This window comes from Euleptes europaea, chromosome 15 (genome assembly GCF_029931775.1).
Source record: "Euleptes europaea isolate rEulEur1 chromosome 15, rEulEur1.hap1, whole genome shotgun sequence".
Classification (NCBI taxonomy): Eukaryota; Metazoa; Chordata; class Lepidosauria; order Squamata; family Sphaerodactylidae; genus Euleptes; species Euleptes europaea.
The window spans coordinates 20,638,976-20,711,064 of NC_079326.1; the positions used below are offsets into that span (position 1 = coordinate 20,638,976).

At 43.8% G+C, this 72,089-nt stretch overlaps 1 protein-coding gene across 1 annotated transcript; it reads left to right on the top strand.

Annotated features, from left to right (window-relative positions):
• The first annotated feature begins 18,821 nt into the window (after positions 1 to 18,821).
• Positions 18,822 to 53,894, top strand: LOC130487822 (histamine N-methyltransferase-like). The gene is made up of 6 exons (XM_056861364.1): positions 18,822 to 18,958; positions 27,523 to 27,575; positions 31,395 to 31,502; positions 37,451 to 37,581; positions 43,355 to 43,448; positions 52,947 to 53,894. Exons 1-6 carry the CDS (start codon positions 18,822 to 18,824, stop codon positions 53,306 to 53,308), a joined length of 885 nt encoding a protein of 294 aa, XP_056717342.1. The 3' UTR covers positions 53,309 to 53,894.
• Positions 53,895 to 72,089: the final 18,195 nt, after the last annotated feature.

Here is a 72,089-nt window from a genome sequence, read left to right on the forward strand (position 1 = left end):
AACTCATATAGACTATCATTCAAATCCTGGTGTACCTTGACAATGCTGATTTCATGGCCTTTTCTCCATACCGCGGGAAGGCATTACCAGGGAACAAGCCACAGTTTGTCCCCAAAGAATTATGATGAATCTCATTAAAAGAAAACACAAATATAGATGATTTTGTTTCACATACCATTCAAATTGAATAGGAAGCAAAAGATGCAGACAGCAAGGAAAATTTTGTAATGAAATAATGACGACTTGGGAATAATTGGCGTATTTAATAAGGAATAAATAGCTGTTAAAAAAAGAGACAAAAGAATCAAGCAGCAATTCAAGGCCTGCCCAAGGAGTACTTGAACAGGATGAGATAGTTCAGGCAGTTTTGTAGAGGAGGAGATGGTGCTTGAAAGAAGTAATGATACATGGAAAGGTGCCCGCCTACACTGGCATAGAAGTAGGATGAAATGAGAAACAGAAAGTTTATGGGGGAAACTCCTTAGAAGCTTTTGTGGGCCTCCGGGGCAAGGAAGAGTTAGGAGACTTTCATAAGAGATGGCCAAGAACACTGATTAAACACCTTTTCGCAGGGACAGGAATTTTAAATAATAATCAAGAAATTACTGAGCTGTACAGGTATTCCAGGAATCCTGTATAAAAAGCTTGTCCTCACACCTTGAAGTCACTGTTGACCAGATATACTGGTCAAGATCATTGGGTCGAATGTGTAGTTTCATTTAAGTAAGTAAGTGAGCCGGCATGGCGTAGTGGTTAAGAGCGTTGGACTCTAATCTTGAGAACCGGGTTTGATTCCCCATTCCTCCACTTGAAGCCTGCTGAGTGACCTTGGGCTAGTCATGGTTCTCTCCAAACTCTCTTAGCCCCATCTACCTCACAAGGTGTCTGTTGTGGGGAGAGGAAGGCAATTGTAAGCTGCTTCGAGGCTCCTTAAAATGTATAAAAACCAACTCTTCTTTTTCTAAGCTACTGTCAAATGTGGAAAGGAATTACACAAAATCGCACAAGGTTTGGAAGTAACACATTACAAACAAAGGATGGAACACTGTGGCTGAATGACCCAATAATGGAACACTGTGGCTGAATGACCCAATAATAGACTGTGACAAGTGGGGAATTTGTGAGGATTTGTTGGGGGAAGCCTCTCCCTTACTGCTGATCATCCTCTCCAATCTGTCTCCATTTCCCCTCCTTCCCTCTGCATCACCCCCCTCCACACAGTTTTGCACCTTTTCCTGGTTCCTTCCTTCCCTCCCTCCCTACCACCTACCTGTCTCATTCCATCTGTCATTTCTCTTTCTTTCCTTCTTTCCTTCCTTCCTTTCTTCCCCCTTGCAGCTTTTCTGTTTTTCCTGCTTTCTTGCCTTCCCCCAGTCCCCATTCCCCCCATTGCTTCATTTTTCTTTCAATCCACATTCCCTTCTTTCCCTGTAATTTTGCCTGCCTTCTTTCCCCAATTCATCTCCAGGGTTGAAATGAAGCTGCATTGGCCATTTTGCATTATCAGAGTTGCCTAGGCCATGGGTCGCAAAAGTGCGGCTCCCGAGCCGCATGCGGCTCTTTGAGCCCTTGAGTGCGGCTGTTTCCATGTGCGGGCCTGGTTGAGTAGCGAAAGGGGCGGGGGGCGGGAGAGAGTCTGTGCAGGAAGCACTTGGGTTACGTAGGAGCGACCATGTGCCGTTGCTGCTGCTGGCGGGCCTGCTGTGGGGAGAGAGTCTGCGCAGGAGGAGCTTGAATTACAAAGGAGCGACCACGTGCTGCTGCTGCTGGCTGGCCTGCTGTGGGGATTGGGGGTTTCTTAAGCAGCGGAGGAAGCGGCCGCCGTTTCGATATCTGCACGGTAAGCCCGCCTGCTGCCTCCTGGCTTCTACTGTCAGCTCCTCGAGTCCCTCTTCAGAAAGGCTCAAGAGAAATTCTCATTGCTTTGGGTGTGCTTCGCCCGGACGAGGAATCCCTGCGCGGCGCCTTTCTCGCTTCAGGCCGCCAGCAGCCCGGAGGGGAGGGGGAGGCAGAGAGCGAGCTGCCCCGGTGGCCGCCACCTCCCCTTTCCTTTCCACGCGGGCCTCTCTTTCAGTACGGCTGCTCTCGCCCCCAGGGCTGCAGAGCGGGCCCAAGGCCATGCTCAGGCCGCCCCTGGGAGGGGGAGGGGGCTGGCGCCGTGGCCTTGAGGGAGGGAGGGGCAGTTGGGGGACTCTCCTTTCTCCCCCCCGTGGAAGCCGCCTGGGCGCACGGCCCTGCCTGCCTGCCTGCCCCCCCAGCTGAGGGGGGGCTCCTCCAGCCAAGCCACCTTGCTCGGGCGCCTGCCTGCCTGCCCTGAATCTGGAGCCCGTTGGTCCCAGAATGGTGGGGGGGTGAGCACCTGCCCCTCCCTCTGGCCAGGAGGGAACTGGCATGTCCGTGGCGGGGGGAAGGATGGATGGACTGTGCATCTCCACCTTGTTTGTTTGCATGGAACACACACAGACCGGGGACCTGCTGGCCTCTTCCTTTGTGCCTGGGATCCCTGGACATCTGGACCCTCACTGGGTGATGGTGGGGGGGGGAGGAAACAGTGGGCCTTTTTGTCTGGCAATTGTTAGCCCTCCCCTGGCCTATTACTACAGGTTTCCCCTCTTCCTGCTACTTTGTGCCTCTTTCAAAAGGAATGGGGGGGTTACACTCTCCCCACAGCCATTCACCACCCCACTGTGCAGTAGGTGCTCTACTGGTTTCCACTTCTGCTAAACTTTAATTAACGTTTATTAAGTTAATAAACAGTGTACCTACCTATATAGTTTGAGTTTAAAAAATTTGGCTCTCAAAAGAAATCTCAATCGTTGTACTGTTGATATTTGGCTCTCTTGACTAATGAGTTTGGCGACCCCTGGCCTAGGCAATCCAAAATAGGTGCTGAGATCTCATGAAGAAATCCAGGGAGAATTCAGCATTTTAAAACTTTGTACAATTTTCTCTTCCCCACCATTGTTTTACAATGTAACAGTTTCCTACAAACCTGGGGGCTCCCACAAATTTGTAGAAAAATCTCCCTCCTCTGTACCTGGCCCTAATCTGTGGATTTAACAATCTGCACCTACAACCATATTCAGAATTAAATGTAATGGCTGTGATTAAGCTGTACTGGTGGCATTTACTTCCATGGACAGGGTGACAAATTCTATATTACTAAGGCAGCCATCTTCAATGCCATAGTGTCCAATTGCCAAAGTGGCCATTTTCTCCAGGTGGACTGATCTCTATTGGCTGGAGATCAGTTGTAATAGCAGGAGATCTCCAGCAAGGTTTTGCTCCCTCTCCCATATGCTCCTTTTACTGTTGAACTAGGACAAAGATAATACTTTATATGAGAACAGGGCAGATATGTGAAATGTAGCACATCTGCCATGGTAACATCTAGGCTGGCCTTAAGTAGTTAAGAAAATTGAATAGGATAGACATTCTTGTGTGTGTGTGTGAAGTGCCTTCAAGTCGCAGCCGACTTATGGTGACCCCTTTTTGGGGTTTTCATGGCAAGAGACTAACAGAGGTGGTTTGCCAGTGCCTTCCTCTGCACAGCAACCCTGGACTTCCTTGGTGGTCTCCCATCCAAATACTAACCAGGGCTGACCCTGCTTAGACATTCTTACCAGGCTAAATATAAACTAAAAGATTTGTCAGAGGCTTTGATAATGGGACTACTTTTCATTACCTGAAATGGCTTTGTTTGTTTCAACTCCAAGCAACTGCTTTTCTTACCAGACTGTGAATTACTTTGCCTTTCAGATCAGCACCTGCTGAAAATGAACGCTACAGATAATGTTCACATATTCATAAAAGTGAGTTGTTCTTTTTCAAATTGCTACCCTTTCCCCAAACATTGTCTGTGGTAACATCATATTGTGTGATACTACAAGCTGTAGATGTTCCTACTTTCTAAATGTGGCAATAGTTTGCACTCTATGATCGTTCTTTTACTAGGGATTATCAAAAGAACTTCTGTGGTCTGAAAAGCAAGGAAGTTTATCTATGTGAAGGTTAAATTAGATGAGAACCAGGAGATCCACAATCAGTCCTCCAGTGTGATTTTTAGTACAAAGTAGCAATCATATTGACTCCTGATTTGAACTGAAGAAACAACATGGGGTGGATTATTCATTCATATCCTGCTTTTATCCCAGTGAGACCCAAAGTGGTTTATAATTCAAAAATACAACAGTAATAAACAAAATAGGAGAAAGGAAAATAAAACTCCTTAGCTGGTGCCTTTCTGCCAAAGTTGCAGTGAAATTAGTGCCCAAAGGGAATTCACTTCAACTTATATATCAGGATGTAGGCCTAGACCTTTAAATGCTGTTTGTCAGGTTACTATTTTTTGCACTGATTTAATGGGTTAAATAAGAGGCATTAGAAATCCCTCTACTTTTACAAAATCCAACTTGTCTTCAAGACCTTGGTATTTCGATGTTTTAAAATATTCACATATAATTTACCAAAGCTTGCTTCACTTTCCATTTTGACTTTCAAAATATTAATGCAAGTGTCTCTTTAATATCTACATTATTAATCACTTTCTTGTCAACTTTACTTATTTTTGAGAAATGCAGAAGAAAAGGAGAGACCAGATGGACAGCAGACTGCCACATTTCCCAGGGCATCTAAATATTGGTGTCCCTGAAGGCAAAGCATGCACACATTTTGTGCCCTGAAGTGGTACACCATCTTGAAAGTAACTACAAATAGGTTTCAGATGCCTAAACATACATGGAGAGGCAATGTTTGCACTCATCTCTTTGTTGAGTGTTTAAAAATTAACCCGGACACAATACCCTGAGGTTTTGTGCATGCCTCTGGGTGCTTCCTTCCCCCTAGGTTTTTCACTGTAACATATTGTTAGGGGGCAGGATGTTTAGACTCAGTGCTGGAATATTAACATCCCTGACTCTGTGAGTAGCAAGGAGGCTCTTTTGTCATTTCTTATCTTTAATCTCTCTGCACTGCTGCAGTAAAAAGCCCCGCATCTCTAGATAGATTGACATTGGCCGTTTTTGCTTTGTATTTAGCAGCACGTTCCAGGCTGAAGTGCCCCACATATTTTTTTTGATTTCTTCATGCTGAACCATCATTCCCGATGTCACTGCAAAGCTGGCACATACATGCGTCACATTTCTTAAGAGCCCCGTTAATGCAACCTTTTGTATTTGCTCTGCCCCCTCATCGAAACATTCACTGAAGGAACCATGAAGAATCACAGCGGCTGCTTAGCTATGCAAATGACAATCGCTAACGACTATGCAAACAAATGAACGAAGGAGCAGGGGAGTGGGTGTGTGTGTGGAATTTGTTTGACTTTCTCCTCTTGCATTGGGACCGTGAATAGTCATTTTGAAGATTGGATTTCAAAAAGGAACTTTGAACAAACATCAAAATTGACCCTGCATAAATGGCCATTGTCTCCCCTTGTTTAGCAAGAGGAGGCCCCAGTAGGGTTGCCAAGTGCCAGGTGGTGGTGGGCAAAACCCCGCTAATCTACCTGGCTGCCCGCCAACCAGCTGAGGGTTGGCGGGCAATGCGTGCACACACGTCTGCCCGCAGCGGTACGTCACTTCCAGTTTACAATTGGGAGTTTGAGTGGAAAAGGCCTCTTGTGATGCAGCACTGTTACGGTTGTAAAACGTATCACAAAGGGCAGTTTACCACTCAAATCTGCTTCTGTTTTCTACAGCCCAATCTGACAGTTGAAGATCAGTTGTAGGCTTCTGATCTCCAACGTCTGCAGGAAAAATCAACTAGGTCACTGCTCCCAGTAAAATCACTGCTCCCAGTATGACTTCTGATCTCTAACTTTGCTGTGTTCTGCCCTGATTGAGAGGCAGGTTTTTTTTTCCCTTGGGTGGTGGTCATGGTAGATCAGAATCCTGCTCCTTACTGAGCTGGGAGGGGGATTCTGACCCCCCACCAAATTTTTGCATCCTAGCAGCACAAGGACACAGCATGTCAGAGATTAGACATCTTTCAATTTCCTACATAACTGAGTTCCAGCCTTGCTAGGATGCAGGGATTTTGGGCGGGGGCATACTTCTAGCAGATCTTCTGATCACTGGGACACAGAGTCTCCTGATCTTCTGATTTCCATATTATTTTTCCAGCAATATTGGGGAAGGGAGAAGAATTCTAAACAGAGCTGATCATGGGAATCATCTAGGAATCAGCTTCTGCCCCCCACCCCCACAAAAACCTTTGCTGTAGTGGGACATTAGAACTTCACTCCCAGCTGATCTCTGTGATCACCTATGTACAGGATTCTGATTCCCTCCCCCAAACTTCAGTGAGTCCTAGCAACACTGAGACCCAGTTAAGTTTTGCCAGCAGTATATCAGAAACTGACCCCCAGTTGATGGGGATCAGCTAAGAGTTGCTACCTGATCCCTTGCTGTACTTAGCTTGTTCATGAGAAACAAGCACAAACTGGTTGTGAACACCCAAACAGCTTGTCAATAAATTAGCTGCCTGATCACAACTGGCAAACAAGACATGAGCTGAACTGGTGGGTATTTGAGCATCCCTACTATTCAGGAAACATCAAGTTTGGTCCCAGGTGTGGTTGTTAGATCATTCATCTGCTTAGAATCAGACAAATTATTAGAATGTTACCCAGGGTGGTCTCATTCTTTATCCCAGTTGTATCTTGGATGGCTGTGGGAACTGAGACCTCATGCTCATGTTATATGAGGTACAGTGCTCATTGAGATGGTAAACTTGTACCTGGGCTTGTTACTTGTAGTAACTAGTAAACCTCAAAATCCAGGGGTCCAAGATCCCCTGAAGCAGGTTAGAGTTTGGCTAAGGAATTCAATGGACAATATCTGTCTGTAAAAGGAGGCCCATGGGGTGAGAAGAAGAGGTTTGCTAGTTTGTGGTTAAACTGGCCCATGTTTGGAAATTCATTCTTTTTGGAGACCTCTCTGTATGAAACGTGTGGAAATTTGGAGAACCATCTTGAAGAAATAAATAAGTAGTAGTAGTAAAACTAGTCAAGGTGTTCTTGAGGGTCTCTTTGCTCATAAATTCTCCATGGAGTGAGTTCCAGTTTAAGAAAATGAATTACTAGATCAGAATTACTAAGAGGAACTACTTACTTGAAGCAACTTCCAAGAGAGAAGGAAGATGAAAGTTGTTATGGATTGCTAAATCTAGCTTAAGTCTTTTCTCCATCTATTCACCTGCAAAAGATCCTGTCAAGCAGATGTAGCCAGATCACAAGAAGAGACTGTTCTAGAACACTGTGACTGATCTTTTGACCTTATCATAAAAAACCAATGAGGATATTTTCTTTTAAATTTGAATTATTTGGCCTGCGAAAACTCAGAGCACTCAGTGATGGGATAAGCTCAGAGAAAAAATGTCAATCACCAAGAAATCAGGTACACACAGGGTTGCCAGGTCCCTTTTCACCACTGGCAGGAGGTTTTTGGGGTAGAGCCTGAAGAGGGCAGGGTTTGGGGAGGGACTTCAATGCCATAGAGTCCTATTGCCAAAGCGGCCATTTTCTCCAGGTGAACTGATCTCTATCAGCTATAGATCAGCTGTAATAGCAGGAGATTACCAGGTAGTACCTGGAGGCTGGCAACCCTAGGTACACAGCAGGAGCAAAGCCAGGCACAATGATGGGTTCCTCTTTCTTCCTGGGTATCTCTGAAATAAATCTGACTAAGGTCTCTGCTATTGGAATTTGAACAGCTGGCTGCTTAGGAGACTCTCAGAGACCATACAACCCATCATAGGTGAGATTCTATAACATTTGAATGTTCTTTGCATGCTGTAATTAGAATAATGTGCCAGTTAATGAACCACTTCGATTCATAAATCTTACCAGTGGTGCGCATGGTTTGTCTTGATCCCATTGGAATTCTTGGAGAACCTGGAGTGAATTACTCGGAGGAGTGGGATACAGGTTACATGGCTGCACAGTCCCACAAACTGAAATTAGGTGTTCCTTCAGACTGCAAGTGAGGTTTGTACAAATGAATGCTCTTCATTAAAAAAAAGTCCCTTCATTAAGAAAAATAGATGAAAGGGGGAAAGACTTTAGCCTCATCTAGTTGACATGCTTGTTTTCTGTGTGCAGGAAAAATAGTCTGTACAAAACAGAATTCAAGTCATGTAAGTTCTCAACTGTAGTCTAAAATGGCATAGCCATTAGTGAGATCAAGGCCCCAGTGGCATAGTAACCATGGAGATTCCAATCTATAAGAAACCAAATCATATGGGAGGCAAATTATGTGAAGCAGCTATATATTGTCCAGGTTTACTTTCCTTCCAATGATTGATTAATGATGTATGCAAAGACTAGCAAGATACCATTCAGGTGATGAGAGAATTGGGGTTCCAATTGCAAGAGAAAAATATTTTGAACATGCAGAGATGCTTTTCTATTATTATTTGAAGGCTGATCTTGTTGCTGAATACTGGGTACACTTTCAGATACAGTTTCTCAGCAGGTATGATCTGAAAATCTCCCTTTCAATTGTTTCTCCCTTGCGGGGATCAAACCTAGTTTTTAATTTTTGCATCATTTTCTGCACTCATTATTTTTCTGAAAGATGTACGCAATTTCTGTGTCAATCATGGATCAGTAAATCAGCATGACGCACGTATCATATACATTATATGCGTACATTACAGGGATTGTACAAACAAGTACTGTCACAAATCCACAAAACATACATTCAACAAACGAATAAAGATTTTTCAGCTTGGTATATGGGTGGGCTAAAACTGTTCAAAATGACAATGTACAGAAACAAGAGAAATAAAAAGGGCATTATCTGTCACCCGTTATGACTATATCCTAGGGTGCAGTACCTTGGTTCCAATTAAACCCCAGGTAGGACTGCACAGCCAGGCACTTTTTGCAATGTTTCATATTACCAAAACAAATAAATATGGAATATCAAACAAGGGAAGGTTCCTGACTCATCGGGAGCCTTGTTTGGTATCCCGGGCTGGGGGAAACGAAACTTACCGGCAGGAGAAAAGTTCGGGTCAGCTGGGCGTGACAGCACATGGGCCGGGAGGCTGCCTCGTGCCTGGCCTCGTGTAGGGGCTTCCCTCCCGGCTGGGGCCAATGGGAGTGATTCTCCAGTGGTTTAAATTAACCAATGGGGAGTCAGACCAGGCTGGTGAGGCAGGGTTTGCTTCAGGAGGACAGAGGGAGAAGTTTTCCCTCTGGTCCTCTTCAGAAGCATAAAAAGGGAGGAGAGACGCTGGGGAACCCAGTCCGTTCCTGAATCTTGTCCCATCCCACCCGCCCTATTTTGATTAATTTAGGTATGTTTATCGTCACAACTTGGACGGAAAGCAAGGGGGTTGCAGTTGGTTTTGGGGGGAAAGCTGCTTGCACGCCCCTTTCCTCTGATATGGGGACCCCAATAAGGGGTTTTGAAAAGGAAAAGCTCTGATGGAAGGGTAAAAGCCTTATCCCAAGTGGCGGGGGTATACACCTAATGACTCACATTTGGGTGTACAACCCTAGACCGCCATCCCTTAATACCCACAGCGGGACCACTGTGGGCATGAAGCACGTCCTCCGCATTGGGGTCGGATGACGTCAATAATGCAGCCCCCCATGCTATGCCAAGGCTATTGAACCTGTCACAAAAAAGATCAAGTTGTGGCCGCACTATTTCCAATAAAATTTCCAATAATTAAAGTTCCAATCATTCAGAGAATAATTTTGAGGAAAATGTAATAAAGTTTGAGCATAATTGTTAAATAAAATTGAGTTGTAGCGATAACAACGCTTTATGTGAAGTTTTTGGTTTGATTTGTATCTTAAAGTATATGGATGGATTTGACACGATCTTTTCTTTTTTTTAATCAATGCTTTGATCTTGTCCGGGAAGACTCCAGCAAGTTGTGGAATGAGCCATATGCAGACACTAGGGGGGTCCTCAGCAGGTTGCCTCTGACTGTGCTTTGGGAAGGAACTCAAAAGCAGCTGGAATGGGAAGCCGAAAAGATGGAAGGGGAGTGCCCCAGAGTGCTGACCAGGAGGAATGTTGGCATGAAACAGATGCAACCTGTGGGCAACAAACAAACGAAACCTGCAGATTTTGAAACTGAGGGGCCCATTTGGCTTGTATTTTGGAGAGGAATCAAAGTGAAAGCTATTGGCAAAACATATTCTGTAAGGGAAAGACTTGTGATTTTTCCCCCTGACTGCATAGATCAAAAGGAGAGCAGAAACGCAGGCTATGAAGATTTTTAAAAGTTATATGGCAGAGATGGTGAAAGTTGTACGGCAGAGTCTTATTTGCATGATTCACCTTGTCTTGCTCATAGAATCTGTGCAAGATAGTGTTTTGGTCGCTCCTGTTTATTGTATGGGTCATGCACAAAAGTAATCTATATTTCCTGTCTGGGATGTGTACAGACTATTGCTTTCACAGAATTAGGATGGCTAATTTTTGGGATGGGCACTCTCTTGTTGGTACTGGTACAGCCAAGTGTATACGTGCATGTCTAAGCAGGCAGCAGGTAAAGCTAAATAAACAAGCTGCCTATTTTCTAGTACTGGAAAGTTAGCTGTTCTGTAAAAAAAAGTTTTGCTATCCCATTGCAACCAAAATCTTATCAAGTTCAATATATGTTTCATTGTGTTTATTTTTTTTAAAGCATCTACCAGAATTGGACATTGCGGATGTTTAAGGAGTAAGGTGCACTTTTACTTAGATGGAATCATATATTTTTCCTCTGATGTGATATTGTAATGCCTGCTCTACATGTGCACTGTACCCTCACTCATTGAAGTCCCTCCCCTCCCTAAACTCTGTCCTCCACAGGTACCACCCCCAAAATCTCCAGGTATTTCCCAACTTGAAGCTGGCAAACCTACATGCATATGCATTCTCTGTCGTGGCCCCTCATTATGGAATGGCCTACATCATAGAATCATAGAGTTGGAAGGGACCACCAGGGTCATCTAGTCCAAACCCCTGCACAATGCTGGAAATTCACAACTACCTCCCCCCACACCCCCAGTGACCCCTACTCCACGTCCAGGAGATGGGGTGTGTGTGGAAAACCTCCAGGCTCTTGGGCCAATCTGACCTGGAGGAAAATTGCTTCCTGACCCTAAAGTGGTGATTGGCACTACCCTGGGCATGCAAGAAAGGGCCATGAGAGCCAAACACTGATGCAAACCTTCCTGCCTTCCCTCTCATGATCTGCCTACACTCATAAAATCAGCATTGCTGACATATGGTCATCTAGCCTCTACTTAAAACCCTCCAAAGAAGGAGAGACCACCACTTTCCAAGTTAGCCTGTTCCACTGAAGAACTGCTCTGTTAGAAAGTTCTTCCTAATTTTTTGCTGGAAACTTTTTTGATTTAATTGCAGCCTTTTGGTTCTGCTCTGAGCTTCTGGGGCAACAGAAAACAACTCTGCACCCTCCTCTATATGACAGACCTTCAAATACTTGAAGATGGTTACCATATCACATCTCAGATGTCTCCCCTCCAAGCTAAAAATACCCATCTCCTTCAACCTTTCCTCATAGGACTTGGTCTCCAGACCCCTCACTATCTTTGTTGCTCTCCTTCGGACACATTCCTGAAAATGTCAAGAAGACTTCCACTCTTTTGGCTTTCCTAGGGTACCACCAGGTACTAGCTGGCGATCTCCTGCTATTACAACTGATATCCAGCTGATACAGATCAGTTCACCTGGAGAAAATGGCCACTTTTGCAATTGGACTCTATGAAATTGAAGTCCCTCCCCTCCCCAAACCCCGCCCTTCTCAGGCTCCTCCCCAAAAACCTCCGGCCAGTGGTGAAGAGGGACCTGGCAACCCTAGGCTTTCCACAGACTATTCTAAACTGAATTATTCAGGATGGCTTTTTTACACAAGTAATAGGGCTGTAAAAAGAGCCCCGTGGCACAGAGTGGTAAGCTGCAGTACTGCAGTCCAAGCTCTGCTCCTGACCTGAGTTCGATCCCAATGGAAGTTGGTTTCAGGTAGCCAGCTCAAGGTTGACTCAGCCTTCCGTCCTTCCGAGGTCGGTCAAATAAGTACCCAGCTTGCTGGGGGTAAAGGGAAGATGACTGGGGAAGGCACTGGCAAACCACCCTGCAAACAAAGTCTGCCTAGAAAATGTTGGGATGTGACATCACCCCATGGGTCAGGAATGACCCAGTGCTTGCATAGGGGACATTTACCTTTTAATAGGGCTCTGCAATAATGAAAGGATTCAGAAAGATGCTTTGGTAAAGGGATAGGGACTGTGTCCTATAATAGAGTGTACTGTCTAATGCTGTAAGTATTCACATGCCATGGAATTTCTGTATCGTTTAATGTGCCATGCTTATAAATGCTTATGCTTTGTTTCAGGTTTGTTTCAGCTCTGTAACCTGCCTTGCATCTCAGCGAGAAAGGTGGACTATAAACAACATAAATAAAATAAATGTAAAAATAATGTTGAATGGATTCGTGATGGCTCTTTTAAATTGTCTGAAAAATCACACTTTTTGAAAAAAAACTGTCCACCCTGGTCCACAAGAGAGTTCTGTGTAGTGTACCATGCAGGATGTCAATATAGATGTGGATCTGGATGCATGTCCCCATTTGAGCTGTTCATGGTGCTCATCTGAGCAGGTTTTTTTTTTCCCATGCGGATGTGAGTCTGATGGAGGGCCAGCATTTATTACATGCCCATGACTCCAACTAGATCTGAGCCCACTTTAACAGCCTTGTGTTCGTAAAAGAAAGGAAGGCTACATACACAGTTTAGATGAATCAGTACAACAAGGAGCTTTCCTTAATGCAAGAGGCATCTGGCAGTCTTAACCGTTAAGAGTTGTTTAGGAAGTGACCCCAAGTGAGAATATAAGCAATTTAGTAGTAGCTGCTACTTTGGAATCCTGCTAAATGTTAATAAACAAGGCTCTTCATAGCTATTTCTTTAGAGATTTTTCTTTATAACTGCTTAAAAATTCCAATGTGCTAAACATTTTCTGCCTGAACAGCCGAATGTTACAAAGTGGAAAATATTGTATTGTCTTACGCGCATTCTGTTTGAAATTAAACGCCTTACAGCGGAGTTCTTTTTATGCCGTAATAAAAATTGTGACCATTTCAGATTTGCACCAGTGAAAACAGAGGGGAGGATATAGCTCGGAGTCCTCAGTCCCCTTCCAGCCTATTCTGTCGATTGGAATCACTCTCCTTTCTGTCGCGCCCAGGACTGCCCTGCCTGCCAAGTTACTGATTTTGTGGGTGGAGAGAGATTCGGCCTGTAAAAATGTACTCGGTCCGGCACAGAGTCCATTTCCTGCAGACTGTCGCAACCCTCCCACACACTGAAATCAGCTGTTCCTTGAAGAGTCTTTGGCATGTAAGTACGAATGGTTTCAGGCTTAAACTGTCTCCTTCGCTTCCTTGAGTGGAAAATGTACACTCATCTGGGTTTTTGAAGTGACCAAGAAATAATCTTGAATGAACGCCTGTTTTCTGCTGCAGTCTGTCTCAAGCTGACTCAGGAGGATTTCTTTGGAAATCTGATCTTGGTCGCAGTGTTGCTGTGGGGCTCATTTGGAGGTCTAATTCAGTTATGGGGGGAATTAAGCAGTTCTGAGTATTTTTACCGATGCAAAACTGGGTTAGAGAATGATCAGACTTTGAATTTATAATGGCATTATGAAACCAGCGTTGCAATCTTATGCTCTCTTACTTGGGAGCGAGGCCTACAGAACTCAGTGGAAGATACTCCTGAGTAAAAATGCATAAGATCAGACTTGTATAAAACTCTACAATGTATTCAAAGTGTGTGTTTGGGTCAGCAAATAATAACGTTAAGGAAATCACCATCCTTGCCAAAGTGGAATGCTTTTTAATAATTATTTTGTCTACTTTTATGTAGGAAGCAAACTTGTCATTTAAACAAAGAAACAAAAGCGACTAAGTGAATGGATGTATAAAATTACTGCCTCCAGTGCGTCAGCAGCCCAGTACTAGGCATGTTTACTCAAAAGTAAGATCACTGGGACTTAATCCATAATAAATGGACATAGTCTTAGAGTGCATACTTAGCTTTAACTAAGCTATTGTAAATCAGGCAAGATTAAACCTCTTCTCTTCTTGTGTGTGCGTATGTGCCAAAACTGCCAGAGAATAGGAAAGGTTTTAAATGTCCTGCGGTAGAAATCTCCCCAGTTTCCTGAAGAGGAAGTTTAGCAAAAGAATGTGTAAACATGGACAGTACCATTAGTCACGGTGCAGGGGGAGTATGCCGTGAACTTTCAAACCCTTCTTTATTCAGATGGTTTCCTGCAGTTTCAGTCATGGGTAAAGCCATTAGGGTAAAACAATATCCGAATGATAGTTTAGGTATTCTGTTTGCCGCAGATATTTTTACTAAGACTGCCTGCGTTCTGACAAGTGCGCTCCAAATTTCAAGGGGTTCTAGAAGTTTGGTTGTCTGTAATGTCCAGTATAAGAAGGGACCAGTTCGCCATCGGTCATTTTTTGCAGTTAATGGCCCCTGTGTTTTAGTCTTCAAGTATGCAGCGGTCCAACTACAGTTCTGTACAACTTTCAGCAGGTTAAGCAGAATGCAGTATATCATCCTTCTGTGACAATCGACCAAAGTCTCAACAAACCACCTGGGTTTACTGCCTCTGTGGGGCTGCGGAGGGAGAAGGAGAGCGCATTCTCAATTGCTTGGCAGGTTGGTGGCCTTGTCTTTGGTTTGGTGAGTCACAATCTATGTAGGTATGACGGATACAGGGTTAAACAGTGAAACTTCGTGACTGTCAGCCCATGCCAGGAAGCAGTGGTGGGAGTCTGGAAAGCTGAAAGGGGTTCTTTTTGGAGGGAGAGAGGAGATCTTGAGGCAGCTAGCTCCTTGGAAGGAGAGACTTCTGAGCTCCTGATCTGTGTGGTGGTGTGGAGAGGCTCTGTGAGCATAAGAACATAAGAAAGGCCCTGCTGGATCAGACTAAGGCCCATCAAGTCCAGCAGTCTGCTCACACAGTGGCCAACCAGGTGCCTCCTGGAAGCCCCCAAACAAGACAGCTTTAACTAAACTATTGTAACTAAGCTTTAACTAAGCAATTGTATATGTGAACGGTTGTTCACATACTACCTAAGCTTGTGTCAAAACCGAACCTGAGCAGTGTCAAGGGGAAGATTGTGGCAGTGTGTGAGAGCCCTTTCTTCAGTCACTTGGTGGGAGGTGGCTTCTGAAACAGGGAGACTCCTGACTCGGTGTTTTGGGGAAGAGTGATTTGTTTCCACAGGAGGTGGGCAAATCTAAGGAGTGGGGAAAGTTGTGGATGGACCTCCACTTACCATTATTTTTGTTTGTGCTAGGTTAGTTTGAGTCCTCACTAAGTATTTTGAGTAGGGCTGTTGAAAATTTTTTTTTGGTAAAATTCGGATTCGTCAAAATTTGGCCCTTTTTGATTCGGGCCGTGCCGAAGTCCGAACTCCCCCACTTCGGATCCCCGAAATTTGGGCGAGATCCGGAGTTCGGGGGAATTCGACCTCCCCCACGCGCCTTCACGGGGCTCCCCTGAAGGTGCACGGGGGGGTGGAATAGATCTGTGCCTCCCGGCCGGGAGGCACAGATCTATTTAAAGGGCCCCCCGCGTGCCTTCAGGGAAGCCCCCTGAAGGCGCACGGGGTGGTGGTGGAATAGATCTGTGCCTCCCAGCTGGGAGGCGCAAATCTATTTAAAGGGCCCCCGAGCCTTTATGGAAGTCCCGTGAAGGCGCGGGGGGGACCCCGAATCTGCCGAATTTATTCACCGAACCCCCAAAGTCAGTGAATTCGGCTTCCCCATTTCCCGCCTTTTTTGAGTTCGGTTCGTCCCGAACCGAACAACAGCTGAATCGGGGGAAACCGAATCAAAAGCCCTAATTTTTAGTCTTAAGAACATTTTGAACAACATCTAAGTATATTACTGAGTATTCTGAAGAAACTAAGCTTGAAACTAAGAACTGTGCATTGAAACGAACTAAGATTTTGAACCGCCTGTAACCATTTAAGCTTTGTACCTCTCTGAAAGAATAACCAACAATCTGAAAACGTTTTCTGTAAATAATAAACAACTTTTTATTCAACTTTTAAATTCAGCCCCTAAGCCTTTCTGTTTCTACTGGGGGGAAGATAAGGCTAACTCTCCTCACAAAAGCCAGGGTGACTGTCTGTGGGGTAGAATGAGTATTAAATCCTCCTTTGAGCTACTGATAACAGGGAGAAGTTTGTGAGGGTACATAAAGGAGGGGAAAGTAAAACAGAAAATCCTTCCTTCCTTCCCCGCTCCCTCACAGTAGGCTTGCCCGAGGATACTTTCCGATGTAGGATTATTACAATGATGAGGTGATAATCCAATGTAATTAACTTGCATCTGGGAAATGACAAATTCCTTCCTATTTAGTAAGCACAATACCCACACCTATTCCTCCCACATAAATATCGGCAATGGTAATGATTAATGATGATAATGATAACAATAACAACCCCTCTTTTCAATTCTGTGGGGATCCTTGTTATGTGAATACAGTAGGTGCACCATGGTGATATAGGCCCTCTTACCCATCAAATATATTCAACTCATTGTTATGTATGTGTTTGGTGACTCTCACAGTAACTCAGTCTAGGAATCTGAAATGAAATTGACCAAACCTTTTGCTTTTGGGAAATACAACCCCCCTTCCCCAAAGGAAAGGATCCTAGCTATAGAAAGCTCATCCCTAATGGAGACATACCGTATATAAGCCGAGTTTTTCAGCACATTTTTTATGCTGAAAAAAGCCCCCTCGGCTTATACTCGAGTAAGGGTCCCACTGTCCTGGGTCGGTGGCTGGCACCCCCCCGTTCCGGCTGCACTTACCGGGCAGCAGCTCCACGGGAGGCCCGGATGCGGTGGCTGGGGGCAGGGCCGGCAGGAGGACAATGCCGCCGCCCGGCGAGGAGGGGCGCCTCCCTGCAAAGCCCGCGGAGACGCGGATACCCTGGGAGGAGAGGTGCCCCGCCCCCGGGGACCCGGCAGAACCGCGGAGACTGCGCCGTGGGAGGGGAGGGGTCGCCAGGAGCTACCCAATGCCGGAGATGACGACAACGCCCGGAGCATGTAGGGAAGAGATGGCGCGGCCGGGGCCGACGGGCGGGGGGCAGGGCGGGGCTGTCAAACCAGGGAGCCCTGTGCTGCCTTGACAATGGCTCTGGGCCAGGGCTCTGTCGCTGCTAGAGGCCCCAGTGCAGCCCAGCTGACGGGCGGGTGACCACGGGCAGGGCGGGGGCATGCCCCGTGGCCGCCACAGACGGGGGAAGGAGGGAGAGGGTGGAGTGAGCCAGGGAGGACCTTTAAGGGCTTGGGAGGAGGGGCCACAGGGGCGGATGGGGAAATAAAGGCGGGAAAGAGCGGAGGCCAGGGAGGAGAGCAGCAGCACTGACAGCAGCATCCCAAACCCTGTGCGGTGACAAGAGGGCAAGCTGGCTGCTACCGACGGGGAGGACAGTTCATACTACCCATCGGATTGCTCTGAGGCCAAGGAAGCTCTCCTCAACCTGCCCCAAGTACAGCGGGAGGGGCTAGGGTTGCCAGCCACCAAGGTCACGCCATACACCCAGTACTTAGTCTGCTATATTTATTTACAGTACTTAGTCTACTATATTTGGCAGGCATCGTCAGAGGAGTCACACTGAAGGACAGAGGAGTACTTCAGAGGAGTACTTCAGAGGAGTATCACTGAAGGAGTAACACTGAGTTACTGTCCTTCAGCGTTACTCCTCTGAAGATGCCTGCCACAGCTGCTGGCGAAACGCCAGGAAAGAAAATACCAAAACCACGGTCACACAGCCCGGATAACCTACAAGAACCAATGAACTCTGACCGTGAAAGCCTTCGACAATATTAGTGAAATAAGTATTTGATCCCTTTGCAAAAGATGGCTTAGTACTGTTGTTATTCTGTCTCTCACAGCTACAGTAAACCTACCATTAAAACTATGGACTGGTCATTTCTTCGTCAGAGGGCAAACGGGCAAATTTAGCAGGGGATCAAATACTTTTTCCCCTCACTGTATATCCTGCAACAAGTGAGTGCTGGGATATTGCCCCACATAAGGGACTGGGTTGATTTCCATTCCCCCCCACCCCTACAGTAAATACTGGGGGAATATGGACAGTCAGCCCAGACACAGCCTTCTGAGGCCACCAACGTCAAGGTGCCTGGGCTGCAAGCTGGTGTGGAGAGGCAATACTCCCACATTCAAGGCTTCTGCTTGCAAAGGAAGCCAACCGCACAGTCCTCTCCCAGCTGTAAAGCAACCTTTCCTGTGGTCAAGGTCTCCGTACAAAGTCTTTTTTAAAAAAAATATATTTTTTAATTTTCTTCTAACATATCAACATAAAAACAATATCCAATACTAATAATAATAATAATAAAAGAACATAGATAGGATAAGAACAGGTTAATTAAAATGATATTGGGATTAGTTCCGTTAGCAAAAGTTCATACAATTTATGTTTAGATAAATTGTATGATTTATCTAAAATAAATTTAGATTTAAAATAAATTTAGATTTGGAGGGAGAGGGGGAAGTCATTTTATTGTCAAATTAATGATGTCAAGGTCTCAGTACAAAGTCTGAGGGAAAATGCCAATATGCTGCTTTGGCAAGTGATTTCTCATTATGCCGCACAACAGCCTGGACGGCCAGACATGTCCAGGCAGTCCTTGGCGACGTGAGAAAGGTGCTGGCTCAGTCCTGTTTCTCGGCAGCTGCCCTCTCAGAGAAGTCTTTTTAAATGTCTTTTTCAGAAGGGTCTCGGAAGCAGCCATGGCTTCCTCCATGAGAAGTTTGCTGTCGGACCACGGCCGTTACGTCAAATCTTTCCGCCTGTTCCTCGAGAATTCGACGGAGCATCAGTGTATGCTGGAATTTATCGAGAAGAAACTGCCTGGCATAATATCAAGGTAAAGTCCCCAGAGACTGCGTCCGAAGGACCAACTGTTGATACTCTCTGGCATATATGATGTACGTGTGCATGTAGAACAGTCAGCTTTGTAAGGGCTGTAAGAGTTATAGATTGCCATTTCTTTCTTATTTTTCCTTTCTTCTCCACATCTTTGAGAGCTCTTTTACTTAGAAATTGCACTCAAACCATCCAGAAAAAAAGGTTTTGTTTGTTTGTTTTGACAATGTCAGCCGGGCAGAAGTTAAAGATTTCTTTCATATTTAAATAAAGCTTAAGCTGAAGAAACAGGTGCACATACAAACAGAAACTATGCTTGCAAACTATTCCAGTTTTATACAGAACTTTAAAAAAATTATTGACTTCATCCTCTGCTTGAAACATACGTAATATTCCTGAATATTTATAGGATTCTTTTCCTTTCATGAACAGCAAATGCGATTTAGTTATTAATCTATGTAGGCCAGAGCAACCCATTGGAAAGCAGGGCCTCAGAGACTGAAGGTTAAGCACCAGCTGAACTTTGGGCCTGTCTCTTAGGGCTGCCAGGTCCCTTTTCACCACCAGCGGGAGGTTTTTGGGGTGGAGCCTGAGGAGGGCGGGGTTTGTGAGGAGACTTCAATGCCATAGAGTCCAATTGCCAAAGCAGCCATTTTCTCCAGGTGAACTGATCTCTATTGACTGGAGATCAGTTGTAATAGCAGGAGATCTCCAGCTAGTACCTAGAGGTTGCCAACCCTACTGTCTAAAGATCCAAAAATTGGGCATTGTGAGATGGAAAGTGGGATGTGCATTGATGTAGCAGTTACTTGACTGGTCCATTGGGCAACCCAACAGATTCCACACCCATGATGAAGTGTGTAGAAAAATACATTTTGGTACAATTTTGGCACAGTTGTAAGCATATCGGAACAGAACTGATTCCTGCTTGCTCTGGTCGCTTTGTGATAGCATGCCTGCGCAACTTGTGTCAAGCTAGTGCAGCTTACCAGTTAACAATGCAATCCTATGCAGAGTTTGTCAGATCTACCTATTTATTTCAATGGGCTTGAATGGAGTAGTGTGTACCTGTGTAGGACTGCACTAGGGTTACCAACCCCCAGGTACTAGCTGGCGATCTCCTGCTATTATAACTGATCTCCAGCTGATAGAGATCAGTTCCCCTGAAGAAAATGGCCTCTTCGGCAATTAGACTCTATGGCATTGAAGTCCCTCCCCTCCCCAGACCCCATCCTCCTCAGGCTCCGCCCCAAAAATCTCCAGGTATTTCCCAACCTGGAGATGGCAACCCTAGACTGCACTGTAAGCTTTGAGGCCTACTGAATGTAGGATAACGTGTAGGGTGGCCAGTAGGGTTGCCAGGTCCCTCTTCAGCACCAGTGGGAGGTTTTTGGGGTGGAGCCTGAGGAGGGTGGGGTTTGGGGAGAGGAGGGACTTCAATGCCATAGAGTCCAATGGCCAAAGCAGCCATTTTTTCCAGGTGAACTTGTTGGATGTAAATATACACTCTCCTCTGTGACCAGATTTATTATCACAAAGTAGAGACGACACCAGGTTTAAGAAGCAAAGGGAGAAAAAAGCTTTTTTTTATTTTGCCAGGCAAAAGAGGAAGACATTTCAGCCCTTTTCGGGTTCAAAAGTGAAAGTCTCCTAACAGACTCCGCCTAGTTCTCATATTTATACTTTTCCAGAGTTCTTTGTTCTAAGAGGATTTGAATATCTCCTCCTCTCAAATCCACCCTAACTCTGATCTCATTTTGTGGTCACATGTATATGATCTCATCTGTTATTTGGTGATATTCTGTACCAGATACGAAAAATCACCTGCTTTGTTCAGTTTAAGTTAGACAGGACTATTTTTTTACTGACTTATATAAATAACCACAGCTTACAAATATAATAGAAAAATAACATTTTTCCAATATGCTAGAATTAAATTAATTAAAATCTTACACATCCCACAGTCCCCCCTCATGATCAAAATCAAAATTATTTTGAATCTTGATCATTCTATTATATTAACTTGCAATTTTAAAACAATAATGTAGACACAATGTTTCCCTAGCCACTTTTTCTTAACCCAAAGGACCAAATAATACATCAAAATGGCTTTCTAAAAGAGTCTTAAACATCTACTCTTGTTCTTTAGCTAACAATTGTGCTCTGGTTTCCAAGTTTTTAATCATAAGTCTTGTTGATTTTTGAATAAAAATTAAGTTCTCCTGCAGGTTCGACCAACCACTTCGAGCCTCTTGCACTTGAGCTCTCTCTCCAGTTGCAGTGGCTTTGGCTGCCACGACGTCATCTACTGCCCTTCTGATCTCGGCCTCACACGGTGGTAGCACTTTCTTGCATCTGGATTAATGGACCCAGCCTTCCTTTCCATTTACCTTCACTGCGACATCTGTGGTGAAAAGAATTTGGAACGGACCCGTCTACCTGAGCTGGAGAGTAGTATGCTTTTAAGATTTTACAAACACCCAGTCTCCTATTAAAAAAAGAATGGACAACAGAGTTTAGGGGGAGAGGTTGTACAACACAAGCCAGTTTTTGGGTTTCCTTCAAAGCTGCACTTAAAGTTTTTGTATAGTTTTTCAAATATCTGTTTCCAACCTCTTTATTGGGTGTTCCCTGATTCTAAAAATGCTAAAAGAGACATTCATACAGAGCCTCAAAGGGCAACAACTTGTGTGGCCCCCGGGCTAATATACGGATGCGTGTCAGTGTGATAGGCAATACATCTGACCATTTTAAATTAGTTTTTTTACACAAATTTTAATTAACATTTCTTTTTAGGGTCTGATTCATTTTTTTACTGTCCCTGGTAACTGGGATCGCCAAGCCATGTAAAAACTATATTTTATTTTCATTTTTTTTTAAAACTGTTCTATAACTTCCCTAACAAATAACCCCCTCTGTCTACATATACCCTTTGATATGTTACATGCTTTTGCTATGTGTTTTGTTTTCTGATAGATGCCCTTTCCATTGTATGACTGCAAGAATATTTCTGTTAACCCTGTTCCCCAGATGACTATTTTAGTGTAATTGTGTGAGGATGTGTGTGATGTGTACCCTTAGGCTTTTTTTTTTCCAACCACCCCCCTCTTGTTTCTGTAGTCCCTACTTTTGCCATCCAGTTCCTTTTCTTCTTCAGTGCAGGGCCCTGTAGGTGGTAGTGTAAAAACTGGGGTTAAAGTCATTACCATATCACAGGATGTTGATTTTGCTGTAGTCACTTTTGCCATTTCATCAGCTCTGCAATTTCCTTTGGCCTCCTTGGTATGTCCAGTTTGATGTTATCGTCACCTGTAACTAAATATTGTCCAAAACCTGTAAAATCAATTTTTCCATGCTTTACAGCTCCCCACTAGCTGTCAGGACTCTTTGTTCTTTTCAGATGTATTTATATGCTTGTACAACTCCAAAAGCATCTTTGCTGTCAGTATAAATGTTCACAGTCTTACCTGCTGCTTTAAATAAGGCCTGGTTCAATGCATATAATTCGGCTGCTTGTGCTGAAAATGACGCTGGTAATGGCTTTGCTTCAAGCACTTCGCACTCAGTCACCAGGCTGTATCCACTCTGCCTTTTTCCACTCACCACTCGAGAAGATCCATCAATCCAAATTTCGAGATCTGCGTTGTGGATAGGCTCATCTACCCGTGCCATGGTGCACATATTTACAGTCTGTAGACAGTCAGTTGTTACAGGCAGCAGACTAGCAGGATTTTTGTAAGCCACTTGGCTCCTTTCCGTTATAACAAAATAGTCACTGCATGAGGGCAAAACACTCTGATTGGATGTTCAATAGTCAATTCCTTTGCTTCCTTCACAGCCAGGGCAGTTGCAGCTACTGCCCTCAAGCATGGAGGCCACTCTTGTGCCACTGGATCCAGCTGTTTTGATAAATAAGCTACAGGTCTTTCAGTTAGCCCACAAGTTTGTGTAAGGACCCCCGCCATGCAACCCTCTTTTTGCAGGTCAGGGATACCCAGAGCTGGTGCTGTCATCAAAGCTTGCTTCAGCTCTTTTTACTTATGTGCATTTTCAGGTTCCCACTACAATACTTCTGGTTCCTCATCATGGCATATTTTTATAAAGTCTCTGGTTAGTTTACTATACTCTTTTATCCACTTACGACAAAATTTCAATATTTCCAAGAAGGACCTTAGCTGTTTCTTAGTTTGAGGGAGTGGCATGCGATAAATAGTCTTCCCTGTGTTATTTTGTGTCCCAAATAAATTACTTCCCTTTGGGCTACTTGGAGTTTTTCTTTTGAGACCCTATATTCTTTCTGTCTTAAGAAATTCAGCAATGAGATCGCTCCCTCTAACACCAGCTTCCCTGTTTTTGCAGAGATTATCTGGATTCTTTCACCCCAGGAGAAACAGGTCCTTAGAGTTGGCATCCAGTGGAATGCTAAAAAGGCATTTTTCAAATTTGTCACACTAAACCATACATGGTGTCCTGATGGGGTGTACAGGAAAGTGTGAGGATCTGACACCATTGGATGCCCATGTTGAACAATCTCATTAATTTCCTTTAAATCCTCAACTAATCTTCATCCTCTTCTCTTTCCTTTTCTACCTGGCTTTGGCAATGCCAGAATAGGGATGTTGTCTCCCATTTGTCAGCAACTGCTGTACTACTGGTAATTTTAACCGGCATTTACGCTCCCAGTCAAAGGTTACCTGTATGGGTGAAATGTTCAACTGGCCTGCATTGTCATCTTGCACTTACAGCATTCGTTTACAAATAATATATATACTTTTTTTTTTATTAATGATACCACTTTTATGTTATAACAACATAAAAACAGAAAAACATAAAATAAAAAGACACTGTCCTTCAGTGTTACTCCTTTGAAGATGCCGGCCACAGCCGCTGGCGAAACGTCAGGAAAGAAAATTCCAAGACCACGGTTACACAGCCCAGATAACCTATGAGAACCAATGAACTTTGACCGTGAAAGCCTTTAACAATATCCTGGCTTTAATTTGACTGTGTTTTAAAACACTTAATATATTAACATGATTTCTCCGTCCCTGGAGAAAACAGGCACCTAGCATCACCAATATCCATCTCATTGAATAACCATAACTATCCTCTCTCTTTATAAACCCTTCTGCTTTCCTCTCTTAAAGTCTTTCCCAACCATACATAACACCTTTCCTCAGCCCTCTTAAGCCACAACACTTGCCCCTTCACAACACACTCAAAACATGCTCTAACTTTCTCATAACTTACTTATTCCCTCATATTAATACACATTGCCTTTCCACCTTGTAAGCATTTCCAGTCTGTTTCTTTTCTTATAAAGTTTGATACAGTTCACAAGACTCTGCTTTCCAAATTCCAAACACTCTGACTTGGCCCTCCTCCTGCGTTTAGCAAGAGGGCTGGTTCAGTCAGAGTTAACTTAAAATTCCATTTTTTTTTAAATTTTGTTTCACATTTTAAACTTCAGAGAAAGAAAGGATCTTCTGTTAACAAAACAGTATTGCTGCCTTGATTTACGACCAGTCTGAGAGAGAAAGAACAGAAACACTTTGAAGCGGAGAAAGGAGGGGCATGGGGGATTTTTTTTTCTTCCAGTCTCTTCCTCAGAAAGAAGACAACCAGATTACTTTTCTCCCAGCAAAGAACAGATTTTCAACAGAAAACAACAACAACACACACAACAAAACCAGACTACTCAAACAATTTGATTTCCTTTCGGCAACACAGTTTGAAGGGAGGAGGGAAATTCCTTTTGGCTGACGCCGTCCAGTATCCCAGGCTGGCCCCATAAAAAAATAAACACGTTAACATTTGTCAAATAATTACATAACCCTTTATAAAATACTTCACAGAAAGAGAGGACATATAAGAGAGGACAAATCACGCTGGACAAGACAAAAGACAAAGCTACGTTCCCTTTTCTAGGCATTTACCTCTTCCAGTGCCCTGGAGGCAACTGGAAAAATTCCGGATCAGCACAGGACTTCACAATCCCTGGCTACTGCTTTTCACACTGACAATAAAATACCATTGGCTGAACCCTCTGTTACAGCCCCCGTTACCATTTCAACTCAGTGGCGTCCCACTGAGCCCCTTATCCATGGTGGCGTTGCTTCTGCCTTCTCCTCTTAGAAGGGCTTACCTCTAAGATCTGCCCCACCATTAAGGTCCCGTAATTCCTTTCCGCGGTTCCTTACCTCCAGCCCGTTGCTTCTCCTGGGTCGGTTTAAAAGTGGGACTCTGCAATTGCACTCACCCCCAGATGCTGTGTCTGCCAAGCTTGAGGACCAGCGAAATCGCCGGGTGCACCTGTCCTACAAAACTTCGACACCCGTCATCTGTGAGCAGTTGACAACCAGATGTCCCATTGGGGTGCCATAAATCTGTTGGATGTAAATATACACTCTCCTCTGTGACCAGATTTATTATCACAAAGTAGAGACGACACCAGGTTTAAGAAGCAAAGGGAGAAAAAAGCTTTTTTTTATTTTGCCAGGCAAAAGAGGAAGACATTTCAGCCCTTTTCGGGTTCAAAAGTGAAAGTCTCCTAACAGACTCCGCCTAGTTCTCATATTTATACTTTTCCAGAGTTCTTTGTTCTAAGAGGATTTGAATATCTCCTCCTCTCAAATCCACCCTAACTCTGATCTCATTTTGTGGTCACATGTATATGATCTCATCTGTTATTTGGTGATATCCTGTACCAGATACGAAAAATCACCTGCTTTGTTCAGTTTAAGTTAGACAGGACTATTTTTTTACTGACTTATATAAATAACCACAGCTTACAAATATAATAGAAAAATAACATTTTTCCAATATGCTAGAATTAAATTAATTAAAATCTTACACATCCCACAAACTGATCTCTATCGGCTGGACATCAGTTATAATAGCAGGAGATCTCCAGCTAGTACCTGGAGGTTGGCAACCGTAGTTGCCAGGTCCCTCTTTGCCACCAGTGGGAGGATTTTGGGGCGGAACCTGAGGAGGGTGGGGTTTGGGGAGGGACTTCAATGCCATAGAGCTCCCAACTTGGAGTTCCCAACCGCTAAAGCGGCCATTTTCTCTAGGTGATCTGATCTCTATCGGCTGGAGATCAGTTGTAATAGCAGAAGATCTCCAACTAGTATCTGGAGGTTGGGAACCCTAACAATATGCCTGATTTAGCAGTCCCAGACAAATCCTAAAGTTTAAGAAGGCCCTGGTAGCTGACACTACAGCGTTGATAGCTGTGGTCTCCTTAGCAGGTCATGACCTGTAAGCCTCCTTGAGTCTCAGTGAGAAAGGAGGACTACAAACAAAGTAAGTAAAATAAATCAATGCAGAAATGGTTGCCCTGAGTATAAAAGGGCAATGACTTCATTCTTTCTTTAAATATTCTTTCCTTCTTAGGGAGCATGGACAAACATTTGAATCCATTGTTGCTTTGGAATGCAAAAGGAGGAGAAATGATCATGTTAGAAGTGTGAATAGAAAATTAACCTCAGTAATAGAGCCCATTTTGTGTGTGTTGGGGGGGGAGGGGTTCTGCATACTGCTTTTGCTGATTATCCTAACAGGCATGTCAGCTGCTGCATACATTTGCTGTTTATTATTAACTAGTAAATTGCCCGTCATTATGATGGATGGGGTGTGTATGGAGGGATGATTTGTACACTGCGAGGACTTCTAGGAGGTGCAGTGCAGTTCAGTGGATCCAGCTCACAACGGCAGTTGCATCCACCGGAAGCATCCCTCTCCACATCAGATTTGAAGGGTTGCTTTTACTCATGTAGTGTTTTACTAAAACTTCATTGGTACCCTATAGTAGCGAATGGCAACCATTCACTTATGTGGGAGAACAAGAACATAATTAGTTTAGGGACTAAACCTGTTCCCTGCCCTTGTAGATCCAACTAGTGAGTGGGAGGGCATCTTGGCCATCTTCTGGACATGGAGTGGGGGTCACTGGGGGTGTTGGGGGGAGGTGGTTGTGGGTTTCCTGCATTGTGCAGGAGGTTGGACTAGATGACCCTGGTGGTCCCTTCCAACTCTATGATTCTATGATTCTAACCAAGTCGGCTTCAATCTGCATAGTTCCTCCTATTTGCATAGACCCCTCAGGGTTTTGTTCATAGAGTTAGGCCTTTTATGCAGGGACATTTCCCAACAGTCACCCCCGCTAACTGCTTCGGGTCTTCCTTTTGATTGTGTATGCCTTACCTGCCCTTCGCTCTCCCCACACATTTTGCTCGCATTCTGGCTAAAACAGCATCTGGAAAACATGGGCTAAATGCGCAGGGAGAGTGGGGCGACCTCTGATGGGTGGTAAAGGCATGCATAATCTAAAGGAAGCCCCGAAGCAGTCGGCGAGGGTGACTGTGGGAAAATGTCCCTGCATAAAAGGCCTTAATTACAATGCTGGGAAACCTGATTTTGCTTAAATGTACTTGTTTGCAGGTCATTTTACAAGTTTTCAGTCTTAGTAGAAAGGATATGTGATAGTTTCAAGCAATTAATAACATTGTGTCTTTTTAATGCTCCTTGACTATTCTAAAAGATGTATCTATCCTTCCTTAGTATTGGCAATGGAAGATCTACAATCAATATTCTTAGTGTTGGTGGTGGTGCAGGTGAGTAAGAACCTAAAGACCCACATTTAACTTTTTCCATCATGTTTAAGAAGGCGGGAAAATAAATAGTGACCCAGAAAGTCATGCAACCTAATCCAAAGCAATACTCATTCTGAAACCATTGTGTTAATCATTGGAAGATATTTGGCTTGGAACATCCCAACATTTTGTGACTGGTCCCATCCACCAGGCAGCCATTTTATGGTGGTGCCCACTGTCTTTTCTTAGAATTCCAACAGTGCCCACAGGCTCAACAAGTCTGTGGATCTATGATCTATTGTGTAGCCTGAATGTGAACAAGCAGTCAAAACAGAAAAGGGGGTCATGAACAGCTTAATTAATTGAAGGCCACAATTAACAGTTTCCTAGGTCTGGATATCACCCCCATTGTTCTGCTCCAGTGGAAGCACTATAATGGGTCAGACTCTAGGCCAACAGTTCACACTGTAATGGTTCAGACTCCAGGCCAACAGTTCACTGCTTCAATGGCCCGGGTCCTAAGGTTCTTGGCCCCTGTTGCTAGAGTCCCTGGTTTGAGAGACTTGATGTCTTAAGATGCTGTAAGTTCACTATCATGTAGCTGTTAAAAGAACAGTGAAGTGTGGATATGGATGACTGTCAAGTCTGTAAGGCTCCAATAAACTTACTGTAATTCACTGCATAATCGTCGCCACCGCATAATCGTTGCACCCTGTTTTTTCACTCCAAGATTTGGTTTTTGACCTTTCACCGCGTAATCATTGCAGCAACCCGGGACTCTCCCTGGAGCCTCCGTTGTCCATGGCTGCTCCAGCCTCACCCACACTGCAAACGCATGAGTTCTTACCGTGCCTTTGCCACCCGGCGCAGGGAAGCTGGGCAGCAGAGTGCTGGAGGAGGATGCGGCTCATGGGGACTTGCGAGAGGTGCGCCCTGGGGGGCGGGAGGGGAGCGACACGAGCTGGGACAGTTTAGTAATAAATGATGTTTTAAAAGCATCACATAATGGTTGCATCTGCAGCCATTATGCAGTGAATTACAGTATTCTTCATGAACTCACCTTTTAAAAAACTCAGGTGTTCTGGTAAATACCAGCCTTCATCTAGCTGTCATTATTGGGGGAACAATGATGTGTTCTTGTTGTGGGGAACCCATTAAATGTTGCATGAGCAAAATTAGGGATGCCTACAGTCTGACTGTAAGTGACAATAACGAATGCTGAGAATATGTTATGCCGGATCATCCAGAAATTGTGCCTCGTTTACACACTGTGTCTTATTAATGTTGCTGTAAATCCCCCCAACTACAAACGGCATTAACTGTGCCATAAAACAGCAAATGTGCTATAAACAATCCATTTCCTTGAAAAGTTTAATTGGAAACTTAATGGTGAACACACTGATAGCCTTTTTAAGGTAATTGTATTGGAGAGCTTAAATAATTCCTATAGCTTAAATTGCAAGTTGTTGATAAGGCAGGGTGTTACATATCCAGCTCTAAAATGCCCCAAAGCACTTGTTTGCATATAAACAACGAATGGAACTCAATTAAAGCTGTAGATGAAGCTACAAATCAAAGGGGCTAGTGGGGGGAGGGGCAATTGAAAACTAACATTTTGGGTGGTTTGGCTTCTTTCAAATGGGGTAAAGCATTCACAGCTCAACATATGGAAATGTGAAATTATTATTTTTCTTTTTAATTTGCAGAAGCAGAAGAGGGGCTGTTTGTTGTTATGTTGATTCCTTAAGGAAAGGATACAATTTGTTCAGCATACATGTATCCCACAAAAGGCATCAAAACCTATCCAGTAGTGAATTACCAATTTCACGTCTCCAAATTTTTAGTGTGGCTGGGTTTGAACCAGCAAAATCAACTTGTTTTGATATTTCAGCATGAAAACAACTTCGTCATTATAGCAAAAGACAGCTATTGATGTTCCATTTGAAATTCCGTTTTCGGTCTTGAAAGCATGCACTTATCTTTATGCTGGGTAAAGCCCAGTTGATTTTAATTGGTTTATCTTTTGCTGAACAAACTGCTATTCAGTTCTTCATTATATATTTCCAAAAGGAGTTTTACAGTGCCATCCTATGCAGAGTTATGCTAGTCTAAGTTATTTGACTTCAGTGGGCTTAGACTGGAATAACTGCACAGGATTGCATTGTTAGGCACTAAAAATTCCCTTCTCCACACTTTATTTATACCCTTGGTCCATGTACCAGTAGCTTTTTTTCTTGCTTGCCTTCCTTTCTACTGCCTTTCAATTCAGAACGCCTCTGCTAAACTTATCTTTCTCTCCTGTTGCCATGATAATTTCATTCTCCTTTCCTTGAGTACATTCAGGCACTCATTATCAAGCTTTGCATTGGCACAAAGGATCCAGCCCTTTGCTTTCAAGTTTCTACCTCTTTTCCTTAAAACCATAAGCCCTGTTCAGATATTCAGTTGCCCATATGCTAAGTGGAACAGTGGGGAAAGGTGTCACACTCCTTGTCCTCCACTTCTCTGTGTTCAGTGAAATGCATGTTGCATTCTTGGCTCTGTACACATAATCAGGGCTCACGATTTTTCCAGTTGTCCCAGTTGCATGGAAGAGCATACCCACATGTGCAAACATTCATTTGAAAATGCAGAAGTTGGGGATTCAATCACTGGGCACAATCTTAGTTCTTGCTATACACATTTTGAAGGAAGAAGCCATGATGTATTCATACATTGATTAATCTCCAACAGGATATGGGTCTGCTTTGTATTCAGGTATTGGTACCCAAGTAAAAAATTTCTTGTGAGAGCTACTTTCTGCACCTTCTACCTAGTCATCTCTTAGACTGATACTGTCCTCTTTTATTCTTCATGCCTTAGATACTTTCCCCTTTCATTTGGTCAGAAGCATTCCTCTCATGTTAAATTTCCCCTCAGACTTGCTTCTGGATTATCCTGACCTCACCTTCCACTACCTCCTAACTCCATGCTGATCCCATCCCACCCGTCCTATCCTTACCCCAGTGGCAGTCAGTGAGGCCAAAGACTTTGTTCAGATGTTTCCATATAAACCACCTTTTAGTTTTCTTGCGACCTCTGATGATGGTTGTACTGATGTGATCCTGGTGATGTCCAGAGGCCTTGATGCAACCTACATTTAACTTCCAGAACCAGAAATGAGATAGGCTGTAACAGTTGTCATGTTTACTTTGGTGACATCTGCCATGGGATCACTTTGACATTGCTAAAATACTATCATCCTTTGACTACCTCTTCCCCTTGATGACATGAAGATCCCTCCAACTACCACCTTTCCATTCTTTGCCGTATCACTTTACATCTCGTTATGGGTTTGTTTCATGGGTTGTGCAAGGCACAGCTGTTTAGGAAGTCATTTGATTTTTGAGAACTGCTGCTGATTGTGGGTCTGCAGTTATGGTCAATAGATTTGGTTGACATCACAACTGTTTTTATTGTTTCCCTTTTCATTGGTTTTTAAAGCTTATTATCTTTTGAATGTGTGCCATTCTCAGCATCTTGAAAATGGGAGATCTAAACTTCTTAAATAAAATAAATAAAAACAAATGGGGTAGAAAAATGTGCAAAAGTCTCTCTCTCTTTACTGAAGAAAACATCATGTATCTTTTCTCATATTCAGTTAATCTCTCCATCTGCCAATTCCTCTGTTTGTCTGTAGTGGTTCCAACTGAAAACCCTGATCTAGCCCTTTTCTTACCCCACAGCCATGTTCCCAACAAGGAGAAAGAGATACTATCTCTGGCACAGGAATGCACACAATTTCTTTACAAAAATTACCAACACCCCTCTCTGGCTCACTTTCTCTGGTTTGTGTTCTAGGTGAAATTGACCTTCAGATTCTCGCAAAAGTACAGGCTAAATACCCTGGTGTTATCATTCATAATGATGTGATAGAACCAAGTGTTGAACAAATCACCAACTACAAAGGTATTTTTTATGTTGCATTTTGTTGGCACTTTGGGTTGTTTCTTAAAACACATTTTTTAAAAGCTGAACAAGGGAACAGTTACCATTTTGAGTTTACCCGTACTTGGTGTCACCTTCAGCCATGTACAATGTTCTTACAGCAGTTCACCAGGAACAAACATTTTTTTTCAGTAATATAATGCAGTAGATAATATACTCAGTAGTGTAGTGTCTTCATCGCCTGTTGTGTATTAAGGCTGCCTAGAGAATGCAAGTCAGTTTTCAGGAAAGACTCTTCCCTTTTCTCTGCAGCATCTAACAAAAGTATGGGGGATGAATAATGCTTCACCGTCAAGATCTTTCTAATATTTGAGATGAAGTGACCTTAGTGGTGACAGGGGTTTTGTTTTTTCTTCTCTGCCTTTTCCACTAGCATATGATGCAGTTTATTTATTTAAGTTTTCAGGGTTATTTCGTGAAATGATTCCACCAAATGTTCAGGCACCCCTGTAACTGAGGCATTTTCTACATGGAGACAGGCTGGTATGGTTTCCTCATTCTTGCTGCAGCTGTTGATACAGCAAAATGGCAATGGGACTTCCATATGGCAGGTTTCCCCACAACGGAAATGGAAACCAAAGGGGTTGAGCTAAATGCTATCTAATATAACAACCAAATAAATCTATTTTTATTATATGTTGTGCACAACTGTATTTAAAAACCCAGGGCCACTGAGGAAGGCCTGTAAAAGGCTGAAACGCGTCTGGTCAGATTTTTGTCATTTTTGGTACTAACATCAACTGTTATGTGTTGGTAATATTTGTAACTATGTTCGTGCTTTTTAGGAAGCCTGTATATTAGGCCCTGTGTTTTTAAATACAATTGTGCACATTATATAATAAAATAGATTTATTGGTTGTTAGATAGCATTTAGCTCAACTCCTTTGGTTTCCGCTGAGGATTAAGTTGAGTTTCTTTGTTCCCCTTTTTCTTCAGTTGTTTTTCAGTTAGGTTTCCCCACATTGTCATGCTGCCAGTCCCTTGGCAGTAGTCATCCCATGTCCTCTGAGCCATCAAGTCTTTTTTTTATTGGCAACAGAATATTGTTATATCAATATAACATGTATACCAAGGTCTCTGAATTACCAGCTCTCTCGCTGTCTCTTTTTAAAAGTAAGACTCTAGCCCAGGGGTGTTAAACAGGCTGCCCATGGGCCGGATCCAGCCCCTGGAGGGCTCCCTCCCATGAGCCGAGGCAGCCAGCCCCCACTCCCCCTCCTTTTATGGGTTTCCTGGGGCCATGGTGGCCCCACTCTCCAACCCTGTGACCCTCCCCGTTCCAGGCTGAGCAGGGCCGCTCTGGCCTCGCTCACTCAGCCACCTCGTCCATACTTTCCTCCCCCTCCCTGCCTCCCCCCCATAGCTTTCCGGAGGGGGGAAGCATAGTACTCTTGGCAGCTCTAAGTTTCATGAGCATGGGTCATCGTTGCTGTTAAGGGGAGAGGCAATAAAACTCATGCAGAAGGAAAGATCAGCCCTCAAAAGAAATCAGTTTTTGCGCCCAACAATGAGCAATACCAATGCAGAGAATAATCGTTCTCTGAGTTGTACATACAATTACAGAGGACCTTCTTTAGACTAGTGACTGATTGGCTCCCACTTACTTAGCAAGATGGAGATAAAGCACTTGCCAACAGAGAAAGAGGGTAAAAATGTTTGTGAAATGCCCTCTCCAGTGCTATCATCTTGCGTAGAGAGTCTTATTGTAACTTTTATAAGGGAGTATGTGATGGTGACCATATTCTTTTGAGCATGGAAGAACAAAGAGGGAAAAGGGGTAGCTTGATCACTTGGCATTAACAGCACAGAAGGGGTTTGTTGCTGAAAATGAAAAGAGTAATAGACTAGTAGTGCAAACCTACGAAGAGCTACACCCTTGAAGTGAGTGGGCTTAGGGCTAAAATACATGATAAATGTGACACAATTCAGGTCACAGGTGCCCAACCCAACTTGTAGTCACACATGATTGGGGAAATTCACCACCAAAGAGTTCCATTGCTCTGTTCGACTAGGGAGCACTGCAAAATGGGAGGAGGAGCCTTCAGGCATCCTTCCTGCACCATTTTTGCTAGTGGAAATGGCCATGGAGGGCTACTTACCCCTTCTTCATGGAACTTGTCCAAGGAGCAAACAGCTCCCCCCCCAGGCCATTTACACTGGCAAAAATAGTTCAGGAGGGAAGCCTGAAGTCCCCCTCCTCCCTCTTTGCAGTGCTTCTAAGCCAAACAGAGCAACAGAAAACTTTGAGGTGACCCAACTACAAGTTGGGTCAGGCACAAGTTGTGTTGTGTTACATGTATGATGTCTTTTGGCCCTGAGGTGGGTATAACTCTGCTTGGGACTGTACTATATGGCTCTTTGAAAAGTTTGGTTCAAGTGCACCTTCAGGCTGAGGACTACTTTGACATTCTGAAAAGAAGAGATCACGTTTACATATATAACCTTCTCTCCCCACACACACACATATGCCATATACCAATTATTACGTGATTATGCATGAGCATGCTGGGAAATCATGATTGTCTGTGCACGAAGTGTCACTGGCAGATTTCTATTTTTTAACAGTTATGTGTGTGAGAGAGTGTCATGGGGGCTTTCAAAGCCCCTTTGGCATGCAAACCAGTTTGCCCGATTCCGATGGTTGACATAGAGAAGTTGCGCTGACAGGCATTAGCTTTCTTTCCTGTTCCTCGTCTTCCCGACGTCTCCTCGCAGACGGTCTAGTGATTAAATAGAAGCAGACTGAGCCAGATTATTTTCAGTGGTGATATGGATTATTGCTCAATGATGTCTGAGTTTAAAATAGCAAATTAGATTTGAACTGCGGCCGTAGAGGCCCCAGACTGATAAATGGAAGAGAGCTGAGGGACAGCTGCAGCATTCAGAAGTGGTAGCCCATGTTCAAAAGGGAAATGTTAAGGAAGGAAGATAAGCACAGGTGGAATGTTTCTCATCTGCTCGGGTAGAGATGCATCATAATCGAGAAAAGTAACACTTTGATTTGCTGGGTAAGTCTGAGGCTTTAACAAAGCGCGGCATTCTGTGCGCTCGGTGCATGCAAAGCCTTCATGCTGCTGATGTAATTATGCTCCAGACTGTGGAGTCATTGCTGAAAATAGGATTACAGTAGCAGAGAGTTAGGCCTCCAGCTCTTGATTTCTTTCCAGTGCCAACTTCTCAAGGACTTTCTGGGCAAAAGACAGCCACAGTCTCTTATGTCACCTTTCAGCATCAAGAATTGTCTTGCACCTGGAAATCAGGAAAGGATTGCACAGGGGTGCTACACCTTCCTGTCCTTCAAGGGCCGCATCTCAAAGATGCACTGAAATCAACACCAGTTTAATGAAGAGGTGTAGCAGTAAAATGGGGCACCATCCTCAAGCTAAAAGTGGTCCCTCAAGTCCTTTGAAATGTGGTGTTGGAGGAGTGTTACGGATACTGTGGACAGCCAAAAAAACAAATCAGTGGGTTATAGATCAAATCAAGCCTGAACTACTCCTAGAAGCTAAAATGACTAAACTGAGACTATCATACTTTGGTTACATTATGAGAAGACAAGAGTCACTGAAAAAGACAATCATGCTGGGTAAAGTTGAAGGCAGCAGGAAAAGAGGAAGACCCAACAAGAGATGTATTGACTCTATAAAGGAAGCCACAGCCCTCAATTTGCAATATCTGAGCAAGACTGTTAAGGATAGGATGTTTTGGAGGACATTAATTCATAGGGTCTCCATGAGTCGGAAGTGACTGGATGGCACTTAATACACACAAGTTCTTCACAATCCCAGGGTTTGGCCAGAGGACACATGCTAAGGGAATCTTGTTCAAGCTAAGCAGGTCTGGGGCTGGTCAGTGCTTGGATGATAGACCAATATACAGGAACTAATCCACAACACCCTGAGTTTGGTAAGGGGGAAATAGGCAGGATATAAGTTTATCTAGCAGCCTGAACAGCCCAGAGTAGCCTGAGCTTATCAGTGTTTGGAAGCTAAGCAGAGTCAGCCATGGTTAGTATTTGGATGGGGGACTACTAAGGTAGACCAGGGTTGCTGTGCAGAGGAAAGCAATGGCAAACCACCTCTACACATCTCTTGGCCTGAAAACCCCATGATGGGTCACCATAAGTTGGCTGCAGCTTGATGGCACCACTTCTTCTTCTTCTTCATCATCATCATAATCATCATCATCAATGTTATTTTTACTGTTACTGTTGTTATTATTATTAAGTTTATTTAATTCAGTTATTTAGAACATTTCTATGCTACCTCTCCAGCAAATCTGTTTGAGGTGGCTTACAAAAAAATTGATAACAACACCAAGCAAAATTAACAAAGCGCATTAGCTCAGTATTAGAAAACCCAGCCAAAGCGTAAGTATGGACTAAAACATTTAAGAGTAGAAAAAAGCTAGATCCGAGTCCTGTAGCACCTTAGAGACCAATAAGATTTTCAGGGCATGAGCTTTCGCGAGTCAAAATTCAAAAGCTTGATTAGAGCAGAGGAGAAATGCTTAGGGGCAGATAATTGGCAACTGTGGTGAGATTAAGCTGATTACATTTTGCATTGTATCTCTGCATCCTGACACTTTTCTTTGCAACATCCCTCCCACCTTCAGACTGGGCTCTAAAGACTCAAGGATCTCCATTCCTACTTTTATCTGACGAAGGGAGCGCTGACTCTCTAAAGTTTAGACCCTGAAAATCTGATGTGCTGCTTAGTACCGCAGGTCAACATGGCTGCCCTCTGAAACTAGTTTGAAAAAGAGACTCATAAAACAGGCTACAGCAGACTGTAAAAACCGTTTTGAAGATCAACTGTGAATCAAAAGCCTGGGCAAAAAGGAATGTTTTACCCTCGCTGTCAAAAGAGAATACAGCTGGTGTCAAGCCTCAATGGAAAGGGCATTCTGGTGCCACCACGGAAATTCTCTGTCTCCAGTTAACACTGGCATTATCGTTTAATAACTATATGTATGAAAATACTGTTGGCACCGTCCAGCCAATGTCAAACACTTAAAGGGTGACAAGTGTGTACATTCTTCCCAGTGGGAACCCAATGGGAGTAAGAGTGCAGTCCTTAACAGAGTTACGCCCTTCTAAACCCATTGAAGCCAGTGGACTTAGAAGAGAATAACTCTGTATAGGATTGCACTGTAGCATGGTTAGCAGGCTGGATCTTATGCATAACAGTGCATATTTTAAATGATTCCTCTATTCATTTTAAATCTAAGGAATTTCCCCTAGAAGTCCTAGCAATAAATCTGGACTTCTATCTATTATTTTATTTCATCATTTATTTTGTGCACTTTACCTTTATCTTCCTCCAGGAGGGGCTGTGGCTCAGTGCTTGGCATGCAGAAGGTCCCAGGTTCAATCCCCAGCATCTCCAGTTAAAGGGACTGGGCAAGTAGGGGATGTGAAAGACCTCTGCCTGAGACCCTGGAGAGCTGCTGCTGGTCTGAGCAGACCATACTGACTTCTGAGGGTCTGATTCAGTATAAGGCAGCTTTGTTCATGTGTTCAAGCTCAAAATGGTATACATGGTTCTCCCCTCTTGCATTTGATCATTGCAATAACCCTGTGAGGCATCTCCGGACTAGAGATACCACCTGTATAGAAGCAAGGCAAAGGGTCGAGACATTGGGGTAGGCTAGGATTGGAAACAGATTCCAAAACTGTCACATGCCCAGGGGGAAAGTTCTCCTTTGACAGCCTCGGTTCTAGTTCAGAAGAGTAAATTCACTGAGAAGGGAGGGAGGCAGTTAGCAGCTCAGGATCGCTCCCACCAATGACACAAACGGGTGTTTTTTATTTTGAAAATATATAGCTTTCAGTTGCCATAAAATCTGAAATAGAAATGTATTCCATATTTGGAATTGAGATAAACTGTGCCGCTCTCCTCGTATTTTAGAACGTGTAGCAAAGACATCAAACCTAGAGAACATAAAGTTTACTTGGCACAAGGAGACGTCATTGGAATATGAAAGTCGAATGAAGGCGAGTGCAGATATGAAGAAATGGGGCTTCATCCATATGATTCAGGTAATCCATTGTGAAGGGTTTTAACTTCAGAGTTCTGCCTGGGAAATTAAATGAGGTTTACATGTTGCCTTTTACATGTGACAATAGCATACTGCTGGAATGTCACAGATTTAGGGCACTATCACACAGCCCAAATAATGCACTTTCAATCCACTTTCAATGCACTTTGAAAGTGGATTTTTCTATGTGAACTGGCAAAATCCACTTGCAAACGATTGTTAAGGTGCAGTGAAAGTGGACTGAAAGTGCATTATTTAGGCTATGTGAAAGTGCCCTTTCTCTACCCCCCTTCATACTCCATGGTCTTCATACACATAGGCGCACAGGATAATACTTCATATATCTGAAGAAGCAGAGTCAAGTCCACAAATATTTATGCCAAGTAAGTGGCACTCAGACATCAGAATTAGCCGAGGTTAGTTTAAGGAGTGACTGGATGAACTAATCAGCATTAATGCAGGAGAGGATCAAACCTAACCAGAATCTCCTGGGAAATCCTGGCTCATCTCCTGACAAGAGCAGGACAGCAAAGATTTTTATGTTCTGCAGATGAGACTCTGTGCCTGAAGGGAAGCTCTACTGAATAGGGCTGTTGAAAAAAAAAATCGGTAAAATTCGGATTCAGCAAAATTTGGCCCGTTTTTATCTGGGAAATGCCGAAGTCCGAACTCCCCCGCTGTGGGTCCGTGCAATTAGGCATGAGGTCCGGAGTTCGGGGGAAAATTTGGCTGAATAAAGCCATTAAAATCACAAGCGCACCTTTCCGCGGCTCCGAGGGGGCATTTTTAGGGGTAGAGGTCCCAAACCTTCAGCGTAGCTTCAAAGGACCCTTCTTGCAGTAACCCCTACGTTTTGTAAAGATTGGATCAGTGGGGGCTGAGATATGGGCCCTGAAAGGGGTCCCCCCTCCTTAATGTGCATTTGCAATTAGCAGAGCTTGCCGCCCACTCAAAGCTCCCAGCCCCGACAAACACCTGAGCTGCGGGGAGCAAGGGCGGGGCAGGTGCAAAGAAGTTTGCAAACCATGAAAAGCTACACAACCATGCAAACCATCACATTTGCAACCATGCAAAGCAACACCTGACGCCTGGGAATTTGCAAACCATGGAAAGGGACAGAAGAAGTTTGCAAACCATGCAAAGCAACACAACCATGCAAAGCAACACGTTTGCAACCATGCAAAGCAACACCTGACGCCTGGGAGTTTGCAAACCATGGAAAGGGACAGAGGCATGCTAGCTAAGCATCAGGAGCAGGAGAGGGTGGAATTTCCCCTTTTGCATCGGACTTGGGACCAGACAAATGCATTCATTAAGTCACAATTTGAAAACAATTTTTGAGCAAGCATCAAAATAGACCTGACCGATCTTATGAATGAGGGAAAACCTGAGGACACACAACTGAAGCCCCCCCCCTCAAACCAGGGAGAGAGAGACTCGAGGGGGCACACACACCCCAGACAAAATGGGTGAAATCCCCCTTTGGCTTGACCCCCACCCACAGAAACTGCTCCCTCCCCACACACACACAGACTCTGCTTCCCCCCACACACACACAGGAGAAAAATTATAGATTAAAGCCCCAAAAGGGGTCTTACTGTGGATGTCTTCTGTTCCATTAGGAGGGACTTGGAGGACTGGGTAATCCAATATGGTTCCATTTAAGCACGGGAGGTTTTGCCTTGGATTTGCCGCTGTCGAGATGCACATAGGATCGGCTGATCCCATTCATCCCAATAGGGAAAGGGGGGCATATCTCAACCCCCGCTGATCCAATCTTTACAAAACATGGGGATTCTTTCAAGAAGGCTCTTCTGAAGCTATGCTGAACGTTTGGGGGCTGTACCCCCAAAAATGCGCCCCCTGCAGCCACGGAAATGAGCGAATGTGTGCTGTAAATGGAATAAAACATTAAGGGGGGACCCCTTTCGGGGCCCATATCTCAGCTCCCCCTGATCCAATCTTTACAAAACTTGGGGATTCTTTCAAGAAGGCTCCTCTGAAGCTACGCTGAAGGTTTGGGGGCTGTACCCCCAAAAATGCACCCCCTGCAGCCATGGAAAGGAGCGAATGTGTGCTGTAAATGGAATAAAAATGCACATTAGTGGGAACCCATTTCGGGGCCCATATATCAGCCCCCCCGATCCAATCTTTACAAAACTTGGGGATTCTTGCAAGAAGGCTCCTCTGAAGCTACGCTGAAAGTTTGGGGGCTGTACCCCCAAAAATGCACCCCCTGCAGCCACGGAAAAGGAGCGAATGTGCACAAGCACCCCCCACGGGGATTTCTCTCTCACACAAACAGATCCTCTCTCTTTCTCTCCCCGGCCAGGCCGCACAGCAGCTGGGCTCATGCACTCCATGGCGACTGATTGGCCAGAAGACCCAGCTTGGCCACCAATTGGCCGGGGGAGAATGCTGCTTACTAACTGACGGTTATGCTGCTGCGCCAAACCCCGAATTTGCTGAATTTATTCACCGAACACCCCGAACTCGCTGAATTCGGCTCCCCGTTTTCCCACCTTTTTTAGTTTTGTTCCATCCGAACTAAAAACCTCCGAATCAGGGGAAATTCAGCTGTTTTTCTGTTCAGGACGAGCCGAATCGACAGCCCTACTACTGAAAGAGCTGAGATTAATCCAGGATTCCTACATTAAGAGAGCTACCATAAATTCAGATTCACAAGCTAGGATGCAACTCTGCTTAAGAATCCTGTCTTGTGGCCCTCTAATTAAAAGAGGTGTACATTAAAAAATCAGGGTTTGGGGGATTTGGGTATATTAGAGCTGCAAAATATTGGTATTCTTGAATATTCCTGAATTCCAGTACTGGTATTGTTTTTTTTAGGGGGTTTGGGAATCCAAATATATTCAGCTCCATTATATCCTATGGGGAATATTTCTGGGGGCTTGGGTGGGGCTGGGGGCTGTTTTTAAAGATGGAAATTCCAAATTTGCAGCACAGCTGCGGGTGCCTCTCCTGAGAAGAACTTCCAAGTTCAGTGGACATTGGGTTAGAGAGTCCAGTTTTATGGGCCCCCGAAGAAGGTGCCCCGATCCATCCTCCATTGTTTCCAATGGGGGGAAAACAGCTTTTTTTTCTTCAAGGAAAAAGCAAAGAGGCATGCCAATGAGCAACAACAGGTCAATGCTTCCCATCCCAAGAACCAACACTAGCCCAACTGATCCAAACTAGAACCCAGGAATCCAGCAGAAGCACAAGCTATTGTAGCAAAGCCTATCAGAATGTCAAACCAGAAAATCACAGCACAGAAAAATAAAGCAAGAGGGACTTTTGCAAGCCCAACAGAACCCAGGGCAATGTGCAGATGTCTGGAAGAATCCACGCCCACACTGGCAGTGCAAGCTGAATAGAACCATCGTCAGACCACAGAATTCCAGCATTTTGGTGGGGGAGGTTGTTTTTTTCCCTTTTCACAATCAAGGGCAATCCATAGAAGCCCACCACTGCAATCTTAAGCACAGCCCCCCCCCCACTTTTGTTAGCCCAGCAGAACTGGGGCAATGTGCAGAAGCCCAGCAGGAGCCAGGGCTGCTCTGGCAGTGAAAGCCCAGCAGAACCTATATCAAACCACAGAATCTCTGCAGTGGAAACAAAAGGTAGAGGGGTACTTTTGCATGCCTAGCAGAACCTATTGCAGTGTGCAGATGCCCAGCAGAACCCAGGCCCACTCTGGCATTGAAAACGCAGCAGAACCTATGTCAAGCCACAGAGTGCCAGATTTTCTTATATTTTTGGGGGGGGGACTCCCCGCCTTTTTCACTACCAAGGGCAATCCATAGAAACCCAGCACAGCAATCTTTAGCATGGGGGGTGGGGAACATTTGCTAGCCCAGCAGAACCCATTGCAATGTGCAGAAGCCCTGCTGAACCCAGAATAAAGGCCAACAGAATCTATGTCAAACCAGAGAATCTGCAGAACAAACTGGATGGGGATTTGTAAACCCTGCAGAACCCATTGTGACGTCCAGAAGCCCTGAAGAACCCAGGCAAGCCCAGCAAAAGGAGGGGTTTCCCCTTTCTTACAGGTTGTAGTCGATATTCTCAAAAAGATCCTGAAAAAAACTGATTTTTTTCAGATTTTTTGGGATTGGGATTGCTGACTACCATTGGAGTCTCTTATATTCAGCTGAAAAAATAGCCCCAAAATACTGGTTAGGTATTTTTCAGCTATTTTTTTTAGCTCAGCTTTACTAAATGCACATCCCTACTTACTTACCAGAGTTAATCATGTGGCCAGCATTCAGACATCGCACTGAACTGGAGTTCAGTGCAAACTGCAGTTTATAAACTGTGGGTTAGTTTGACATCTAAATGTAACCTAACAGTGCAATTCTAATGAACTTTCTAAGTTCATTAAAGTCAATGGTCTTAGAAGGGTATAAATCTGTTTGGAATCGCTCTGTAAATCTGTTAGTCTTCCAGGCTATTTTCAGCAGTGCTATTATAAGCCAGTTGTACACTCAACCATGTTCAGCAACCAACAATTCTCTGGGAGTTAGTACAAAAAATAATTATTACTCTATTGCTATCAGAGTTGCCAACCTCCAGGTGGGGTCTGGAAATCTTCCAGAATTCCAACTAATTTCTAGACTATAGAGAAAATGGCGGTTTTGGATGGTGGACTCTATGGCATTATATCTCACTTAGGTCTTTCCCTTCACCAAATCCTGTCCTCCCAGGCTCCACCCCCAAATCTTCAGGAATATCCCAAATCATAGTTGGCAACCCTAGTTGATTATGTGAATTTCTCTGAGAAACATGTCAGTGAACTTGTACCACATAGCCCAAAGTGATATTACCAGGTTTTAAATAAACTCTCCTGATTCTTAGGAAAATGTTTCCTCAAATCACTGGGCCTTGCTATCCTGGAATCTAGTAGGGGGGATGTTAATTTTTAAACCAAATGGATACAATTAAGTGCTAGATCTAACAACAGGAGAGGGGGGGAGCAACCAGGGAAGAGAAAAGGGGGTGAAATGGCTTATCCCTTATATAGGGTTGCAGAACTCTGCTAAACATAACTCTTCCAGAAATAACTCTGTACATTGGGGGGGAAATATTTACTGAAAACTTTTTTATCCCACACTCATAATGAAAGATTCTTAAGGCTGATTTGAGTAAAGGACAACACAAAAAAAGACAATTAAAAACACAATTAACAACTCCAATGAACATTATTTTTAAAAAGTAGCAGCATACCAAAATGCATCTACTGTAGTGAGTGACTCGAAATGATGTTAAGGGCTTTCTATTTTTTCCTCATTATTTAAGAAAACATGTACACAGGCTCTGCTATAGGTAAATTAAAACTGTCATTTGCTAAAAGTTTTTTTAAAAGTTAGTCACATTCAGGTTGTTTTAAAAACTAGAATCAGATTCTTTAACACTAGAATTAAAGTTAATTACCTTAGGAAAGCAAGCTGATAATTGTTTCTATTGATCTCAGTTGCAAATACATTTCTGAGTGTAACGCCTTCCCAATTGGGATGAAATTCTTCCAGAGTGCCCCTTCACCAAAGTGATTCTCTCCCCCAAATTACATTTCAGGGGAAAAAAAAGGAGAATGCATCCCTATTCCATAGGCAACATTCTCACAAGGACAAGATGCTATTCCCTGGGCAAGTAAGAATGAGCCACTACTGATGATTATGTGTATATGTGTATTTGGGTTATTCCCACTCTCATTTGTTTTTTTAAAAACCTGTATTAAGAGGAAAAGTTCACACTGAAATGATTCTTATCCTTCCTAGATGCTGTATTATGTAAAAGACATCTCAGCTACTATTCATTTTTTTCACACTCTTTTGGAACCTGGGGCCAAACTTCTTATTATTCTTGTCTCAGGTAGGTGTTATTGAGTAAATTCAGGGCTCCATTTGGGTCTGTATGAGCTTGTGGCTTTCTGCAAATGTTTCTGCATTCATCACAGGACAGCATTCAGTTCTTCTTTCTTCAACTGAACACATATCACATAATTAGGCAAATATATATGTAGCAAATGAGGTGATTACAAATCAAAGGCATGCCCACACATTACATTTGAAAAACAACAACCCAGTGTAATTGTTTTCAAATCTTCTGTTAATCTCCTCTTACACACTGATCCTATCCCATAGGAGTGGGATAGGACTGATCCTATCGCAGGACTGATCCTATCACAGAAGGCACGTTTAAAGGTAAAGGTCCCCTGTGCAAGCACCGGGCCATTCCTGACCCATGGGGTGACGTCACATCCCGACGTTTCCTAGGCAGACTTTGTTTACTGGGTGGTTTGCCAGTGCCTTCCCCAGTTGTCTTCCCTTTACCCCCGGCAAGCTGGGTACTCATTTTACCAACCTCGGAAGGATGGAAGGCTGAGTCAACCTTGAGCTGGCTACCTTAAACCGACTTCCATCGGGATCGAACTCAGGTTGTGAGCAGAGCTTGGATTGCAGTACTGCAGCTTACCACTCTGCACCATGGGGCTCCTGGAGGCACATTTACTTGGACATAAATTCAGCTGAGGTTAATGGTGTTGACTCCCAAGTAAGTGTGCACAGGGCTGTAGCACCACGAGCAATTTCAGAGGCTAAATAAAGAGCACGAGTTACGTGTCCTGTATTCATACCTATATCTGGGACCTAAAGCAGGCTCATCGCCTGAGTGGTGAGATGTGTATTCCCCTGATGCGGGAGCTACACAAGTCCCCACTTCGGTCATTAATGATAAACATGACTAAAAGGAAGACAACACACTCACCTCTTACACAGCTGTGAATATCATTTGGATCCAAACCCAGTTCATGGAAATACTTAATTTCATTTTAGGATGAATTGTATTCATAACCCTACCTCACTAGCGTGGAGAGCCAGCTTGGTGTAATGGTTAAGAGTCGTGGTTTGGAGCGGCGGACTCTGATCTGGAGAACCAGGTTTGATTCCCCACTCCTCCACATGAGCAGCAGATGCTAATCTGGTGAACTGGGTTGGTTTCCCCATTCCTCCACATGAAGCCAGCTCAGTGACCTTGTCACAGCTCTCTTAGAGCTCTCTCAGCCCCACCTACCTCACAGGGTGTCTGTTGTGGGGAGGGGAAGATGATTGTACGCTGGTTTGATTCTTCCTTAAGTGGTCGAGAAAGTCGGCATATAAAAACCAACTCTTCTTCTACCTTTATTTTATCATGGAACTCATGGTGGTGAATTGGCGGGTGGGAGTTCCAAGAAGGTTTCCCACTAGGCAATAACCAGACCTGGGTCTCTTTAGCTTCAGTATGGCAGGCAGCTTACAGGTGCTCCTAAAGGCTAAGATCCACTATTGGTAACTGTGACACTAGAAGATGGGAACTGCTCATTTAGGAAACCAGATCTCACTGTTTCCGAGCAACTGAAGAGTAGCATGGAGCAGTGATGTCTCTGTACAATAATCTGGTTATGCCGCAATATTAGAACTCAGTCGCTCATTTTCTGTAGCTGTAATTAACTGTGGAAGAGAAAATTTCTGTGAGGGAAGAGAATGATCAGCCCTGGTTCCACAGATGTCTCTTGAATGGGATTTGATAAAAGAAAAACGATTTAGCGATATCAGGTATATCAACTTTGGAAGTGTTCACAAAGCGACGGAACGGCTCTATAAAGTTCCTCAAATAGACCCTTCTATGTTTCGTTAGTTCTGTAGCTTCCTCTTTTAAAAAAAAATTAAATGCACGCAAATGTCAGAACGAATGTTACAAACACGACAGGGACTAGATCTGAAACTGTAACTCATGCATGGAGCCCAATTGTCGTTAATGGACTCATTAATCTGCTGTGCGTTTTCTGAATCGCAGATATTGTAACACCTGACTACATTTGGCATTAAGCTAATAGATACAGCGATGCTCTGTTGTGCTATTTGGCTGGCTCGTTTTCTTTCCTGACTGCCCCGTTTTGCGTAATGTCACAATACCAACTTACATTGGTTATTTGAGACTCAAAAAAAAGGAACCTGTGTGATCATCAGTCTTGGAGAGGAAGTGATATTTATACATTCATTTGGATGCAGTTCCAAGAGAGCAGAGGAAACTGAGCATTACGCACAGCAGGGTTAATGCTTATTGTGAATCTGAAAAGTACAAACCTGCCAAAGTTAAGCACTTTCAAGACCCATTGAGTTTAATGGAAGAGTTAGGCCTCCACTTAAATCTTTGCCATTGAAATCAATGGGACTTTAAAATGCTTAACTCACTCCCCCTCCCCCCAGTGTCCTGAAGAGAAAGAGACAATTTACATCACAAAGAAGAAGCGATGGGCAAACTGTCCCAGCTAGGGTTGCCAACATCCAGGTAGTAGCTGGAGATCTCCTGCTATTACAACTGATCTGTAGCTGATAGAGATCAGTTCGCCTGGAGAAAATGGCTGCTTTGGCAATTGGACTCTATGGCATTGAAGTCCCTCCCCTCCCCAAGCCCCGCCCTCCTCAGGCTCTGCCCCAAAAACCTCCCGTTGGTAGCAAAGAGGGACCTGGCAACCCTACTCCCAGCACTAATTAAAACAAAATATTTTAAAATTAATCTCAAATTCTTCTAAAAATAATCATTTTAATGTAACTCTCCCCCATTCCAAATTGGTTCCTCTCGTGATGTACAATAGTCCCGCCCAGAAAGCTCCCTGTCATGAAGCCCCACTGCAATCCCTTTGTGCAATTTCTCCCTTGACCAAATCGATCTTACTGAGGCCCAGTTTATACATGCTGTCAATGAGATGGTAGCATTCTGAGGGGGTAGACTGGGCAGGGCCACTTCAGAGTGCAGACAGGAAAACAGGCAGTTGAATGCTTTCTCCTGTAAAAATCCCCTTCAACTAAAATAAAACTAAATCAGGGGAAAGGATTCTAACTTGGCCCTTTGCAAACTCTGCTCGTTTTCCACTGACTGGGAATGATTAATATAGGGGCACTATGAAAAATGCAATTGCTCATCTTCAGATGGAAGTGGTCTGGTCTGTTCTAACACTCAGCATTCTTTCACCTCATCCTTCTGAACGTCAAGGCCAGGCCTGAGATTACTGGGGCAGGGGAGAAGGTTCATGTCAATCGTAGGCCTCATGACTGAAAACTGGACACTGAACATGCTCATGGCAGTGTTCATTGGTGCCAGGGAGACTTATATATCCAGGCCTCAAATGCAGTTGCAAGCTTCAGCTGGGTAACATTGAGAAAAGAGGGTTACAGTGCAGGCCACAGGGTTGTTGGGGGTGGAGCCTGAGGAGGGCGGGACTTCAATGCCATAGAGTCCAATTGCCAAAGCGGCCATTTTCTCCTGGCGAACTGATCTCTATCGGCTGGAGATAAGTTGTAATAGCAGGAGATCTCCAGCTAGTACCTGGAGGTTGGCGACCCTAGCTGGGAGAGTTTGCCCATCACTTCTTCTTTGTGATGTAAATTGTCTCTTTCTCTTCAGGACACTGGCTGGGGGGAGGCTACAACTTGTATCCCATTTGGGAACATGGAAACTGTAAATTTGTCTGTGCAACCTTTTTTCAATGGATATCCTGATGTTGGAATAGATAAGCTAAAAATACACATGGTTGCTATTTTGTCCCTAAAAGGGTGATGCTTAAAAGTCTAAAGAAAATTTTTGGAAGCTACAGAAGCTTATATTGAAATGAGTACATTTTGACATCAATATATAAACGGGACTGAGGAAGAATTGAAACGATCGTATCCCTTTCTACCCTTCTTCACTTGAAGACATCGACCTCAGATTGATTGTTACTGTACCAGGACTGAGAAATACTTTGTTATACATATGCAATTGGCTTGATATCACGTTGTTATATACCCAGGACTGAGAAATACTTTGTTGTATATATGCAATTGGCTTGGTAGCACGTTGTTACATTCAATATACTATTGTCATTACACATTGTTATCAGCCTCTTTCTGTACTAACCTCCAGGTAATAGCAGAAGATCTTCTGCTATTACAACTGACCTCCAGCCGATGGAGATCAGTTCACCTGGAGAAAATGGACTCTGTGGCATTGAAGTCCCTCCCCTCCCTAAACCCTGCCCTTTTCAGGCTCCTCCCCAAAAACCTCCTGCCGATGGCAAAGAGGGACCTGGCAACCCTATGTGTGACGCATTGGCTGGGATCAGGGGAAATTCCCTTAGTAGGCCTGCAGCCCCAAGAGGAATGATAAAGAAGAAAGAAGAAGAAAGCAGAAATGAAAGATGAGCTGTTTGGATAAGGAAGAGAGACTATTGAGGAAAGTACAGGGTTAAGGGGGGAAACTGCCGAACGAATAAAAACAGCTACACCACAGTAAATAGGAAGGAAAAGGAGAAGCAATGTTTTGAAATAATCTTCCCCCTTAGGAAATAAATAAAGGCCAGGTTCACAATCCATCACAACACCCCCTGTGGCACTTCTGTAACCACGACTATTCTTTTCAGTGGAGCTTGTCCAGGTGGGAGTTCCCGGTGGATGGGGCTCAGTGTAATTTCCTCCACAGAAATAATAGGATGCGTTAATAAAACGCTGTGAGAGGATGCTAAAAAGGCCAAAACGGATATGCGGTGCGGCCCACTGTCTGGAGGCTTCGGTTCCTCCCACCCTTGGCTTGTCGACAAGATCAGGGCATCTAGGAAGAGTTATGCAGTGTTGTTTTTAAGATAATCGCCTCCTCCATTCGCACATAGACTCCTCCGTTCGGTTCACAACAAAGTCTTGAAAAACAAAAGTAGCGCCATTTGTTGCATCTACAGGGAGCGATTATAATAATGCGCCAGGCAGGTAGTGTATAATTGCTTCAGTTCAGAAATGGCGTCGAGTCGCAGAACACCGAGGCCAGCACATTTTCGGCAATTAGTGTTCTGCATTCATTTTCCACCAGGTGGAGAGGGGTGGGGGGAGAATACACACATTTGTTGTGCTGCATTGATTTTAAACCGCTGGAGTGTTTATGGTTCCGAAGGAAAGCGTTTAAAGATATAGTGCTTTCCAAAAAGGCAGGCAAAGGGCTTTATTAGCAATGGAGATTTGCAGTCATACCTCTCAGCAAGCCCTCATTAGACCTGAATTTATCGCTTTCCTACCCGATGGGGCTGGTGGCTTTGGCCTTTTACAAATGATTCACATCTGAAATGCTGAGTCATGCCACTGAGGGTACCAAATAAATGGATTAGCCTGGTTTCACTTCCCACTGCTTCTGCTAATATATTTTTCTCGACTGGGTTTTATCAGTGTACCTTAGATTAGTAGATCTTTACAAGGATATCTCCCTTGTCACTGTGGGATGCAATCTGACTGGCCGAAGGTTGCAAAATGTTCCCTGTACTGTGAGACAGCCCTTATTTCAGAACTTCATAGATGCACAGACTGGAACGGGTACTCCTTATCAGAGAACTACGTTGTTTCATAAAACTTTGCAGAATAGTAATGGCTTCGGTTTGCTTCTGCCTGTCCTGTTCTAAATCAGTATAATTGTTTGTTTCTGGGATGGTGTTTTATTGCCCCTCAGCCTTCATGTTAAGCATTTATGTACTTTAAAAATGTATATCCATTGGACACAATTTGGCAAGAGTCAGTAGTCTCGCTACTTAAAGCAGGGGTGGGGAACCTTTTTTCCACCAAGGACCATTTGAATATTTATAACATCATTCTCGGGCCATACAAAATTATCAACTTAAAAATTAGCCGAACAAGCCCCAAGCAGGCAGCTGACCCAGATGACCCCCCCAAGTGGGCAAGCAAGCAGGCATCCAACTGATGGTGCACTCACCCACCTGGTGGCACAGGATGGTCTGTTGCACCAGCCGGGCATAGCATCCAGCAGCACACCAGAGTTGCTCCTGCTCTGCATGGTTGGAGCTGGATTCTACAGCCGGCTCCTGCTACCTCTGCCTGCAGGGATGAAATGAGGACACACTGGCTAAGAACTCCCCCCCGCGCATGTGCATTCTGGCCCTGCCCCCTTTAACCCCTCTATTGTCGCCACTTCCGCCCCCAGCCCTCTTGTAGTACAGAGGGAATACGTTTCTCCACGGCCCGGGTGGGAAAGCGTTAACACAGTTAATTGGGCTGTCCTAGCAGCTCCATAGTTAACGACTCTTCTGCAAGGGGGGAAAAGGTTCCCTTTCTCGGCAAAACAAACTCACATCCACCTTGAATAAAGGGTATTCCTGTCTGCAGGAAGGGGCGTATCGCCAGTCTTAAATCCTTCTGAGCTAGAGATCTGCCAGGACCCATGAAGGGCCAGACCAAATGATTTCGTGGGCTTTAAACAGCCCCAGGGCCTGACATTCCCCACCCCTGACTTAAAGGATCTAATTACTTGAGCTGTAATCCTATGCACATGAGCTGGAAGAAGGTGTCAAACAGTGTTGAGTGGAGTGCTAGGAAAACCTATGGAACGAAGTGAGACTTGGTGGAGGAAAGTGGCATCAAGTCACAGCTAACTTATGGCAACCCTGTAAGGTTTTCAAAGCAAGAGACATTAAGAAGTGGTTTACCATTGACTGTCTCTGCATACTTCCTTGGTGGTCTCCCATACAAGTACGAACCAGGGCTGACCCTGCTTAGCTTCCGAGGTCTGACGAGATCAGGCTAGCCTGGGCCATCCAGGTAAGGGCAAGTGAGACTTACTTACTGGTAAACGTTAAAATGATTGAGCTGAATGCCTCATTTTTTGCTTTAATGGGATTTAGCCGTAAGTCCATTAGATACAACAACTTGTGCACATGATCTCTGCCATTGGATCAGATGGGTAAGACCTACACCTATATTAATTCTTTACACCAGTTGTTTGTGCTTTATAATTTCTTAATTGCCCCCGCCCTTGGCATTATATAAACTAGTTTTAAAAATTAAACTAGGGTCCAGTGGCACCTTCATTTTAAAAGTGAATTTATATTGCAATGATGTTGGAATCCAATTACAAGTAGCCTGCACAAAGACCTTTGTCTTCATTAATGGCAGGAGATTGTGGTTCACAAACTGTGCCTTATGATCCAAAAGTGAGTCACAACTTTCTTGCAGGTGGGTCATGAGGCTCACACTCTGGGACCGGAAGAGGAGGCTCTGGGATTCCCATACCAGTAGTGAGAGAAGTTAGGGTGGAACTCCTTTTTTCCTTCACTCCCTCTTTTTTTCCTTTACTCTGCAACCCCATTCTCAGGTATTTGGCTAATTCCCCACTACTGACAGCATGGGAGGTGATGGTCATAGCTGTCCTTTGCCTCCTGAAACAACACTGCTCAAAGTGTGAGGGGCTGCAGTGGTAGATCCCAAAGGCCATGTAAGTGTAGAAGTTTGTCCCGCTTCGGAAAGTTTAAGAACCACTTCCTGATAGTATGTGTATAGCCATAGTTTGTCAGTCTCTGGCAGCGCTTGATTTAGTATGCACCACTAAATAAGGTGCAAGGGTGTTTTTTGCCATCAGATCACAACTGATTTATGGTGACTCCATAGGGTTTTCAAGGCAAGAGGTGTTCTGAGGGGGGTTGTGCTTGCCTGCCTCTGCATGGCAACCCTGGATTTCCTTGGCCTCCCCTCCAAGTAATAACCAGGGCTGACTCTGCTTAGCTTCCAAGATGTGATGAGATAAGGCATCAGATATCCTAAAAAAAAAACCCTAGAAATCACTGTATTACCATTTTGGGGGTAACACTGAGGGGTCGGTAAACCTTGATATATCTTATGGCCCCAATGTGTTTTCATCCATCCCCAGCCTCTGGAAGTTTATTTAAATAAATTCAGGATTAACTGGTTAGTAACCTCTCCCTGCCTTCCACCCATTTTTTAATTTTACTTTTTAACCCGTAAGACTCAGAGTAGTTTCCTAATATTTAAAAAGTAGGAAAGAAACACAAGGTTTTGAATTCAGTAATGTAGTTAAAATATTTCCATGTTTATTTCCAGTCACCTATTATTTGTCAAAATAATGTATCAGAAAGATGATGGCTTAGGCCTTGGCAAAAGACGTAAGCTCCAAGAATGAAGAAGCAACTTCATCCCTCACCGTCTTGAATGACCTCACCCCTGCTCTCATTTTCTTATTGGACACATGATAGACATTAGTAAGAGGTCCCTTCCCTAAATACACGACTGGTGATATCTTGATGTGACATCGGGGAAGAGGCACATGATAAAGACTTGTTGTTGACATAATTACTAATCCTGGAATAATATGTCCTGCACTTACTTCAACTTCTGATTTGATTGCGAGCAAATCAAAAGCTGAAGAGAGTTAAAATGAGGACAGGGAACTCTGGTAAAAATCAAAGGCCCTTGACTGCAGTTGAGATGAAACAAGTGGTGCTTTTCGCAAAAGTTTTTGGACCCCCATGAAAAATGGCGTATGTTCGGTTTTTTGGGTGGGGATGGGGACAAACAAGTATTTGTCCATGGCTTGAGATCAGGAAAAGAAACACATCCGCACCTGCCTAAGGTAAGTAGAGGGCCCCCCTAGATTCCCAGACTGTGGATGTTCCATAGCATGCACTCATAGGTCATTTATGTATGGGAGTTTTACTTGAGGTTCATTGCTGGCTAGACCCACACTTTCCAGTTGGGAATCTCTGCACCAGCAGCCTCCAAGCTCAAATCAAGTCCCGCCCCTTTAAATGCTGCTTTGTAATTGGCTTACTTTGCAGTGTTCACTGTGAGAGAAGATTCCCCACCCAAAAACCCAATTGCTGCATAAAAAAGCATTTCAAGAACAAAAAACAGAGTAATCTGAAAGAAAGTGTGTGTGTGGGGGGGTCCAAGCCTAGGTTTTAAAAAGGCTTTCTTTTGTTAGCTCCTTGTCTAAGGCCATTTTTGCATGGTAATTAGGAAAGTGTTCCAGGCTGAATTGCCCCGCATATTTTTTAAAATTTTGCATGCTGAACTGTCATTCCGGAAGTGACTGCGAAGCCGGCGCATATCTGCTTCACATTACTAAGGAGCCCATTTAACGTGACCTTTGGTGTTTGCCCCGAATAATCCCCCTCAAGGAACAATGCAAATCAATGGAGGCGTGTTAGCTATGCATATGCTAATGTCTATGCAAACAGAAACAAAGGAGCAGGTGAGTGTGGGGGAGTGGAACTTCTCCTTTTGCGTCGGGGACTGTGAAAAGGCATTTTTAAAGTCGCATTTTGAAAAAAGAGCTTTGAGCGAGCGTCAAAATTGACCCTGCAAAAATGGCCTAAAAGTTCTGATTGTCTAATAGAGTGTGGTGTTGGCGACATGTGGGAGCAGTGTGAGTGCCAAAAAACTCGCAGGGTTTGAGTAGCAAACCTGTCTCAGGATTTGGAACTTCGGTTTTTCAAGCAGTATCATGAAACGTTGTCAAAAGACACAAACTGTCCTTTAAAACTTTGTACTGTGATTTATTTTCCAGGAACCAGTGGCTGGGCAAGATTGTGGAAGAAATATGGTCCTCGTTTACCTCTTAATGATCTTTGCTTATACGTTTCATCTACGGATATTGAAGAGGTACTTGATGCCGCTGGACTGAAGTATCAGTCGTATGACCTTCCATCTAATATGGACATAACAGATTGTTTCACTGAAGGGAACGAAAAGGGGGAGCTGATGCTTGACTTTTTGACAGAAACTTGTAATTTCAGTCAAACTGCCCCACTTGACCTAAAAAAGGAACTTATGGAAGACCTGAAAAATCTTGAATGCAGTAAAAATATAGGTGGAAGATATTTTTTCAATAACAACCTGAGTGCAATAGTGGTTGAATCCTCAATATGAGTCAAATGGATACTTCGGGGATAACAAATGGAATAGTTTATTACTGTTCAATATTTTAGTAGCAATGGAATGTTTTAAAAACTTTAACCTTTTATTAATTCTGTGTCTGTGGATGAATCAAAGTGTAACGAAATTAGGAAATAATCGTCTGTGGTTGTACAGTAGCTGCTTAACAATATTGTTATGAATGCATATTAAAATCTGTTAATAGATTAATACATAATCTGCTGAGTTGCATACCATTATCTTTGTATGTAGTCCGCTTCCATGTGATGGGATCATTAATCAAAACTCGAAAAATGAAAATCACAGGTCTACATTCCTCTGATTGATGGGAAAGGTATTGTAACGACCTTGAAAGGATCACCCTTTATGATGAAAATATATAAAACATGAAAGGCAATTCAAAATAATGCCTTTCAGTTGCTTTCATGGCCATTATGCCAAGTATTACAAAACTTTAAAAAGCAAGTTCTATTCCCACCTTTTAGTTTTATTTCATTTTTGCTTCAGGTCAACTGTTTGCATGGCATGGCCAGGAAACTATTTGCTTGGAAGGAGAATACAACTTTCCTTACGAGTGGAAGAGTCATGTTTAGTAAACGGAAGTGAGGGGTAGTCATGTCCATTTACAATATTAACTCAAATACAAGACTAGGTCCCCCTCCCAAGGCATGCCATAAAAAGAGGGGGTTGCCTTGCATTTGCATACGAGTTTCAGTTATGTCCAATAATTTTGTGTGTGTATAACATTTTTAAGGGGGTTGTCTTACAATCAGGATAGTCTTCCCTTTGAGTAAATGTGTTAAGTATTCTGGTGAAAGTAGAAATGTCCAAATAAAGAAGGATCCCAGTCAAAGTCATTTTACATTTTGTGGCAGTTTAAGCAATTAATAAAATTGGGAATGTCACAGGGTTGATGAGACAGTGGGCGTATGCATATAAACCCACTGTGCATAATATGTAATTTAACAGATGGAGTAAAAGATGGCGATCACTTGATGTATCCATTTCATGCATATGGCCAGTGTCCTATCACATAGCATATTGCCAATGGTGTGAACTAGCCCAAAAAGGTGCCTCAAAATCTTTGATCTCTCATGGAGATTTCAGTGGGGGCACAGAACTCATGCATGAGATGCCATCAGAGTTGAGTCCTATAAATAGGGTTGCCAACCTCCAGGTACTAGCTGAAGTTCTGCTGCTGTTATAACTGATCTCCAGCAGATAGAGATCAGTTCACCTGCAGAAAATGGCCGCTTTGGCAATTGGACTCTATGGCATTGAAGTCCCTCCCCTCCCCACACCCCGCCCTCCTCAGGCTGCCAGAGATTTGTGGAGCAATAGAATCCAGTTACATTTCTGTATCATTAGGGGGGAGGGTGTTAGGAAAGCTAAAACTTAGTATGAGCTTAGGCTAGCGAGAAATGCTAAACCCAACAAAAAAAGGCTTCTTTCCCTATGTACAGAGTAAGAATAAGAACAAGGACATGATAAGCCCACTGTGAATGAAATTGTAATAGGGGATGGAGAGAGGACACAACTGCTCAATTCTTACTTTTCCTCAGTATTTTCTTGCGAGGGAAACGGTGCTCAACATGGCATAAACAGAATACATGATGAGCGAAGAGAGTTGCAGCCTAGGATTGGCATTGGGGTAGTGCACAAACACCTAGTTTCTTTAAATAAAACGAAGTCCTCAGGGCCATATGAACTGCATACAATGGTACTTTAAGAATTTGCAGATGTTATTTCTGAACCTATGTCCATTATTTTTGAGAATTCTTGGAGAACAGGTGAGGTGCCAGAAGATTGGAGGAGGACAAATGTCCCCATCTTCAAGAAGGGGGAAAAGGAAGACCCAAGTAACTACCATCCCATCAGGTTGACTTCTGTACTGGGAAAAGTTTTTGAACAAATCATCAAATAGTCAATCCTTGAGCATTTAGAAAGGATGGCTCTGATAACTAAGAGCCAGCACGGGGTTCTCAAGAACAAGTCATGTCAGACTAATCTTATCTCCTTTTTGAGAAAGTTACTACCTTGCTGGATCAGGGAAATGCAGTAGACATAGTTTATCTAGATTTCAGTAAGGCTTTTGATAAGGTTCCCCATAATATTCTTGTTGACAAATTGGGAGCATGTGCTCTAGATCCTGTTTTTGTTAGATGGATCTGTAACTGATTGATAGATCACACCCAAAGAATGCTTGTTAATGGTCACTCATCCACTTGGAGAGGAATGAGTAATGGAGTGCCTCAGGGATCTGTTCTGGGCCCTGTGTTGTTCAAAATCTTTATAAATGATTTGGATGAAGGAATAGAGGAGATGCTTAATAAATATGCAGATGATACTAAATTGGGATGGGTAGCAAATATGGTAGAAGACAGAGCCAGGATACAGGATGATTTTGACAGGATGGAGAATTGGGCTAATACCAATAAAATGCATTTTAACAGAGACAAATGTAAAGTTCTGCATTTAGGTAGGAAAAATCAAATGCATAATAATAGGATGGGGGAGACTTGTCTTAGCAGTAGTGTGTGTGAAAAGGATCTTGGGGTCTTAGTAGACCAAACACTGAACATGAGTCAGCAGTGTGATGTGGTAGCTAAAAAGGCAAATGTGATCTTGGGCTGTATCAACAGAAGTATAATATCCAGATCACGCAAAGTGATGGTTATCATTTTTCTCTGCTCTGGTTAGACCTCACCTAGAGTTTTGTGTTCAGTTTTGGGCACCACAATTTAAGATGGATGTAGACAAGATGGAATGTGTCCAGAGGAGGGCAACCAAGATGGTGAGGGGTCTGGAGACCAAGTCCTATGAGGAAAGGCTGAAGGAGCCGGGTATGTTTAGCTTGAAGAGGAGAAGACTGAGAGGGGGTATGATAACCATCTTCAAGTACTTGAAGGGCTGTCATATAGAGGAGGGTGCCGAGTTGTTTTCTGTTGCCCCAGAAGGTCAGACCAGAACCAATGGGTTGAAATTAAATCAAAAGAGTTTTGGTCTAGACATTAGGAAGAATTTTCTAACAGTTAGAGAGGTTCCTCCGTGGAACAGGCTTCCTCGGGAGGTGGTAAACACTCCTTCCCTGGAGGTTTTTAAGCAGAGGCTAGATGGCCATCTGTCAGCAATGCTGATTCTATTACCTTAGGCAGATCATGAGAGGGAAAGCATCTTGGCCACTGGGGGTATGGGGGGGAGGCAGGTGTGAATTTCCTGCATTGTGAAGGGGGTTGGACTAGATGACCCTGGTGGTCTCTTCCAACTCTATGATTTTATGACCATGGGAACATGGATGGAGGAGGGGGGAGGAGGGTTGCCACTGGCGGGAGGTTTTTGGGGCGGAGCCTGAGGAGGCTGGGGTTTGGGGAGGGGAGGGAAATCAATGCCATAGAGTCCAATTTTAAAAGTGGCCATTTCCTCCAGGTGAACTGTTCTCGATCAGCTGGAGATCAGTTTGTAATAGCAGGAGATCTCCAGCTAGTACCTGGAGGTTGAGAAAACCAGTACAGGAGCAATGCTGCTAACAATGCCAATATATTATAGCTACATATACACTTTACAGTATGTGGTAATGAAACCACCAACAACATATACATTCAGTACAACAGTGGATGTACAAAATTTCCACAGCTCATTTGAATTCCATCTGGTAAGTATCAAATAAGTCCTTTGAAGTAATTATCTTAGTCTTTTCTCAAAACAGATGCTGCAAGATGAACAGTCAAGGAGAATACGATCGTTTCGGAGCACAAGGGCTCAGTTCTTCATCAGTTCTTCAAAAGATGCAATGCATGCAATCCTATATCAACATCCATATCAGGTTTCAAAGAATAACCTTTTCCAGAGTAAAGTGCATAATACTTCCCCAGAGGGGTAAGATGCTGAGTTCCTTCCACTCCTGGAGGTTGGCAACCCTGGGGGGGAGGGGAAGAGCCTTTCAACAGGTACAAAGTCTTTCACTGCTGCTGCTGAAGGAGAGCTTGGCCCCTATAAATCCAGGATTTACATGCCAGCATATCTCATTTTACAAATTAAGCACTGACTGTAACTGTACCAAAGAAACTCTTGGAACTGAGGGTGGTCACCTGGCTGCTATCTCTCTATCCACCCTAATCCTGTGCCCACTTGGAGACTATAAGAGCAGTAAAAAGCAGAAACCCTCCCCCCCCCCATTTCAGTGTCTCCTAGCCTCATCTGGAACATGATCAAGATTTGCATGTTTTATTCTGCCAACAGCCTAAACTCCTTCCAAAGGGGATTTTTAAATAGGATGATGTTTCTTCTCCATAGTCACCTGATTGACTAACGCAGGATAGTTAAAGCTATGGCTCATCTACTCCATTCCTCAAAATGAAACATACGTTGCTCAGATCAGCGTGCAGCAAAAGGATGTGATTTAAGATGATCCCTCGGCAATGACATTCACAGTTTTTGCACAGGCAAAATGGCATTAGTGCTTTGTGTCAGTTTCCCAAATGTCGGCAGGAGCAGATTAATGTATGTGCTAACGGTGTGCACTTTCCTCAGCCTTTTTATTTTGCTTGTTTTTGCATCGAACATATTTGTATTATTGTTGTGGTGTCCTTCATGAACACAATCCAGAATTTTAGGGCTACAATAAAAATAAGCTCTATTTAATAGGCATCACTGTCCTTTCTGCTGTATTACAGAGTGATGGATATAACCAACTATAACCTTTCGGCACACATTTATCAGTTGGGATTTTTTTTTAGAGATAGCTGAAGGTTATTAACTGTTTCTTATTCCAGTGATGGGGAATAAAGGAAGGAGTCTCAGCGCTTCTGTTTTTACCCCCCTTCAATTCTTTTGCCAAAGATATTGACATCAGTAGTTAACACATTTATTTTGCTTTATGATTTTTGTGGTTACCGACGGGACTGTGTAGATAAACTGAAAGTAATTGAGTTTTGAGTGAATTCAATACCCCTACAGAATGAGATTAGCTATTGTGAGGCCTTTTGCCTGTAAAGTACTCATGGCAAAAGGGAAAAGGAAGGATATATATATATATCTGCCTTAGGATATACATTGTGCTACCTTGGGGCATATACCTTGGGGTGTCCATTGTGATACTCACTGGTTCCGAGTGAATGTAATCTGTATCTGTTGGAGTAAAGGTGGCTCATAGGGTTGCCAACCTCCAGGTACTAGCTGGAGATCTCCTGCTATTACAACTGATCTCCAGTTGATAGATATCAGTTCACCTGGAGAAAATGGCCACTTTGGTAATTCGACTCTATGGCATTGAATTCCGTCCCCAAACCCTGTCCTCCTTAGGCTCTTCCCCAAAAACCTCCTGCCAGTGGCGAAGAGGGACTTGGCAACCCTAGTGGCTCAGCATACCAGGACACTGGAGAGGCACAGTTTCCCTTTGCTTTAGATCTAGTGTATATGTTATCTTCCCACTGAAGGATGCCTCTCCTTGTCTAAGCTGGGAGTCCTCATTCTCTTCCTGTCCCTTTGTGTCCTTTCCCTTTCCCTTGTGGTCTTGCAACAGGCAGGACATCTCTGTGGATGTCTGCTGTGAGAGGCCACGATGGTGGGTTTCCATATGCCTGACCAGATCAGACTTGCATTCACCCAATGCTATGGAAACTAGCCCGTTATTTTAGGGGAAAGAATTCTTTAGATTAGGCTTCTATCTCCTGTCAACTAAATGGATGTGAACCTACTTCAATAAAAGTAAGTTTTATTTTTTTCTAATATATTTGCCTCATGCATATTCGCTGTGTGTCATCCCATGTTTTTGCAAACTGTGCAACTTCGTTATAGTAACTAATAAATATCCCCAGTGGTATCCAACTGCAAATGGGGGAGGGGGGAGAGATGGGGATCTTTATCTGGGGTACACAACAGTTGTACACAACAAAGTACGAAGAAAGATTGGTCAGGGCCTCATTGCAAGGATTATTATAAAATAATATGTTAATATATAACTGGTAAAAGTCGGGTGTGATGTGACAAAATTACGAAGACCTGAAATATGATTATGTTTATTCGTTGTGCATGTTAAAATGTTAACAGCAGTGACTTTTGAACACTGGGTTAGATCCCATGGGAAATCTCTGGCAATGGGGGTTTCATTCAGCAGAGTTGGAGTTACCATTAGGGAACAGGGGCCTCCAGAAACAGCACGGGGGAGGGGACATCTGCAAAGGGAGGGGAGAAAATTCCTTGGAATCCAACCCACTTTCTCTGGTTTTTTGACTGCTTTGGATGTCAGCTGTTAGACGTCTTGGGAACTCCAGGTCCTCTTGTGGGTTAGTAACTGGTTAAACAAGGGGAAGTAGAAGGTTGGTGGAAATGGACAGTTCCCACAATAAAGAGCAATAAACAGTGGTCCCACAGAGATCTCTGTTAGGATCAGTGCTGCTTAATCTGTTCATAAATGATCTGGAATTGGTTAAGCTGTATTCTGGTCAAATCTGTAGATGACACCAAATTTTTCATGATGGTGAAAACCAAAGCAGATTGTGAAGAAATATGAGAAAATCTTTCAATTAGTTGAGCGGGCAACAATGTGGCCTGTGAATGTAAGGGGATATACACTGGGACAAAATGCAAAACTTAGTTATACTGATAGGGCCTGAACTGATTTCATCTCTGGAGTGGGAGAAAAGTGGGATAAATATTTACATAAATATATAAGATATTAATACCATGTTCATTAGCAATCACCAACTATGCCACCATTGCTACCCCCACTCTCAGTGGGTTCCGGTTGTGTGGTGTAGTGGTTAAGAGCGGTGGTTTGGAGCGGTGGATTCTGATCTGGAGAACAGGGTTGGTTCCCCACTCCTCCACATGAGCGGTGGACGCTAATCTGGTGAACTGAATTTGTTCCCCACTCCTACATCCAAGCCGGCTGGGTGACCTTGGGCCAGTCACACTCTCTCAGCCCCACCCACCTCACAGGGTGTCTGTTGTTGGGAGGGGAAGGGAAGGTGATTGTAAGCCGGTTTGAGTCTCCCTTAAGAGGTAGAGAAAGTCGGCAAATAAAAACCAACTCTTCTTCTTCTTTCCACATCAGCTCCATTTGTTTGAAAGTCCTGTGCACAAGATTCTGCTCTAAGTCTGTCACCCTAAATGCATTGTCGTATTTATCATTATGCAGTATAAATTATTACACAAGCAAATTGGACAAATTAACTGACATCCCCAATGTGATCACCACTTAATTTTTAACACCTGTTTCACCCTGGCAGGATATGATTTTGTTTTTTCTTAGGACTAAAATATATTATCAAGCTGTAGGACAAAGTCTTCCTTTTAATAAAAGTACAAATGTTCAAATGAAAAGGATTAATATCTCATTTTACATCTTCATTTGCCTGATGTACCAAAATTATCTTAAATATCTGTTATGGATGGAATGGCTTTCCACCAATTTGAGGCATCTTCTCCTTTTTATCCCCCCAGTCTAGAGACTGTTAACATAAATTGTAGCATAAATCTTTGCCTTGTAGAGTAGCAGAAGGCGCATATAAAAACCCATATCTTTACTGCACATATTTCCCATTAACCATAATCTATTAGTAATTGAAGTTCATTACAAATTCTTGTAGGCTTTATTGCTATCATGCTGCATGACATACTGAACCTGGCTTGCATAACAAGAAGTCCTTGCTGGGAAATATCCTATTAACAATGACAGTGCATTTGTCATTGTGATAATAAACCCAAGAGCTGCCTGTAGATTATAAATTATTGTGGTGCCATTTGCAACGCTGTAGTTTAAAGTTTTGTCAGCCCTTCCATTTTCAGGTCCTGGTTTTTCAGCAAGTTATAACTCAACCATAAAAAATCCACGGCCTGCTGAAATTTGGCTTACAAGGTCTTGGCCCAAGTGGGTTTTTTTTTTAAGGCAAGAATTCAATGAAAGCTTGGGTTCATTCCCAGTTAAATTATACAAAAAGAAGCCTGGTAATTTAATTGGAGGTTGTTTCCTTTGTACAAACCTCCTGGTTCATTCTGTTTACAGAGTAACTGAGAGCTAGTGGCTAAGGGCCAGCGCAGACGTAATTCTCTGTCTGTTAACCATTGTTAAGTAGAGAGCCAGCATGGTGTCTTGGTTAAAAGCGGCAGCCTCTAATCTGAAGAAATGGGTTCGATTCCTCACATAAAAGCCTGCTGGGTGACCTCGGGCCAATCACAATTCTTTCTGAACTCTCTCAGCCCACGCAGAGAAAGGCAATGGCAAGCCCCCTCTGAACATCTCTTGCCTTGAAAACCCTTATGGGGTTACCATAAATCAGCTGTGACTTGATGGTGCCCCTCCACACACACACATGTAGACAGTGGAAAGCAAGATTATGCACCCCTTCCCTCAGCTTGATCCCGTGCCTGTGCAAATTCATCAATAGCCTTAACTTCTATTAAGGGGCTTTGCCTACTTTGCACTGCCCTAGTAGCCTTCTAGTGACCCAGTACCCTTACTACCCAGGTTTGACAACTAGGGTTGCCAGATGCCTGCTAATGATGGGCAATTGCCCCCGCCCCAATTAACATGCCTGCCCACTGCCCCTCAGCTGGCCGGAAGGGAAAGCAAGCCAGCTAAAGGGGGATGACATTGATCCACACACATGCATAGCGGCGCACAGCACAATAATGTCCCTTCTGGGTTAAACCTGGAAGCGATGGGGATGCTCTAGCACATCTCTAAAAAAAAAAAAAAAACTTATATGAAGCCATACTAGATAGATAGATAGATAGATAGATAGATAGATAGATAGACAGACAGACAGACAGACAGACAGACAGACAGACAGGCAGGCAGGCAGGCAGGCAGGCAGGCAGGCAGGCAGGCAGGCAGACAGACAGACAGACAGACAGGTTATTTACGGCCCTTGGCCAGATAAAACAAAATACATGGACTAAAATAGTCTTACAGACAAAGGTTTACAGCCCGAGTCTTAAATCACTTAAAAAAAAAAAAAAAAAAAACATCCAAGTTACATCTGCCATTTGGGCTAAGAGACTACTCTATGGCAACGAATTTTCATTGCTGACGTACAAAATTTTGCTACCTGAGAGGTGATTGAAGGATTATCTCCTTGTAGGAGCTTTTTGATCTTTTCACTTTCCCTGTAGGGTCCCATTCTCAGTATGAGGGGCTCAATAAACTTAGAATGAGGTACTGTGTAAAAGTTACAGTTCAAGAGAACATGTTCAGTGGTTCTAAATCCCCAGATTTACAGGGGCAGAGTTTCTCCGCTCTGGGTATCTTCTTAAATTTCCCCGCTAACATAGCAGAGGGTAAGGCTGTGCACCTAGCCAAGGTAAAACCCCTCCTATATTTGTTTATCTCTAAGTAACGGAGATAGGCTGCTGATGCAAGGATAAATTTGGAGTGGGAGGGAGCCATAAATAGAGGCATTCTTGCTAAATCTGCTTGTAGGGGCCATACTAGTAACCATACTAGCCATGCACCTGTTACAGCCAGGTGACCATCTTGCCTCCTTCAGATAAGGGTGTTAAATTCACCGTCTCATTTTCATTTCTCTTTTTTTCTTCTTCTAATATTTTTGTTTTGTTTTTTTAATAAACCACAAAACCACCTTGTGAGAAAAGAGGATTGGGTTTGTGGTTCTAGATGATTTCTACAAACTGTACAAGTGAATTTATTTAATGAAATTGATAAGCCAAATCTACAAAAACTGGGTTCTGGGAATACTGGATCTATGTAAACAGTTTTCACAAAACATGATTTCAGATCCTATGAAAACCTGCAACAAAAAGGTGCAAAGCAGCTGAATTTATTTATATTTTCCTTCATTGTGTGCCAGCCAGATCAACCCTGATCAGCCACAGTGAAGATTTTTCTTTCTCTAGTCCCATTGATATTTTATTGATATTTTATTTTTTAAAAGCATTGACCATTTGAATTGTCATAGTCATTTGGATTGTTTTGCCATTCTACCCGAGCCTCTAAAAAGCCAAAAATGAATATTTTCGAGTCACCTACCTTGTCTCATTTAATTTTTCAGTACAGAAAGAAGGAAGTGTTATAAGGAATATCCTGGCCAGCTGCGGCTAAGCTATTTCTTGAGGTTATGTCTATAAAGTGCATTCAGTCTTAAAATCCAACAGATGTTTTCACCAGTTTCATAATATATTTTGCAGCACGTAATATAAGAATCTTGACTATAGGTAGCATTTCTCATCTCCAATTGTCCCCAAACGTCTTACAGTCTTTAAATGTGAAAACTACTTCACCTACCACTGAGGTGCTGCAATCTCCGGGGTGAAATCTAACAGCTGTTTAATGGCCCCGACACCATTATCTAACAATTTATGGCAGGCAGGAAGTGGGATGGAATACTGTAGCTGAAACTGTGAAAATTTAGTAAAAGAGAACTTAATTAGTTTGAGAGTTTAGCCCAGGCCTTTTAGAGCTAATAATATGGGGAAAGAAAACATAAACAGCAATTTTTTTCAGTCGTGAGTAATCAGTGTTGTAATGGAGAACCCCTTCTAAAGTAACTTGGTGAGATCAAATGCTTGTATGGTGCAGGATAACAGAAGATGGGATCAAATAGTATGGAGAAAGTGCTAAACCAGCATGGTGTAGTGGTTAGGAGCGGTGGGCTCTAATCTGGAGAAAAGGGTTTGGTTCCTCACTCCTCCACATGAAGCCAGCTGGGTGACCTTTGGCTAGTCACAGCTCTTAGGACTAGGGCTGTTAAAAATTTTTTGTTAAAGTTCAGCTTCGGCAAAATTCGGCCCTTTTAAATTCGGGACGTGCTGAAGTCCGAACTCCCCCACTTCGGATCCACGAAATTCGGCACGAGATCCGGAGTTCGGGGAAAACTTCGGCTAAGTTCCCCCCCTCCGTGCCTTCACAGGGCTTCCATGAAGTCGCGCAGGGGGCTCTTTAAACAGATCTGCGCCTTTCAGCTGGGAGGCGCAGATCTGTTTAAAGAGCCCCCCGCGTGACTTCATGGAAGCCCCGTGAAGGTGCGCGGGGGGGGAACAGATCTGTGCCTTCCAGCTGGGAGGCGCAGATCTGTTTAAAGAGCCCCCCACGCGCCTTCATGGAAGCTCCGTGAAGGCGCGCAGGGGGGGGGGAATGAAAAAAGGCGGGAACGCTGAATTCGGGGCATCGTTTCCCCGCCTTTTTTCAGTTTGGTTCCATCCGAATTGAAAACTGCCGAATTGCGGAAAATTCGGCTACCTCACAGGGTGTCTGTTGTGGGGAGAGGAAGGGAAGGAGATTGTAAGCTGGTTTGATTCTTCCCTAAGTGGTAGAGAAAGTCGGCATATAAAAACCAACTACTACTCCTCTTCCTCTTCCTCTTCTTCTTCTTCTTAACACAGCTTCTCCCCATAGCTATTTCTGAACAAAAAAAGATCAAAACATAGGGAAATTTGTTACAGATTTGCTACATCACATATAATATATCCCAGGTAAGTACATGGGGAAAGGCATAGAATCCAATAACTTCTGCAATTATTCCAACCTGGACATAGACGAACCTCATTCAGATTTTATCATCTGATGCTGACAGTTTCAAATATATAAGTTTCAAATATATAGGTTCAAGGGGTCCAGTTTTATTAGCCCCTGAACAAGGTGCCCCCAGTAATCCCACTTGTCTCAACTGTTTTATATAGGGAAAAATTCCATGCTTTCTCCAGGGCAAAGAGGTCGGTAGCCAAACACACAAAAGCAAGCAACCACTAGCCTAAAACCTTCCAGTGCAAACACAACCAAGCCCAACAGAACCAATGTCAGACCAGAGAATCCTAGCAGAATCACAGGCCAGTATGGCGAGCCCAACAGAACCAATGTCAAACCAGAGAATTCCAGGCAAACCAACTTAAGCAAGGAATACTGTTGAAAGAACAACAGAACCAATTTCAACCCACAGAATTCAAGCCAAACCAACCTGGCAAGCCAATACCAAGACCCAGCAAAAAGACACTTATGCAGACACACTGTAAAAATGAAGGAAATGTTAGCCTTAAAATGATGACCCTGCATATTTCCATGTATTCCTGAATATTTCTAGAATTTTGGGGACCCATTTACCAGTATCCCAAGAAATCCTAAATACCATCCAGACAACAAATTTTACCCAAAAATATTAATAAAGTATTTTTATATATATTTGGACCAGAACTATGTGGCCCTTAAAACACTAGGTAAAACATCACAAAATACTGTATCGCCTTAACCCAAAGTGAGAAATATTCATGAGTCATTATAAATAGTTAATGAGTCATGATAAATAAAGAGAGCCAGCGTGATTAAGAGTGGCAGACTCTAATCTGGAGAAGCAGGTTTGATTCCCCGCTCCTCCACATGAAACCAGCTGGGTGACCTTGGGCTAGTCACAGTGCTCTCTCAGAACTCTCTCAGCCCTACCTGCCTCACAAGGTGTCTGTTGTGGGGGGACGGGAAGGCGATTGTAAGCCACTTTGAAACTCCTTTTGGTAGAGAAAAGCGGAGTATGAAAACCTTCTCTTCTTTCTCAGCATTGGATGGACTGTAGCTGAAGGGATGAACTGCTGGTGAGAGGAGAAAGGAGGGAAGATTTCTGACAATCAGTTCCTTCCCCTGACAGATCACTGGATCCAACCTATTTTGCCAGCCAAGAAAATCATACTAGTGAATGAAACATTGTTAGTTGCGTGGTAGAGATCAAGAGCAAATCAAAAATAACCCAAGTGACCATCACCCACAAACATGGTAAAGAGACCTTATAGACTGTAGGGAATACACATGTTATAATTCATTTAACTTTGTCTTTCATTAGATATCAGAGGGGTACATAATGTCGCTCCTGAGACATTGTATCTGAAAGTTAAAAGACCGGCCGTAATGATCCAATTAAGAAAAATCTTCTTGATTGATTTTATGTGTCTAATTCTGAAGAGCCAGCAGCACAGTAACAGCTTTCATTTCACTGAAGCAAGCGTGCAGACATATAGGGAGAATTGCATTAGATTCCAAGGCCAAATTCTAATGGGTAAGGCCAAGACAAAACCCTATACTGGTGCCACAACATTCCACCTTTACATTAACTTTGAATGATTATGTTCCTTCTAACAAGGAGCAAAATCATTTGACATTGGTTCTTTGAAATCCTAAACCAATTTACATGCTAAACCAGATAATGCTGTTGCAGTCGTCTTGCTTGCGGGCTTCCTAGAGGCACCTGGTTGGCCACTGTGTGAACAGACTGCTGGACTTGTTGGGCCTTGGTCTGATCCAGCATGGCTTTTCTTACGAATGTTCTTATGATTAAGTTATTCTCCTACAGATATTAAAGAATCAATAGTTGCTATTTCTTAAAACAAAAAAGGAAACCAGGAAATATTTTCAGATATTGCATTTTTCATGAAGCAGAAGTTACATAGTGGAATAGTTATATTACTGTTTCTATAGCTATCTGTCTATCATTTAGGTTTTAGAAATGATACTTTCCAATTCTAATAATATTAATGCCCCACTTTTCATACCAAATAATGGATCTTGTGGTGTTTATAACTACACTGAATAAAAATGCAATATTGACTTCTCAATGAAGTAGGCCCTTAAAACCTTTCTGTGTTGTTGCACCTATGGACCCAGATTTAATTAGGGCCATTGGGTGCAATGAGCACAGGAAGCTGCCTCATAATGAGCAACACTATTGGTTGGACTGGACCATAACGGTTTACTTGAATTAGCTGTAGCTGTGGCTCTACAAGCCCTCGATGGCCCAGGCCACCCTGATCTTGTCAGATCTCAGAAGGTAATCAAGGTCAGCCCTGGTTAGTATTTTGATGGGAGACCACCAAGGAATTCCAGGGTTGTGCCACAGAGGCAAGCAATGGCAAAACCACCTCTGTTAGTTTCTTACCTTGAAAACCCTACGGGATCACATTAAATCATCTGTGGCTTGATGGCACTTTACACATACACTACAAGAGCTCAAGCCAAGGTCTTTCTCAGCTCAGTTATTTTGGGTCATTTTAGTTGGAGATGCTAGGGACCTTCTGCATGCAGCATATGTGTTCTGCCACTAAGGGAATGGAAATTTCTATCGGCAATAGTTAACTTTAACAGACTGTTAATTTTTTTTCCTCTTGCACCAATCATGCTAATTTAGAACACGCTAGGGTTTGTCACAATGTGATGGCTATCTTCTAGAAAAGCCCTGGAAAAGCATGCATTCCAGTCTAGGGTTGCCAGCTCCGGGTTGGGAAATTCATGAAGATTTTTGGGGCAGAGCCTGAGGAGGGCTGGGTTTGGGAAGGGGAAGAACTTCAATGCCATAGAGTCCAATTGCCAAAGTGGTATCCTAGCTAGGAACCAGTAAACTGTATATTCCAGGAAATTAGCCTGTTCAGGAATTAGGATCAGTACCTACCTAATAGGAGGTTGTACCAAACCATAGGCTGCAGGCCATTGATCATACACTGAGAATACATGGAATTGAAGAGGAACTGATGAAGATATAAGAACAGAAAAGGCTGTCTTCCTCTTCAACCTGACACATGAAGAAAGCAAGGAATGTTGTTCCTGTAAAAAAAGATATTTTTTTTGAAAAAATTGAAAGGGTTTGTGGATAAGCATCATTTTTTGTCACATAATTCATTCATGTAGGGCTGTCAATTCGGTTCGGCCCGAACTGAAAATCAGCCGAATTTCCCCTGATTCGGTGGTTTTTAGTTCGGGAGGAACCGAACTCAAAACTGGCGGGCAACCGGGGGGGCCGAATTCAGCGAGTTCGGGAGTTCGCGAATAAATTTGGCAAATTCGGCCGTCAGTAAGCAGCATAACCGTCAGTAAGCAGCATTCTCCTCCCCCGGCCAATCGGTGGCCAAGCTGGGTCTTCTTCTGGCCAATCAGTCAGGATTGAGTACTGGAGGAATCAGCTGATGTGCGGCCCAGCCAGGGAGAGAGAGAGAGAGAGAGTGAAATCCTCGTGTGTGTGTGGGGGGGTGCTTGTGCACATTCGCTCCTTTCTGTGGCTGCAGGGGGCGTATTTTTTGGGGTACAGACACAAAACTTTCACTGGAGCTTCAGATGAAGCTTCTTAAGATACCCCCCAAGTTTTGTAAACATTGCGTCAGGGGGTCCCGAGATATGGGCTCCCCCCTTTTTTCTTTCCATGGCTGCAGGGGGCGCATTTTTGGGGGTACAAATCCCAAACTTTGAGCGGAGTTTCAGACCAGTGTTCTTAAGATACCCCCCAAGTTTTGTAAACATTGGGTCAGGGGGTCTCGAGATATGGGCTCTCCCCCTTTTCCCTCCCCCCCTTTTCCATTTATGTGGCTGCAAGGGGCGCTTTTTTGGGGATATAGCCCCCAAACCTTTAGCATAGCTTCAGTCAATTATTCTTAAGATACTACCCAAGTTTTGTAAAGATGGGTTCAGTGGGGGCAGAAATATCGCCTCCCCCCTTTTCTCTTTCCATGACTGCAGGGGGCGCATTTTTGGGGGTGCAGATCCCAAACTTTGAGTGGAGTTTCAGACCAGTGTTGTTAAGATACCCCCCAAGTTTTGTGAACATTGGGTCAGGGGGTCCCGAGATATGGGCTTTCCCCTTTCCCCTTTCCCCTTTCCCCTTTTGGGATGAATGGATCAGCCGATCCTGTGCATCTTCTCCAGAGAAAACCTCCCGTGCCTAATTGGAATCATCTTGGATTACAAGTCCTCTTCAGCCCCTCTTGATGGAACAGAAGACAGCCACAGTAAGACCCCTTTGGGGGCTTTAATCTATAATTTTTCTCCTGTGTATGTGTGTGTGTGTGGGGGAAAGCAGAGTCTGTGTGTGTGTGGGGAGGGAGCAGTTTCTGTGGGTGGGGGGGAAGCCAAAGGGGGCTTTCGTCGGTTCTGCCTGGGGTGTGTGTTCCCCCTCGAGTCTCTCGCTCCCTGGTTTGAGGGGGGAGGTTTCAGTTGTGTGTCTTCTGGTTTTTCCCTGTTGCAAAGGTGTTGTTTTACAAGTTGAGTTGCTTTGCAAACTGTTGTCGGGGCTGGGAGCTTTGTGCATGGGCAGCAAGCTCTGCTGAGAGATGCACATTAAGGGTGGGGGGGACCCCTTTCAGGGCCCATATCTCAGCCCCCCCTGACCCAATCTTTACAAAACTTGGGGAGTCTTTCAATATACGTCCTTTGAAGCTCTGCTGAAAGTTTGGGACCTCTAAGCCCAAAAATCCCCCCCCCGAGCCGCGGAAAGGCACGATTGTGTTTTTAATGGCTTTATTCGGCCGAATTTTTTTCCAAACTTTGAATTCCCGCCGAATTGAACGGATCCAAGGTGGGGGAGTTCGGACTTCGGCACGTACCGAACCCACAAGGGCCAAATTCGGCCGAATCTGAACTGTACCGAATTTGTTTTTTTTGACAGCCCTACATTCATGTACAGCTCTAAAATGCATTCTTCACTTTATGTTTCAGATTTAGAAAGCCAGGAATTAAGCTACATTTGCTGCCACTGTGGTGGTCAAGTTATATATGCTCTGGTAGGCCTGATGCTTTATGTCGTTCATCAAAAGAAATAAATGTAGTTCATCTTGCTCTACATTGAAATAGTCTGAAATACTACTTAACTGTTAATAAGTGAAAGCTGAATGATTTATGACCACACCGAATGTCTAGCCAAGAGCAGCACTGACCAACTCCACTTCATAAGAAGTAGTTTTAACTAAAGTCTTTCCCTCTCTTTTTGTTTTATGGTCTGCTTCTGGCCTGAGGACTGTTTAAAAAAAGGTAAAGGTCCCCTGTGGAAGCACTGGGTCATTCCTGACCCATGAGGTGATGTCACATCCCGACGTTTCCTAGGCAGACTTTGTTTATGCGGAGGTTTGCCAGTGCCTTCCCCAGTCATCTTTCCTTTACCCCCAGCAAGCTGGGTACTCATTTTACCAAAGTGTATAGCTTTGGTTGTAAGCTGCCTTGAGTTACCCTCTGGAGAGGCAGCACATAACTTTTCTAATTAAATAAATAAGGCTGAAATTCTCATTTATGCTTTTATCACTTTTAAGGTTAGCCCTTTCATACCAGGGTGTCTTGGAAAGCTGCTGGAGAGCTTTGGGAAGAGAATGCATCAGACTGCCTTCCCAGAGACTTGTGTCACAAGAAGCACATCATGCTAGTACTGTAGAACCCTCACTGATTCTCAGCTTCTTTCCATGCACAAGTGAAAGTAAGCCTTTCATTGAAATGGGGCAACAAATGTACCCACATCAGGATGAAGGATGCAACTACACTGGTGATGGTTGACCCCAGCTTATTATCCTGTGAGTATACCACAGAGCTGAAGAAATCCACTAGCCATGAGCCTAGTCACAACATATTGTCACTGTATATTCTAATTCTCAACCCAGCCAATTCTGAGGATACCTAAATCCAGACGTTGGGGCCATGAACAGACAAGATGGATCTTTCTACAAACTAGGGTTGCCAACTTCCAGGTACTAGCTGGAGATCTCCTGCTACTACAACTGATCTCCAGCCAATAGAGATCAGTTCACCTGGAGAAAATGGCTGCTTTGGCAATTGGACTCTATGGCATTGAAATCCCTTCCTTCCCCAAACCCTGCCTTCCTCAGGCTCTGCCCCAAAAATCTCCAGGTATTTCCCAACCCGGAGCTGGCAACCCTACTACAAACTGGAAAATGCCCCAGATTTGCAGAAAATTAAAAAATTACACTGAGGGTTTTTTTTTAAAAAAAAAACTCAGCATGATAAAATGAATACCTGTAGCTTTAAGAAATGGATGCCCCCAGTTGCTGTTGCTAGGCAACCACAACAACCTTTCAAGCATTCCAGGCTTGGATTCTGTGAGTAAAAGACAGAAGAAGGAGGGGAGAACCTTTCCAGGGCTGCAAGTCTTTTCTTTACTCTCATCCCAAATTTTCCAGAGGACTTTATGATTATGTACAAAATGCACTTCCTTAAGCACGTAGCTGAAGATGAGGTTACATTCCAGCTTGTATACTGTCACACGTGTATGATTAAACTGTTACTCCCATCTACCCAGGCACAGAGCTGGGAGAAGGAGAACCTGGGGCACGGGAAGAGAGGGAGGGGGTGTGCTGTGTGCACATGCACATACGCTGGAGCCAGGCGCTGGTGGCCTCAGGGGCAGTTGTCACGACACCGCAACATGCTCGCCCACCCCCTCTAATCGCACGCAGCTGCTGCAGGTGCGGCATGAGTGACGAGGAAGGCCGGGCAGCTACATGCTGGGCAGTGGTGTGCTCAACAACTGGGCTGCGGGCGGGCAGTTGTGCCAGTGCCGCAGCGGGGATGCTCCTCTTCTCCATGCCTGTGCTGGCACCGCCTCATTGTGCCTGGGGCACTTGCCTGCCCCAGAGATCCAGCCCTGCTTTTGCCTTGAATGGCCGCATAGGCGTGGTTTTCTGATTTGCAGGTTTTACTGTTGCTATTTTTCAGAAAACAGCACGACAGTACAACTCAATAGTCTTTATACCATACATACACACACACACAAAAACAACACTTATATTTCATTTAAACGTGGCATTGAGTGAAGTAGCAGACTATTGACAGTGCAATCCCATGCAGTTACTCCAGTCTAAATCCAGTGAAATCAATTGATGTTGGAATAACACTGCATAGGATTATACCCTTTCTCTAAGAGAAAAGAAGTCTGATTGCAAGGAGAAACGTCAAAAAAGAAATCTCCACAATGGTCAAGTGGAATAAAGCTTTTCTGTGGGAACAGACGTAGCTTGCATGCAAAGAGGAAGCATGTGGGGCTCAGGGGGGAGGGAATCCACCCTGCCAAAGTTT

What these genes read in the sequence shown, in the direction of transcription:
- LOC130487822 (XM_056861364.1), top strand. Translation starts at nt 18,822, where the DNA reads ATGGCTTCCTCCATGAGAAGTTTGCTGTCGGACCACGGCCGTTACGTC. An exon ending in ACAAATCACCAACTACAAAG is followed by an intron (nt 31,503 to 37,450) that starts GTATTTTTTATG and finishes CTCGTATTTTAG; the next exon opens with AACGTGTAGCAAAGACATCA. An exon ending in TCTTATTATTCTTGTCTCAG is followed by an intron (nt 43,449 to 52,946) that starts GTAGGTGTTATT and finishes TTTATTTTCCAG; the next exon opens with GAACCAGTGGCTGGGCAAGA.